The sequence below is a fragment of the Mirounga angustirostris genome, unplaced genomic scaffold (genome assembly GCF_029215605.1).
Source record: "Mirounga angustirostris isolate CCGP_5_RB_7025 unplaced genomic scaffold, mMirAng1.0.hap1 SCAF_15, whole genome shotgun sequence".
Classification (NCBI taxonomy): domain Eukaryota; kingdom Metazoa; phylum Chordata; class Mammalia; order Carnivora; family Phocidae; genus Mirounga; species Mirounga angustirostris.
This window is the reverse complement of record NW_026991723.1, coordinates 30,335,229-30,404,338: the sequence shown is the minus strand read 5'-3', so window position 1 is coordinate 30,404,338 and position 69,110 is coordinate 30,335,229. Positions and strand designations below refer to the sequence as shown.

At 39.4% G+C, this 69,110-nt stretch overlaps 1 protein-coding gene and 1 pseudogene across 1 annotated transcript; both read left to right on the top strand.

The window, feature by feature from the left end:
• The first annotated feature begins 6,561 nt into the window (after positions 1 to 6,561).
• Positions 6,562 to 7,076, top strand: LOC123849338 (mitochondrial import inner membrane translocase subunit Tim17-A-like; annotated as a pseudogene).
• A 28,320-nt stretch (positions 7,077 to 35,396) lies between these two features.
• ZNF367 (zinc finger protein 367) lies at positions 35,397 to 68,469 on the top strand. The gene is made up of 5 exons (XM_045882369.3): positions 35,397 to 36,657; positions 58,974 to 59,124; positions 61,659 to 61,778; positions 63,161 to 63,299; positions 65,928 to 68,469. Exons 1-5 carry the CDS (start codon positions 36,247 to 36,249, stop codon positions 66,148 to 66,150), a joined length of 1,044 nt encoding a protein of 347 aa, XP_045738325.2. The 5' UTR covers positions 35,397 to 36,246; the 3' UTR covers positions 66,151 to 68,469.
• Positions 68,470 to 69,110: the final 641 nt, after the last annotated feature.

Sequence of the window (69,110 nt, the reverse complement as noted above, 5' to 3'; positions counted from 1 at the left end):
AATTTGCAATGTATTGCCTAATACAGATTTAGTGTTTTAAGAGATCAGATATTTCCACAGCAGTGCTTGCAGATGTCAGAAGCACTCCAGTGTAGGTCAGCAAGGGAGAGCTGCCAACCGTCAGGGGGTCTGCTGTTGTTTTATGCATGTTAAACTTAAAAAAAAAATGATTGTAACCTTCACGAATGGGCAAATCCATAGAGACAGAAAGCAGATCAGCAGTCGCCGAGGTCTGGGGAGAAGGGGGCATGAGGAGTAGCTGCTTCAAGAATCCCGGGTTTCCTTTCGGAGTGATGAAAACGCTCCGGAGCTAAATAGGGGTGATGGTTGCACGGCATCCTGAACACACTGAATGCCACTGAATTTTCACTGTCACGTGGTTAAAACAGTGACGTTTATGTTATACGTATTTTACTACAATAAAAAAGTAACCTTACTACAAAATGATAATTTTAAATTACATACAAGCATAAGAAGGAGATAAACATCACCAGCAATCCCACTACCCAGGTGGAACCAGTGTTGCCACTTGGGTGACTATCCTCCCAGTTGTGTTCCTATGCACGTAATTATGTTTCTGTCTTAGTTAAGTAACATAAAACAGAAAGACAGGAGTTCTCTGGAGACCATGGGCAGAAATGCAGCTGGGCCTCAGAAAAGGGCCAAGGCCTCTGGGAGCTGAAGGGTCATCGAGAGGTTGGGCAGTATGCCCTGTTCTGATCTCTTCTCTGTGGGCTCTGTGGGTCAGACTTCGTCTTTTCTTAGTTATCTTTCTTCACTTCTCCATCCACATGGCAGATTGCTGCCCCATAGCTACTCAATGTACCCGCTGACATGTCAGCTATCCACAATTGGGCTGGTTCTCTCAGACACAATTCCAAATTCTGCTCATGTTTTTTTGGTCACCTTTAGCCAGGGGATTCAGGTCAGGCAATATGAACAAGAACTAATTCAGATCATTTGCTCTGAAAAATTTTGAGACAGAAAGATATCATCTGCTTTAGCTATTTTCCAAGGCATGAAAAAATCATAATGATAATAACAGTTTATTCTAGAGGAACTTTAACAATATATTGTACACATACAGTTGAAAACAATTTTCTACATTAGTAGATATGTCACAACCAATGGCAAAAGTAGGTGTGATTTTATTAATTAATTAAAAAGTTGATGTATACTATATTTTCAGTGAAGTCATCAATTTGGCACTTCAGATGGAATGCTCTGGAATTATTTTTTCTTAATTTATTCTCTGATTGAAGGTCCGGCAGCACTTAGGATGCACGTTCATAGGAGAGGATTTTAAGTAAGTATTCCTTTTTTTTTTTTTTAAGATTTTATTTATTTATTGGGGAGAAAGAGAGCATGAGCAGGGAGGAGGGGCAGACGGAGAAGGAGAAGCAGACTCCCTGCTGAGCAGGGCTTGATTCCAGGACCCCAAGATCATGACTTGAGCCGTAGGCAGATGCTTGACCAACTGAGCCACCCAGGTACCCTAAGTAAGTATTCTTTTTAACTGAAAAGGGCAATTTGGGGTTTTGTTAAAAACAGTTTCATTGAAGGATAATTTACATTCTACAAAATCCTCCTATTGTAAGTGTACAATTCAGTTTAATAAGTTTATGAAGTTGTGCATCCATCACTACAATCTCATTTTAGAGCTTTCTCTTCACCCACAGCAGACCCCTCTGCCTAATTGGAGTCAATCCCATTTCCACCTTTAGCCCAAGGCAACCACTAATTTATTTTCAGTTTCCATGAATTTGTAAAAAGGACAATTTTATAAAAATTTTTATAGACTTTGTGGAGCCCTCACATCATCATATACAAATAATGTTCAATTTAATGAGTGACAGATAATAATTTCTTATTTGATCTTCATTAGAATATGTACTTCATTCACTAGCCCATTTTTCTACCGTTTTGAATTTTCATTCAAAATTATACTTGCAAATAGTTAAAGTATGTAAGTATGTATTTATGGGGAGTGATCTCATTTTTAAGTCCTCCTGAATTATCCCCCATCAGCTGCTGCTCCCTGCCCCTCTCAGCTCTGTCCTTTTTTCTGCCAGTCACCATCTGGAACTCATGGGCTCTAGAATAGGATGCTGCTTTGTCCACACAGGCCCAGGGAGCATGAATGAGGAGCCAGCCAGACTTTCCTTTCTGCCTTGTTCCATATTGTTCATATGACTACTACCCATGCTTCTGAGGATACACCATGCTCACCAGATGTTTGGAATTATCACATAGGAGAGGAAAAATTCAGAAGTATACACTGAAAAGTCTTCCTGAAGTCCTAGGTATAAGTGCTGAAGGAGCTAAACCTTCCACAGGGACTCCTCCTCTTTCCTGTTTGAATCTCTTTCTTCTCTGTTAAAGTATCTCCTTCTAAACCCTGTCATACATAGATGTCCCCCACCCCTGCCACTTTCCAAGAAACTCTAGTCCCAGCACATAAGGATTGGTCTTACTGGAGATCCATACCTCTCTCTCAGCAGTCTAAATGCTCAAGTATGAGTTATTGGAATTATACTCCAGAGAAGAGGGCCTGAAAACCAAAGTTGGTGGTGGCTCTCCAAGTGTCAGAACAGGTGGGCATAGGTGTGAGGGAAGACTGGTGCTCCAATCTCAGGAAGAGTGTCAGTATCTGTGGGTCACTTAAAATCAAGTTCTCTTGGGGCGCCTGGGTGGCTCAGTTGGTTAAGCGACTGCCTTCGGCTCAGGTCATGATCCTGGAGTCCCTGGATCGAGTCCCGCATCAGGCTCCCTGCTCGGCAGGGAGTCTGCTTCTCCCTCTGACCCTCCTCCCTCTCATGCTCTCTGTCTCTCATTCTCTCTCTCTCAAATAAATAAATAAAATCTTTTAAAAAAAAATCGACTTCTCTTGATATCTCTCCTCCAGTGGAAGTTGAACATATCTTTTATTCTCTGGACTGTCTAAGCTAACTAATGAATAAAATACACAAATACATTATCATGTTCATCATACCATCTCCCAAGGACAAATTTTAATTCTCAGAAGTAGTGCAGTAAACCCTTGAGGAGGAAGAGAAGTATTTTCCTGCTGAGTCATAATTTATAAGCCACTTCTCAATCAATAAAATCTGTCCTGTGCATTATTTACTGCACAGATATAATATAAACAGTATTGGTTCTTTTCCCTCATCCCCCCCCCTCCACTCTCTGCTTTCAAATTATGACCTCTCAGGTCTTCTAGGAAGACAAAGAAAACCTAGTTAGTTCATAAACTGTACCTTTTACGCCTGCTCCCTTAGCTGTATTAGACCTAGCTGAGGCTGTAAAATCAGTACTCGTAAGTTCTTGACTAAATTCTTGGCCAAGGCCATACTCTGTCTAGGGAGGATGAGAGGTTATGATTTCATTCTTCTAGTTGTAAGCACAAAAATTATTATATGCTCTTAATCTACATGAATTTTACTTACTTTATTTACTAAACAACTCATAGTGGTATTTTGTTAGTCCTGTCCAGGGATGGTTTCCAACTATCACCAACACAATCTGTTGATAAGATAAAGCTGAGTTTATTGCTTGGCTTGGTAAGAACCACATCTCCTCAGAGCTTTGGCAGGGTCTCAAAGAGGGGAAGGTCAGGCCAGAATTTATTGAGAATTTGAAGTTTGTCTTAAGATAGGTCTTTCAATACAGGGATTTGATTAGAATCGGGTAAAGATCAAATAAAACAGTCAGGATTGGTGGAAACAATAAGGACTGGGCTGAGGCTAGGGCTTCAAAGAATTGTAGGGCACAAACTGCCTGTTGATGTCGTCTATTGGAGACTTTCTTTTGGGAAGTTCTGTGATGAACTCTCAAAGCTTGCTGGGGAAAGCAACTCCCAGAAAAGTAATGAAGACGGAGGAATAAAAAAAAAAATTATGTAATGTAGAGAATAAGGTAAGTGAAGTAGTTTCAGTTCTCAGTGTCCAGGGTGGGTTGGATGTAGATGGGTTTGGTTCTCAGTCCCTTTCCAATCTCTCCAAGTGAGTTAAACTGTTGAAACAGATAAATTCCCAAATGTATGATGGCTCAACTGTGAAAGAACTTTACTTTTCACTCAGGTTAAGTCCAAAATAGGTGTTCCTGATTAATATATGGTTCTCCTCCTTGGGGAAAGAAGGACTCCAGCTTTTTAGAAACTGAGCTCCATTATCTCTTAAGGCAATGACCCCCATGTTTGAGCAGTCACCAGAATCACCTGGAGGTTTTGCTAAACCATAGGTTGCTGGGTCTTATCCCTAAAGTTTCTTGTCACATGACCCCACCTAGATACACAGAGAGCTAGAAAATCTTATCCCTTTGACTGAAAAAGAATTTTTGTAGAAAATGAACCTTATTGTACAACTATCCAATTCTCTCTAGCCTATCATGTAACTACCAAAACTCCAAGAACACCCATCTTCCCACAAATAGAGCATTCTCAATTCCTCCCAAGACCCATCCAATTTACTACATCCAGGTGGTACACAGTCCTCTTGATGAAACCCAAAAGTGACTCCTCATGGTTTATAGACTATAAAGCAGAAAGTTGTCTGCTCTACAATATATAATGGTGGACCAAGGACAGGATAAAATGCCCATTCAGACAAGAAAAATGAAGAAACACAGCAGTCATAGCAATTTGTCCATAGCAATGACAAAATCCTGCAGGGCAGGCATTGATAGTGGTGGGAGAGCAGTTCATTTAGTGGATTCCAAGCATGTTGTCTAGAAAGAACTCCCTTTGGCCATAATCTCTGTGACCCCTTGTGGTCATGAATTCATTGTGACACTTAATAGGCTTCTGATCTATTTGCATCCAGGCAGTTCAATGTGCTTATAACTGCACCCAGGGCAGAATTCTGAAGCCTAAATCTATTTCTCCATTTCTTTGCCCCCTATTGCTCTCTTAATGGGGACTACATTGAGGCCTTTTGAAACAGTAGATGAGAATGCTGCATTCTTTTTTTTTTTTTTTAAGATTTTATTTATTTACCTATTTGGGAAAGAGAGAGAGTGAGAGAGAGAGAGAGCACAAGTGGGGGGGGTGTAGGTGGATGAATAAGCAGACTCCCTGCTGAGCCTGAGATCATGACCTGAGCGAAGGCAGACACTTAACCAAATGAGCCACCGAGGTGCCCCATAATGCTGCATTCTTGAAGGATTGTTGCTTTAGGTATATGTTTTGGTACCAAAGACATCTTTCAGTCTTGTCTCTTACTGTTGGGGTCTTGCAGTCAGTTTCTGCAACCCTTAGAAGTCCCAAATGTTTGGATTTTCTCTATTACCTTCCATTTCTGCTTACAAGCTGGCCAGTTCTTCCCAGATGTCCATCTTTTTTTAATAATAACTTGCTAAAAACAGAAAGTAAATGTTAGCATACGCTATCATGCCAAATCTTACCAACCATTTCCACTAAAGCTACCGACTCGTAGACTCTGGTCTTTCCAACTCATCAGTTAGACAGTTTTGCCAAATATGTTATGGCTGCATGAACTGAATCTGTGTTTATTTGGCTTTTGATACTAGCTTCTTTAACTGCTTCCCCTCATCACTAACTGAGCTTCACATATTTTAGATTTTTGTCCTATCAATATCATATTTCTAATACTAATTTCTGTATTAGTTAAGGTAAATCTGGCTGCTATAACAAATGAACCAAAAAATTTAATAGCTCAGTCATGATAGATGCTTATTTCTCATTCATGTACAGTTCCACAAGATTCTTAATTGCTGGCAGCTTCCATCATTGTAGTGATAGGCCTGACTGGAGCTCTGCTATCTCCTAGGCTTCAGTGTCCTTGGTTTGATTCTCTGCATCTAGCTTACAGTCAGAAGAGATTGTGGGTTAGGCATATCCTCTTCTTAACATTGCTGGTCTGGAAACATCACTTCTGCTCACATTTTGTTATTGAGAATAAGTCACATGGCCATACCTAGGTGTAAAGAATGAGAAAACATTAGTCACTACCTGAGTAATCCCTTTGTGGCAAAACTCTACACTGTGGAAGGGAAGCACAAATCTGTGGTGGCCATCTAGTTGTGTGTCACACCAGCAGCCCTATCATTAGAACCATCCAGTCAAAATCTAACTTGGATATAGGTATTCTACCAGTTAAAATGGCTTTGGACTGTTAGTAATATATTTCAGAAATAAGAGTGACTTAAACAAGATCAGAGTTTATTTCTCTCTCACATAAGACATGCAGAACTGGGCAGTCTTCCTAGATGTGGCTGTTTCATCAAGTCATCCCAAACTCAGATTCCTTCTACCTTTCTGCTTTACCATCCTTAGCTCTTACCTTCTGTTTTTCAAAATGGCTGCTAGGTCTCTAGACATCACATTCACATTTCAGGCTTGAAGAGGGAAGAAGGGTGAAAATACAGAAGAGTCTATTTTTTAAAGAAGTTTCCTGAGATTCCACTTAACAACATTGGTTGATATCTCATTAACAATGACCATATCTAATTTCAAGGAAGGATGGTAGATATAGAATTTAGCTAGACACAATGATACACCAACAATATAGGCATTTTTTCATGAAGAAAGAAGGGGAGGTCAAGATGGAGTAGTACACGTGAGAGCCTCGCCCTTGGCGAATTGTGGATGATTGTGGTGGGGTCTTTATGATGGTACCATAGGTGCTGGTATCTTTCAAGCAATCAAAGTTTTTTGCAATTCTCCAGTGGGAGTAAACCACAGACTGTGAGGGAGTTTGACAGGTATTAAAACCAGGGCTCTGCAATTGGGAGGTAGCTTTGCAGTTTGGGGAGGTTTATTTTCCATGATTGACTGCAGTATGGTTCAAGTTAGAGGGAAAGAAGATCCCTGGAACTCCATCACAAGTGGTGCCTTAACAGGAGCCATACTGGCAGCAAGAAATGGACCAGTGGTCATGGTTGGGTCAGCTGCAATGGGTGGCATTCTCCTAGCTTTAATTGAAGGTGCTGGTATCTTATTGACAAGATTTGCCTCTGCACAATTTCCCAGTGGTCCTCAGTTTGCCAAAGACCCCTTTCTGTTGCCTTCAGCACAGTTACCATCCTCACTTTCTGGAGACTATTGACAATATCAATAGGACTTCTTTCCTAAGATTTTTTAGACGAATGAGCTATAGTTCAAGAAGGAATTTCAGAAGGTAAGCTAGAGTCTGTTTTTAAAACCACAGGTGGGACAACTATGGCCAAATAGGCTTTGAAGAGACACTTAGCTCTTTTTTCTATTTAAAGGAACATGGGGGATGGGACACCTGGGTGGCTCAGTGGGTTAAGCCTCTGCCTTCGGCTCAGGTCATGATCCCAGGGTCCTGGGATCGAGCTCCATGCCAGGCTCCCTACTCTGTGGTGAGCCTGCTTCTTCCTCTCCCTCTGCCTGCCACTCCCCCTGCTTGTGCTCTCTCTCTCTCTCTCTCTGTCAAATAAATAAAAATCTTTAAAAAAGTTTATTAAAAAAATAAAGGAACATGGAGGAGAGGAGAAGCAGATGTTAGAGGATAATAAATTTATTTATTCACATCTGGATTACATTTGTGATAAAAATAAATGTCTGATATCTTTAAAAGAAAATCTAATAAATGCTTAGAAGATGAAGGACCAAAGGGCAAACAACAATGAAACGTGACCCTCATTTCCTTGGGGACTTCTCTGCCTGGTTTTGTGTATTCTGTAAGTCAAACAATAAAAAACACCTGGAAAAAAAAAAAAGAAAGAAGGGGAGAATAGATATTTGGGTAGTCAGATAGTGCCATAGTGTCATTCTAAATATAGAAAGGAGGAACATGTAGCTTCTTGCTACATATCAGGGTAATAATGGTTCAAGATGGCACATTGGGTACTTTATTCCCTCTGGTTAATCAAATGAATAGGGTAAGTGTAAAAACTACAAATATTTTTAGTGTGTGTCCTTTTCCAAGAGTCAAATTCCAATTTATAATGTCTAAATTATTAGCAATTAACATCCCTATTTGTGTGTTGAACAAATTTCCTATGCTTCAATCTGGTGTTTCCCCAACCACACCACACATATTCACTTATGAAGTGTGTCAGTTAATTAGCACATGTTAATTTAATCTCTACAATGTACTCTACAACTTGAAAGTTGCTGGAGAAAATGAAAAAAAGACATAGGACACAAGGACCTTGAATTCAGGGACTATTAAGTTGAATATATAAGATCAAATAATATTCTAATACATATCAAAAGACTTACAGGTTTTGCAAACTTTCAGATCTATCAAATCTACTCAGAAAAATACAAACTGAGGAAATTATCATGGGCATATGGAAAGAATTAACTATAAGCATGGTCATTAAGGTATTGATTATAAAAACAGTAAACTAAAAAACTGCAATTTCAATAACAGGGATTGCTCCAGAAATTATGGTGCTCCCATGCAACTGAATACAATGTTATCCAGATGACTGTGAAAGAATACTTCAACATATAATACACATTCATGATTTATTGTTAGGTGGAAAACATACATCTTACTGAAAAAGATGTACTTTTTGCATTGTCAGTGTTGTCTATAAGCTAGCTCCCTCTTCTCTGAGAACTGTCCTTCAGATCACAGAGACCCCAGTCCACCTTTTTACCAGTGACTTGTGTCTGCTGATTGGATCTCCTGGCCCAAGCTGGGCAACCAAATTCTGCCTTTTAGTAATTTGAAATTGAGATTTGCAAATGCCAGTCTGTTTCTATTGGTGACTTGAATACAACATGAATAACTCAGGTGCTGGTTTACAGTGATGTACATTTAACCATATATATGGGGAAGCAAAGAAGTGTATCTATAGAGAGAAAAGAATGAAGCACATCTATAAGGAGGAGAACTGAGGCCAGAAACCATGTGTTTTCAGAAGGTTCTGATGACCAATTCTAGGTTCTAACCCTGACTTTGGAGTCCATTAGACACCCTGTTTCCTTTTAATAATTCTCTTTGTTCTCTAAGCTGGTCTGACAGGCTTACTGTTACTTGCAACCCACATCAGATCTCCTATTCAAAACCAAGAGTAATTTCTAAGAATATAGGAATACCATCATTGCTTATTAGGAGGTATCTGGGCATTTGTGACAGTATATAGGGCAAATTGATGCTAAAAATTGTTTCCTTATACTCGTGACTTGATGAAATTCTCATGGGCAAGGTTCTTAAAAACATCTTGGGGAATGAATGCTCTTTTGGATGAAAAATGTACCTGGTTTGTGCAGATACTTTCCTCTTGTTAGAGCTTAAAAATCCCTTTCAAATATTGTGGGAAACCATTTCCTCCCTAGATTTGTCTTTGTAAGAGGACTTTTTGGAACTCAAGTTTGAGTCTGTTGCCAAACAGAACATTGAGGAAATTATTTTGGAGAATTTTTATAGTAAAATATCTTCCTGTTACCCTCAAAACAAGTGATCAGACATTTTTATCCTATTTCATCTACATCTATTTGCAAAGCTATTTTATTTGCACTTTTATCTGTGAAGACATCATTTAAAAGGACTTACATTATGCTCAGTCTCCCACAATAACTAGAATAGAAGATTTTGTAGCAATCAAGCAGCTTGAAATGCTCTTATTGATATGCTTTCAAAGTGAAAAAAATCTTGCTTTGTCTTACTCAGGTTTTAATTTATCTTGAAACTTTAAAATACATTTTAAAAAGAGTCAGGTTTGAAGTATATATTGTTAAAAAAGAGACAAAAACTCAAATAGAGTCCCTTGTGCTAAGTCCCACATCACCAAACTGAGACTTAATACCTAACTTAATTATAGTTTCAACCTCTCCCGGGAGTGGAATTTTAAATCAATCTGGAATTATCTGGTTAGCACTAGTGAGATAATCTTTCTAATAGGCCCTTGCTATCTTCTAAAGGAAGGTGACCTTGTCACAAAAAATCCATTCTTGGCTACTAACTTTCTTATCCTTCCCCCCTTCTGCTTAGAAGTCATTTTGTACAACTCCTTGGAGCTCCCTTCTATCTGCTAGATGGAATGCTGCCTGATTCATGAATCACTGAATAAAGCCAATAAGATCTTTAAAATTTACTCAGATGAATTTTGTTTGTTTAACAATATTTGTGGCAGTGGTGGGATCTAAGGGAAACTTCTGTTGGCTTTAGGGACAATGAGAAACACAGGCACTGGTACCCACGAACCCTTTGCATTCTCTTTCTTTTTTTTAAAGACTTTATTTATTTATTTTAGTGAGAGAGACAGAGAGAGAGAGAGAGAGAGAGAGAGAGAGAGCCTGCATGTGAGAGCATGAGTGGGGGGAGGGACAGAAGGAAAGGAAGAGAGAGAATCCCAAGCAGACTCCCCGCTGAGCATGGAGCCTGCCTCTGGGCTCATCTCACGACCCATGAGATCATGACCTGAGCTGAAACCAAGAGTAGGACGCTTAACTGACTGTGCTACCCAGACACCCCTGAATTCTCTGTCCTCCTTGCCATTTCTGAGGGTCATAAGTAAGTTCCTCTCCATTCTGAACTTCACTTTCTTTCTGTCAAGCTCACAATCTAATTGGCTTTCCAGTCCAGGGCTTAGCATGTCAGCTTGAGCTGGCAGATGGTTCCACCTGGAACCCGAGTCTCTAGCCCTTGGTTAAGTCTGTAGTTCTGCATTTGATTGGAACCTTCAGCTCTTGGTTCAGTTCCAAGATTCCACATTAGGAAGTATTGGTTGTTCAATCTGCAGTCCTCATTTGTTTGGATTTGCTGGTTCAGTACTTTCTCCAGTCCCTAGTTCCACGTTGACAATTGCTGGTGATACACTCATGAACTCTACTGGCCAGTCCACAGTAACATCTCTTTGGTTACTGCTGATGTGTTGATGTGCACATGTTTATCTTGTTTTGTGTAAATAAAATTAGTGGGCATGGGTCGACTTAAAAGCTATTAAAATGCTAACCGCTTAACTCAAAGACTTCTGTGTTAACATAACTTGGTCATGGATTGGGTTAGATTGACACTAGGTCGCCTGCCAACCTCAAGAAAATTTCCATGCAGTGAGGCACACTGTAAAACACCACACAATCCCCAACTCAGTGGCATGCTCCTCTTAGGCATTAATTTGGCTCTGAGAGACTCAAGGCTTAGCTAAAGAAATGGGACCCTTAGTTCCAAAGAGTTGAGCATGCCACCTTCCAGCACAACTGTTTATTTTATATCTAAGAATTGTGGTCCCGGAAGCTGTAGATATCTACAAAAATGGCAAAATCTTACTAAAATTTGTGTCCTGAGAACTTAGCTTGATAACTGTCAGGTTGGAGGCCCCAATATATGGCTAGACAGAAATATGGGTTAAACTCCATTTGTAGCTAGAGTCCTGCCAACCCTCAATCTAAAATTATAATGGCCAATATGAGAAATGATTCAATTAGACAAGATCATTCATTTAAGAAGTGAACTTCAAAGCAAGGGCTCCCAAATCAACAAATAGAATGGGACACCTATTTTAACTGGCATGCAGAAGCCTCCAAAGGCTTCAAAATTCCAAAATAGCTTTATTGAAAGTTTCATTGCAAATGGTTAATGAAAAGTTAAAGATATAAAAAGTACCTAAAATAAAAGACTATAAGACTGACTCCTACAGTTCCCTTCTTCCTTCCTTTTTTTTTTTTAAAGTACTATTCTAGTAATCCTGAGTTGTCTTTCCACTCTGAAGACACTACAAGACATAAAAGTCCACCAAGTCAGTGGCCCTACAGATGCCTCCATATTTATCCTTGAAGGAGGACCCCATAGGGCCCCTCCTAGGATTGATGGTATTCTTGAGGGATTTTCTGATACACCATGATATTCCTTTAAACAGCCAAGAGGAAATTAAAATTAATGGAAAACTTTGCCAAATTTTGATAGATATCAGAGCTTGCAGATGAGATCCTGAGAAAATTGGCAGAAGCCAATCAAGGGTAAATGGAGAAGGGGGAAGATGGTGGCAGAGTAGGAGGACCCTAGGCTTGCTTGGTGTCACAAATACAACTAGATAACTACCAAATCATCCTAAATACTCCAGAAATCAACCTGAAGCCTGGCAAAACAAACTCCACAACTAAAGCTAGAGAAGAGGCCACATCAAAGAAGGTAGGAAGTGCAGAGACCTAGTTTAGGGGAGAAATGGATCATGGGTGCTGCAGAGGGGAGGGAGCCATGGTCACAGAGAAGGGTGAGAGAGAGGAGCACAGAGGGGGACACACAAGGAGAATGTTATTGGCTTGGAAAGTGAGAGGGGCTGAATTTTGAGACTTCTTGCAACCAGAGAGTCTTAAAGCCTGAAGTTGCTAACACCCCCACCCTGCACTCTTGTGGAATTGGCCTTCTCAGTCAAGCTTACCTCAGTCCCAGAACAGTGGGTCCCCTCCCCTAGAAGACCAGCACAAAAACCTACCCCTACCATGTCTCCTGACCAGAAAGTTTTACATGGCCTTGGTTCCCTCATTTCACAAGGTGACCAGAAGACACATAGTTAAAACTTATAATTTTCAGGCCAGTAACTAAACACTGCCCACAGAAGGCAAGGAGAGTTTCCACATGACTGGACTGAAGGCTAGAATAGCCAGAACACAACAGCAGAGTGCATGTAGCACACACTGAAGATAGCCCCTAATGTGCTAGGCCCTGACCGCTTCTTCATAAGGCCATTCCATTCAGGAGCAGGAGACATAACTGGCTCCTCTAACACACAGATGCAGACAAACACTTAGACAAAATGAGAAGACAGAGGAATATATCCCAAATCAAAGAACGAGATAAGACCACAGCCAGAGATTAAGCAAAATAGTATAAATAATATGCCTGATGGAGAATTTAAAGCAATGATCATAACGATACTCACCGGACTTGAGAAAAGAATAGAAGACAATGAGACCCTGACAACAGAGATAAATGAGTTAAAAAAGAAACAGATGAAGAGTGCAGTAAATGAGATTAGAAACATACTTGATGCAGTAAACAGCATAAACAGGAAGAAGAGGAATGGATTAATATCCTAGAAGACAAACTAATGGAAAGCAACGAAGCTGAACAAAATAGAGAAAGAATTATGCAAAACAAGAATAGATTTAGGGAACTCAGGGACTCCATAATAGTAACATTCTGGCATCCCAGAAGAAGAGAGAGAAAAAGAGGCAGAAAACTTATCTGAATTAATAGCTGAAAACTTCCCTAATCTGGGGAAAGAAACAAATATCCAGATCCAGGAGGTATAGATAATCCCCAACAAAATCAGCAAAAATAGATCCACACCAAGATATATTATAATTAAGCTGGCAAAATATAGCAATGAGGAAATAATCTTAAAAACAGCAAGACAAAAGAAGACAGTTACTTATAAGGGAAAACCCACAAGGCTATCAACAGATTTTTCAGCAGAAACTCTCCAAACCAGAATAGACTGGCATGATATATTCAAAGTACTGAGTGGGAAAAACCTGCAGCCAAGAATACTCTATCCAGCAAGGCTAAAATTCAAAATAGAAGGAGAAATAAAGAGTTTCACAGACAAAAACTAAAGGAGTACATCACCACGAAATCAGCCCTGCAAGAAATACTAAAAGGGACTCTGTGAGTGGAAAAAAAGACCAAAAGTGACAATATGAGGGTAAGAAACACAAAAGCAGTAAAAATGAATATTTCTATTAAAAATCAGTCAAGGAAATCACAAAATAAAGCATATAAAATATGACAACATATACCTAAAATGTGGGGGGTGGGTGGGACAGGAGTAAAAAATAGATTCAAATTTAAATGACCATCAACTTAATACAGACTGCTATATTAAGAAGATGTTACATACAAACCTAATGGTAACCACAAATCTGAAACTATTAGTAAATATGCAAAGAATAAAGAGAAAGAAATCCAAATATATCACTAAAGAAAACCTGCAAATCATAAAAGAGAGAAAGATAAGAAAGGAACAGAGAATATCTCCAGAAGAACCCACAAGTCATAAAATGGCAATAAATACATATCAATAATTACTTTGGAAATGGACTGAATGCTCTGATCAAAAGACATAGGGTAAAAAATGAGTACCCACCTATATGTTGCCTATAAGAGATTCATTTTAGACCTAAAGACACATGCATATTGAGACTGAGGGGATGGAAAAACATTTATCATGCAAATGGCTTTCAATGAAAAGCCAGAATAGCAATACTTATGCAAGACAAACTAGTCTTTAAAACAAAGTCTGTAACAAGAGACAAAGGTGGACACTATATAATAATAAAGGAAACAATCCAACAAAAAGATATAATAATTGTAAATTGTAAATATTTATGCACCCAACATGGGAACACCCAAATACATAAAACAGTTAATAACAAACATAAAGGAACTAATTGATAATAACACAATAATAGTAGAGTACTTTAATACCCCACTTAACATCAATGGACAGATCATCTAAATAGAAAATCAACAAGGAAACAATGGCTTTGAATGGCTGGACTGGATGGGCTTAACAGATATATTCAGAACATTCCATCCAAACTTAGCAGGATGCACATTCTTTTCAAGTGCACACAAAATTTCTTCCAGAATAGATGACATATTAGGTCACAAAACAGGGCTCAACAAATTGGAGAAAATCAAAGTGGTACCATTCACCTTTTCTGACCACAAGAAAATTGGCAAATACACGGAGGCTAAACAATAGACTACTAAACAATGAATGGGTCAGCCTGGAAATAAAAGGAGAAATAAAAAATACTTGGAAACAAATGAAAATGAAAACACAATGGTCAAAAATCTTTGGGATGCAACAAAAGTAGATCTAACAGGGACATATGTAGCAATACAGGCTTACCTCAAGAAGCAAGAAAAATTGTAAATAAATAACCTTACCTTACACCTAAAGGAGCTAGAAAAAGAACAACAAAGGAAGCCTAAAGCCAATAGAAGGAAGGAAATATAAAGATTAGAGGAGAAATAAATAATATAGAAACTAAAAAAATAATAGAACTGTTTAATTGAAACGAGGAGCTGGTTCTTTGAAAAAATCAATAAAATTGATAAACCTCTAGCCAGGTTTATCAAAAAGAAAAGAGAAAGGATCCAAATAAATAAAATCAGAAATGAGAGAGGAGAAATAACAACAGGCATCACAAAAATACAAACAATTATAAGAGATTATTATGAAAAAATATATGCCAAAAAACTGGACAATCTAGAAGAAATGGGTAAATTCCTAGGAACATATAAATTACAAAATTGAAAGAGGAAGATATAGAAAATCTGAACAGACCAATAACCAGCAAAGAAATTGAGTAGTAATCAAAAAACTCCCAAAAAACAAATGTCCAGGACCAGATGGCTTCCCAGCCAAATTCTACCACACATTTAAAGAAGAGTTAATACCTCTTCTTTTTAAACTATTCCAAAAAATAGAAAAGGAAGGAAAACTTCCAAATTCATTCTATGAGGCCAGCATTACCCTGATACCAAAACCAGATAAAGATAGCACAAAAAAGAGAAGTACAGGCCAATATTTCTGATGAACATAGATGCAAAAATCCTCAACAAAATACTAGCAGACCAAATCCAACAATACATTAAAAAAATCATTCACCAAGATCAAGTGGGATTTATTCCTGGGTTGTGAGTATGGTTCAATATTCACAAATTAATCAACATGATACATCACATTAACAGAATAAAGGGTAAGAACCATACAATTATCTCAATAGATGCAGGAAAAGCATTTGACAAAGTACAACATGTATTTATGATAAAAACCCTCAACAAAGTAGGTTTAGAGGGAACATACTTCAGTAAAATAAAGGCCATATGGGGCACCTGGGTGGCTCAGCCATTAAGCGTCTGCCTTCGGCTCAGGTCATGATCCCGGGGTCTTGGGATTGAGCCCCGCATTGGGCTCCCCGCTCCATGGGAAGCCTGCTTCTCCCTCTCCCACTCCCCCTGCTTGTGTTCCCTCTCTTGCTGTCTCTCTCTGTCAAATAAAATTTTTAAAATAAATAAATAAATAAATAAATAAATAAATAAATAAATAAATAAATAAATAAATAAATAAATAAAATAAAGGCCATGTATGAAAAATCCACAGTGAACACCATCTGAAATGGGGAAAAACTGAAAGCTTTCCCTCTACAGGCAGGAAAAAGACAGGGATATTCACTCTCACCACTATTATTTAACACAGTACTAGAAGTCTTAGCCACAGCAATCAGACAGCAGAAACAAATTAAAGGCATCCAAATTGGCAAGGAAAAAGTAAAAGTTTCACTATTTGCAGATGACATGATACTATATATAGAAGACCTGAAAGACTCTACTAAAAACTGCTAGAACTGATAAACAAATTCAGTAAAGTTGCAGGATATAAAATCAATGTACAGAAATCTGTTGCATTTCTATACACCAATAATGAAGCTGCAAAAAGAGAAATTAAGGAATCAATCCCATTTATAATTGCACCAAAAACAATAAGATACTCAGGAATAAACCTAACCAAAGAGATGAAAGACCTCTCACTGATGAAAGAAATTGAAGATGACACAAAAAAATGGAAAGACATTCCATGCTCATGGATTGGAAGAACAAATGTTGTCCTACACAAAGAAATCTACACATTCAATGCAATCTCATCAAAATACCAATAGCATTTTTCACAGTACTAGAACAAATAATACTAAAATTTGTATGGAACTACAAAAGACCCCAAATAGCCAAGCAATCTTGAAAAAGAAAAGCAAAGCTGGAGGTATCACAATTCTAGACTTCAAGTTATATTACAAAGCTGTAGTAATCAAAACAGTATAGTACTGGCACAAACACAGACACATATATCAATGGAACAGAATAGAAAACTCAGAAATGAACCCATAATTACATGATCAACTAATCTTCAACAAGGCAGAAATGAATATCCAATGGGAAAAAGACTGTCTCTTCAACAGATGGTGTTGGGAAAACTGGATAGCAACATGCAAAGGAATGAAACTGAACCACTCTTTTTCACCATATTTAAAATTAAACTGGATTAAATACCTAAATGTGAGGCCCTAAAAACCCTAGAAGAAAGCACAGGCAGTAATTCCTCTGATATTGGCCATAGCAACTTCTTTCTAGATATGTCTCCTGAGGCAAGGGAAACAAAAAGAAAATTAAACCATTGGGAGTATATTGAAATAAAAACTGCACATAGAAGGAAACAATCAACAAAACTAAAAGGCAACCTATGGAATGGGAGAAGATATTTGCAAATGACATTTCCAATAAAGGGTTAGTGTCCAAAATATTTAAAGAACTTATAAAACTCAACACCCAAAAAACAAATAATTCAATAAAAAAATGGGCAGAAGACATGAATAGATATTTTCCAAAGGAGACATAGTGATGGCAAATGGACACATGAAAAAATGCTCAACATCACTCATCATTAGGTAGATGCAAATCAAAACCACAAGGAGATTATCACCTCACACCGGTCAGAATGGCTAAAATAAAAAACACAAGAAAGAACAGATGTTGGTGAGGCTGAGGAGAAAGGGGAACTTTCTTGCACTGTTGGTGTGAATGCAAACTGGTGCAGCCACTCTGAAAAACAGTATGGAGTATCCTCAAAAAGTTAAAAATACAACTACCCTATGATCCAGCAGTCTCACTACTAGGTATTTACCCAAAGGATACAAAACTACCAATTCAAAGGGATACATATACCCTGATGTTTATAGCAGCATTGTTTATAATAGCCAAATTATGGTAACAGAGCAAGTGTTCATCAATTGATGAATGGATAAAGAAGATGTGGTAAATATTACTCAGCCTTAAAAAAGAATGATTTTGGAGAACCTGGGTGGCTCAGTCAGTTGAGTGTCTGCATTCAGCTCAGGTCATGATCCCAGGGTCCTGTTATCAAGCCCTGCCTCGAGGTCCCTGCTTGGCTGAGAGTCTGCTTCTCCCTCTCCCTCTGCCCTCCCCCGCTCCCTGTGCCCACATTCATGCTCGCTCTCTCTCTCAAATAAATAAATAAATAATATATATATTTTAAAGAATGATCTCTTGTCACTTGCAATGACATGGATGGAGCTAGAGAGTATGATGCTAAGCAAAATAAGTCAAAGAAAAACAAATGCCATCTGATTTCACTCATGTGGAATTTAAGAAACAAAACAAATGAGCAAAGGGAAAAAAAAGAAAGAGAGGCAAACCAAGAAACAGACTTAACTATAGAGCATAAACTGATGGTTACCAGAGGGAAGGTAGGTGTGAGGATGGGCAAAATAGGTGATGGGGATGAAGGAGTGCCCATGTTGTGATGAGCACCAGGTGATGTATGGAAGTGCTGAATCACTATATTGTACACCTGAAACTAATATTACACTGTATATTAACTAATTGGAATTTAAATAAAAAATAAATTCTTACCAGAGTCAGCTCTCCTGAATCTCTGTCTTCAGTGCCCAGTAGAGAGGAAAATAAATTTTTACATTGTCCCTTCCTTTACTGCTTGTCCCAACTGAAAACTGACAAGATAGTCGAAAGGATTTTTTTTTTTAAAGTAGATTTGTGGCCAGAAATCACCTCAATTGGAAGAGCCTGATAGGACCTTTTTTTTTTTTTTTTTTTTTTTGGTCTTCACTAGGCTAAATGCACACAGAGGCAAAGAAAACAAAAGAACTTCTGAAGCTTTTCTGTGTGAAAACATTCTTTGTTTTCTAAATCTAGAACACAAAATCCATGTATCTTTTCCCCATCTTAGATAAAAATCTTCTCAAAGATATAAAGAAGTAAAGTGAGGATAATGCAGTTGGATGGGTAGATTAACCTATGATGTAATTTAAATTGCAACCCAATTTCTTGAGGAATTAAAAAATAATATTTTTATCTTTAAAAATCTTTGTAAAACTAGAAATGCAGCTCCAGAAACAGTTCAAATTCCACCTATCCTTTTTACCAATCCCCAAACCTCCCTATTTATCTTTTTAAAAAACCAAAAAACAACCCACCAATAACAAACAAACTTGTGTTGTATAGTTTCTGGTCTTAGGAAACAAAAGTCCTTCTAAGAGAAACTTGCTTTCTTTGTCAGTTGTTTTGAGATGCAAATGTTCTACCTGGTCTTCTCCAGGAACACCTCTGGGTCATCTCTTTGAAATACAAACTTTAAGGAGGTAATTTTTTTTTAAATTTATTTATTAGAGAGAGAGTGAGAGAGAGAGCGCAAGAGGGGGTAGGGTTAGAGGGAGAAGCAGACTCCCCGCCGAGCAGGGAGCCCGATGTGGGACTCGATCCCGGGACTCCGGGATCATGACCTGAGCCGAAGGCAGTCGCTTAACCAACTGAGCCACCCAGGCGCCCTAAGGAGGTAATTCTTATCAGAAGAAAAACAAAGGGGATTGGGAATGTTATTTGAAACTTAGGCAAAAATCTTAGGGGTCTTCTCCACAAATATTAGTAAAAAGCTTTAGCCATCTGAGCAGGTAACCTTAACTTACTCCATCTGACAAAAACAATTTGGATCCAACTTCTTTTATAACTTTAAACTAGTTACTAGTTTAAACTTAAACTGTTTTGTAATATTGTACCTCATTCATGGCTAAAATTTTAGAATGGGAGCTACTTGAAGAGTCCCACTTTGTGTCTGTATGTGTGTTTATGTGTGTCTATATATATATTCATGTGTTGTAGATGTGTGGTATTTTTCTACCTACAGATGGTATAGCCAAAATTAATTTGTAAAAGAACTCTATTTAATTGGCTTAAAAAAATTAATGATTCCCCAAACTCTGAGAAATATAGAAACAAACCCAAATGTTTTTCAACTTTATATAATCTAGGTTTAATTATTAGTAAATCAAAGTAGTTTTAAGTTTGTTGGTTTAATTAAAACAAGCATATCTTTAGAGTAATCAGCATTAAATATAATACTTTTATTCTACCTAGGTTTAGTAAAGGCCAATTAAGTTCATGTTACCTCTTTAAAAATTGGTCAGCAAGAAAAATAGCTTGGGATGATGGCTGACTTAACTTTTCAGGGGTGGTCTAAACATAATTGTTAAGAACAAAGGATTTAAAGAGAGTAGTAGGATAAGTATTTCTAGGTGAACTCTTCAGCAATAATGATGTTTTATGGTATGCCTACTTAAATAGTTTCTAAAATTGTTTTGGATACGTGAAACCTTAAAATTATCCTGAAATAAGTTAAATGATGAATATTCATTAAATATCCAAATCATTTTCAGATAAAATAAAATATTGAAACATTAATCACTGAACATAGTTGTATCCATTTTTGGGTTCCTTTTACAAAAGAAGTAAAGATATTTCAGTCTATTAGTAAACATGTTTTGTGCCACATTGGAAATAACTATGAGGAAGAATATCATTCTAGAAATTATAAAATGTATTTATAAATTTGCCAATCCACAGAATGCTAATATAAGGACAGTACACAATTGCCTACTTCTTAGTTTTTACCAGGAATTAAGGATTGTAATGGTTGAATATTCTTTAAGGTTTTTTATTTTTATTTTTATTTATTTTATTTTTTATTGTTATGTTAATCACCGTACATTACATCATTAGTTTTTGATGTAGCATTCCATGATTCATTGTTTGCGTATAACACCCAGTGTTCCATTCAGTATGTGCCCTCTTTAATACCCATCAGCAGGCTAACGCAGCCCCCACCACACTATCCTCTAGAACCCTCAGTTTGTTTCTCAGAGTCCATAGTCTCTCATCGATCCTCTCCCCCTCTGATTCCCGCCCTTCATTTTTCCCTTCCTGCTATCTTCTTCTTTTTTTTTTTTTTAACATATAATGTATTATTTGTTTCAGAGGTACAGGTCTGTGATTCAACAGTCTTACATAATTCACAGCGCTCACCATAGCACATGCCCTCCCCAATGTCTGTCACCCAGTGACCGCATCCCTCCCATCACCCCATTCCAGCAGCCCTCAGTTTGTTTCCTGAGATTAAGAATTCCTCATATCAGTGAGGTCATATGATACATGTCTTTCTCTGATTGACTTATTTTGCTCAGCATAATGCCCTCCAGTTCCATCCAATTGTTGCAAATGGCAGGATTTCATTCCTTTTGATGGCTGCATAATATTCCATTGTATATATAGACCACGTCTTCTTTATCCATTCATCTGTTGATGGACATCTTAGCTCTTTCCATAGTTTGGCTATTGTGGACATTGCTGCTATAAACATCGGGGTGCATGTACCCCTTCAGAACCCTACATTTGTATCTTTGGGGTAAATACCCACTAGTGCAATTGCTGGGTCATAATGTAGCTCTATTTTCAACTTTTTGAGGAACCTTCATACTGTTTTCCAGAGTGGCTGTACCAGCTTGCATTCCCACCAAGAGTGTAGGAGGGTTCCCCTTTCTCCGCATCCCCACCAACATCTGTTGTTTCCTGACTTGTTAATTTTAGCCATTCTGACTGGTGTGAGGGGGTATCTCATTGAGGTTTTGATTTGGATTTCCCTGATGCCAAGCAATGTTGAGCACTTTTTCATGTGTCTGTTGGCCATTTGGATGTCTTTGGAAAAATGTCTGTTCATCTCTTCTGCCCATTTCCTGATTGGATTATTTATTCTTTGGGTGTTGAGTTTCATAAGTCCTTTATAGATTTTGGATACTAGCCCTTTATCTGATATGTCATTTGCACATATCTTCTCCCATTCTATGTTGTCTTTTGGTTTTGTTGACTGTTTCCTTTGCTTTGCAAAAGCTTTTTATCTTGATGAAGTCCCAATAGTTCACTTTTGCCCTTGCTTCCCTTGCCTTTGGTGATGTTTCTAGAAGGAAGTTGCTGTGGCTGAGGTCGGAGAGGTTGCTGCCTGTGTTCTCCTCAAGGATTTTGATGGACTCCTGGCTCACATTTAGGTCTTTCATCCATTTTTGAGTCTATTTTTGTGTGTGGTGTAAGGAAATGGTCCAGTTTCATTCTTCTGCATGTGGCTATCCAATTTTCCCAACACCATTTGTTGAAGAGACTGTCTTTTTTCCCCTGGACATTCTTTCCTGCTTTGTCAAAGATGAGTTGACCATAGAGTTGAGGGTCCATTTCTGGGCTCTCTATTCTGTTCCATTGATCTATGTGTCTGTTTTTGTGCCAGTGCCATACTGTCTTGATGATGACAGCTTTGTAATAGAGCTTGAAGTCTGGAATTGTGATGTCACCAGCTTTGCTTTTCTTTTTCAATATTCCTCTGGCTATGCAGGGTCTTTTCTGGTTTCATACAAATTTTAGGATTATTTGTTCCATTTCCTTGAAAAAAGTTGATGGTACTTTGATAGGGATTGCATTAAATGTGTAGATTACTCTAGGTAGCATTGACATCTTCATAATATTGTTCTTCCAATCCATGAGCATGGAACGTTTTTCCATTTCTTTGTGTCTTCCTCAATTTCTTTCATGAGTATTTTATAGTTTTCTGAGTACAGATTCTTTGCCTCTTTGGTTAGATTTATTCCTAGGTATCTTATGGTTTTGGGTGCAATTGTAAATGGGGTCGACTCCTTAATCTCTCTTTCTTCTGTCTTGTTGGTGAATAGGAATGCCACTGATTTCTGTGCATTGATTTTATATCCTGCCACGTTACTGAATTCCTGTATGAGTTCTAGCAGTTTTGGGGTGGAGTCTTTTGGGTTTTCCACATAAAGTATCATATCATCTGCAAAGAGTGAGAGTTTGACTTCTTCTTTGACGATTCGGATGCCTTTGATTTCTTTTTGTTGTCTGATTGCTGTGGCTAGGACTTCTAATACTATGTTGAATAGCAGTGGTGATAGTGGACATCCCTGCCATGCTCCTGACCTTAGGCGGAAAGCTCTCAGTTTTTCTCCATTGAGAATGATATTCGCTGTGGGTTTTTCATAGATGGCTTTTATGATTGAGGTGTGTGCCCTCTATCCCTAGACTCTGAAGAGTTTTGATCAAGAAAGGATGCTGTACTTTGTCAAATGCTTTTTCTGCATCTATTGAGAGGACCATATGGTTCTTGTTCTTTCTTTTATTAATGTATTGTACCACATTGATTGATTTGTGGATTTGAACCAACCTGGCAGCCCAGGAAAAAAATCCCACGTGGTCATGGTGAATAATCCTTTTAATGTACTGTTGGATCCTATTGGCAAGTATTTTGGTGAGAATTTTTGCGTCCATGTTCATCAAGGATATTGGTCTGTAATTCTCCTTTTTGATGGGGTCTTTGTCTGGTTTGGGGATCAAGGTACTGGAGGCCTCATAAAATGATTTTGGAAGTTTTCCTTCCATTTCTATTTTTTGGAACAGTTTCAGAAGAATAGGTATTAATTCTTCTTGAAATGTTTGGTAGAATTCCCCTGGGAAGCCATCTGGCCCTGGGCTTTTGTTTTTTGGGAGATTTTTGATGACTGCTTCAATTTCCTTAGTGGTTATAGGTCTGCTCAGGTTTTCTATTTCTTCCTGGTTCAGTTTTGGTAGCTTATACGTCTCTAGGAATGCATCAATTTCTTACAGGTTATCTAATTTGCTGGCATAGAGTTGCTCATAATATGTTCTTATAATTGTTTGTATTTCTTTGGTGTTGGTTGTGATCTCTCCTCTTTCATTCATTATTTTATTTATTTGGGTCCTTTCTCTTTTCTTTTTGATAAGTCTGGCCAGGGGTTTATCAATCTTGTTAATTCTTTCAAAGAACCAGCTGCTAGTTTGTTGGTCTGTTCTACTGTTCTTTTGATTTCTATTTCATTTATTTCTGCTCTGATCTTTATTATTTCTCTTCTCCTGCTGGGTTTAGGCTTTATTTGCTGTTCTTTCTCCAGCTCCTTTAGGTGTAGGGTTCGGTTGTGTACTTGAGACCTTTCTTGTTTCTTGAGAAAGGCTTGTATTGCTATATACTTTCCTCTTAGGACTGCCTTTCCTGCATCCCAAAGATTTTGAACAGTTGTGTTTTCATTTTCGTTAGTTTCCATGAATTTTTTAAAATTCTTCTTTAATTTCCTGGTTGACCCATTCATTCTTTAGGAGGATGCTCTTTAGCCTCCATGTATTTGAGTTCTTTTCAACTTTCCTCTTGTGATTGAGTTCTAGTTTCAAAGCATTGTGGTCTGACGATAGGCAGGGAATGATCCCAATCTTTTGGTACCAGTTGAGACCTGATTTGTGACCTAGGCTGTGATCTATTCTGGAGAATGTTCCATGGGCACTAGAGAAGAATGTGTATTCTGTTGCTTTGGGTTGGAATGTTCTGAATATATCTGTGAAGTCCATTTGGTCCAGTGTGTCATTTAAAGTCTTTATTTCCTTGTTGATCTTTTGCTTAGATGATCTGTCTGTTTCAATGAGGGGGGTGTTAAAGTCCCCCACTATTATTGTATTGTTGTTGATGTGTTTCTTTGCTTTTGTTATTAATTGCCTTATATAATTGGCTTCTCCCTTGTTAGGGGCATAGATATTTACAATTGTTACATCTTCTTGTTGGATAGACCCTTTAAGTATGATACAGTGTCTTTCCTCATCTCTTATTATAGTCTTTGGTTTAAAATCTAATTTGTCTGATATAAGGATTGCCACCCAGCTTTCTTTTGGTGTCCTGGTACGGTAAATGGTTTCCACCCCCTCACTTTCAATCTGGGTGTGTCTTTGGATCTAAAATGAGTCTCTTGAAGACAGCATATCAATGGGTCTTGTTTTTTAATCCAATCTGATAGCCTGTGTCTTCTGATTGGGGCATTTAGCCCACTTACATTCAGGGTAACTATTGAAAGATATGAATTTAGTGCCATTGTATTGCGTGTAAGGTGACTGTTACTGTATATTGTCTGTTCCTTTCTGGCCTATGTTACTTTTAGGGTCTCTCTTTGCTTAGAGGACCCCTTTCAATATTTCTTGTAGGGCTGGTTTTATGTTTGCAAATTCCTTTAGTTTTTGTTTGTCCTGGAAGCTTTTTATCTCTTTCTATTTTCAATGACAGCCTAGCTAGATATAGTATTCTTGGCTGCATATTTTTCTCATGTAGCGCTCCTTTCTGGCTTGCCAGGTCTCTGTGGATATGTCTGTTGCCAATCTAATGTTTCTACCATTGTAGGTTACAGATCTCTTCTCCCAAGCTGCTTTCAGGATTTTCTCTTTGTCTCTGAGACTTGTAGGTTTTACTATTAGATGTTGGGGTATTGACCTATTTTTATTGATTTTGAGGGGGGTTCTCTGTGCCTCCTGGATTTGATGCCTGTTTCCTTCCCCAAATTAGGGAAGTTCTCTGCTATAATTTGCTCCAATATACCTTCTGCCCCTCTCTCTCTTTCTTCTTCTGGGATCCCAATTATTCTAATATTGTTTCATCTTATGGTATCACTTATCTCTTGAATTCTGCCCTCGTGATCCAGTAGTTGTTTCTCTCTCTTTTTCTCAGCTTCTTTATTTTCCATCATTTGGTCTTCTGTATTACTAATTCTCTCTTCTGCCTCATTTATCCTAGCAATTAGAGCCTCCATTTTTGATTGCACCTCATTAATAGCCTTTTTGATTTTGACTTGGTTAGATTTTAGTTCTTTTATTTCTCCAGATAGGGTTTCTCTAATATCATCCATGCTTTTTTCAAGTCCAGCTAGTATCTTTAAAATCGTCATTCTGAACTCTAGTTCCAACTTCTTACTAATGTCTGTATTGATTAGGTCCCTGGCAGTCGGTACTGCCTCTTGTTCTTTTTTTTGAGGTGATTTTTTCCATCTTGTCATTTTGTCCAGAGGAGAAGAGATGAATGAGAGAACAAAATGCTAACATGCTAACAATGACCCCAGAAAAATATATACTAAACAAATCAGAAGAGACCTTAAACTGAGGGAAAAGAAAGGGAAAGAAAGAAATAAGAAAAAAAAAAGATAAAGATAAAAAAAAAACAAAACCAGAATATGATCAAATATGATCAGGCTGGTGCATAGATCAGTGCCACACACTAGATTTTGGTGTATTTTGGTCTGTTAGAAGATAGTGCCTCCCCAAATTTTAAAGAAAGAAAAACTTATATATGAACAAAAATAAGGGTTAATACAATGAAGGGATGGAATATGACTGTAAAGATGAAAAGTATAAAAGATTTTATAAAAGGAATTGATAAGATAAGAAGTGGGTTGAAAAAGGAAAGAAGAGGATTTAAAAAAAGAAAAAAAAAGAGAGAATGTGATGAGGCAGGAGACTAGAATGAAGCCATACCCTAGAGATTTAGGGTATATTTTTGTCTGTTAGAAGAAACTGTATCCCAAAATTTTAAAGAGAGAACAACTTATATATAATACCAAAAACAAGGTTAACTGCTATGAAGGGATAGAATATGACTCTAAAAATGAAAAATAAAAAAGATTTTTTTTTTAAAGATTTTATTTATTTATTTGACAGAGAGAGACACAGCGAGAGAGGGAACACAAACAGGCAGAGTGGGAGAGGGAGAAGCAGGCTCCCCGCAGAGCAGAGAGCCCGATGCGGGACTCGATCCCAGGACCCTGGGATCATGACCCGAGCTGAAGGCAGTCGCCCAACCAACTGAGCCACCCAGGCGCCCAATAAAAAAGATTTTTAAAAAAAGGGATTGATAAGATGTTGGTTGAAAAAGTGAAAAAGAAAAATTAAAAAAAGAAAAAGAAAATTAAAAAAATTAACTTTGAAAGACTAAAGAATCATGGTAAAAAAGCCATGGATTCTATGTGTATTACTCCCCTAGCGCTGGAGTTCTGCCATTCTCATTGATCGGTAAACTTGGTCTTGGCTGGCTGTTCTCGCTGATCTTCTCCAGGGAGGGGCCTGTTGCCGTGGTTCCCAAATGTCTTTGCCGGAGCCGGAATTGCCCCGCCCTTGCCGGTCTGGGCTAAGTAATCTGCTCGGGTTTGCTCTCCGGAGCTTTTGTTCCCTGCGCGCTTTCCTTACAGCTTTGGAGGCGGAGAGTGAAAATGGTGGCCTCCCAATCTCCACCCTGGAGGAGTGGAGAACTCGGAGCCCGCTCCTCAGTGAGCCCCAGAGAAAAGCAGTCAGTCACTCCCGTCTCCCTGGTCTCCAGCCGCACTCCGTGCTCACCTGGCCTGTGACCAAGCATTTCTGTCTCTGGCACCCGACCCTGTGTGGAGTCTCCAAACCCAGCAGATCCCTGCGGTGCGCTCCCACGCCGCTCCTCCCGGGGGAGGAAGGGGAGTCTCCCTGGATCTGCTGCTTGTTGGGTCCCTGCTGCAGGAGCAGTGGCTCGACTGTGCTGCAGATCACGGTTTATGGCAACCCCAAGCTAAGAGCCCTCGGCTCCATCTCTGCAGCCGGCTTCCCCGCTCTGATATCTGGGAGCTCTGCCGCACTCAGGCACCCCCAGTCTTTCTGTGACCCCGAGGGTCCTGAGACCACACTGTCCCACGAGGGTTCCACCCCTCGCTTAGCCACTGGAGCGATCTCCCTCATCGGAGCTGATTTCTAATAGTTCCGATTTTGTGCTCCACGGCTCTATCACTTGCCAGAAGCAGCCGACGGAGGCCCCCTCCCCCGCCATCTATCCTCCCAAATATCGCCTCAGATGCACTCAATCCTACCTTTCAGAAAGTGGTTGCTTTTCTGTTCAGAGAGTTGTTGCTATTCTTTTCTTCAATCTCCTGTTGAGTTCATAGGTTTTCAGAATGGTTTGATACCTATCTACCTGAATTCCTGGGACCAGATGAAATTTAGGTCTCCTACTCCTCCACCATCTTGCTCCTCCCCCCTATTTTTATTTTTAAAAAATAATCTCCACCCCCAACATAGGGCTGGAACTTACAACCCTGGGATCAAGAGTTGCATGCTCTACTGACTGAGACAGCCAGGTACCCCAGCTAAGGGTTGAGAACTGTAATCAAAATATGTAATTAAGTTAGTTAGAAATAATAAGGGTAAAAGGAAATAAATAAAAGATAGGTGATGAAAGTAAAATGATTCATTATTCTACAATGAAAATGAAGAAAGACATAGGACAAAATCTGAAGCGATATTTAAAAAGTTGTGGAAGGTTTGTGGAAAAGGAATCTTTAGAAAGGAATTTTATTTGTGGTCAATTGGCTAAAGTTGGAATGAATTTAATTAAGTTTTTAAAAAATGAATGAATTTTAATATCAGATGTAAACTGGTACAAAATTAGATTTTGGCTTTCTCACTGTTGAAAGAATACAGTTTTCTTGGACTATTAGGTCGCTCTTGATAAGATACTGTGAAAGGTTTTTCTTTATTTTTAAAGTAATCTGCCTGGATAGCAAAGGTTTTGTGTCTTACCAAAATAATTTACTGTGTTATGTTATCCTTATCATCAGGTCTTTGATGATTTAGGTAAGCCCAATCTTTCTTTTTAAAAAATTTTTATATTAACATATAATGTATTACTTGTTTCAGGGGTACAGGTCTGTGATTCATCAGTCTTACAGAATTCACAGTGCTTACCATAGTACATATCTTCCCTAATGTTCATCACCCAGCCACCCCATCCCTCCCACCCCCCTCCACTCCAGCAACCCTCAGTTTGTTTCCTGAGATTGAGTCTCTTATGATTTGTCTCCCTCTCTGTTTTCATCTTGTTTCATTTTTCCCTCCCTTCCACTATGATCCTCTGTCTTGTTTCTTAAAATCCTCATATCAATGAGATCATATGACACTTATCTTTCTCTGATTGACTTATTTCGCTTAGCATAATACCCTCTAGTGCCATCCACATCGTTGCTAATGGCAAGATTTCATTTTTTTGAAGGCTGCATAATATTCCATTGTATATATAGACCACATCTTCTTTATCCATTCATCTGTTGATGGACATCTTGGCTCCTTCCATAGTTTGGCTATTGTGGACACTGCTGCTATAAACATCAGGGTGCACGTACCCTGTCAGAACCCTACATTTGTATCTTTGGGGTAAATACCCACTAGTGCAATTGCTGGGTCATAATGTAGCTCTATTTTCAACTTTTTGAGGAACCTCCATACTGTTTTCCACAGTGGCTGTACCAGCTTGCATTCCCACCAAGAGTGTAGGAGGGTTCCCCCTTCTCCGCATCCCCACCAACATCTATCGTTTCCTGACTTGTTAATTTTAGTCCTTCTGACTTGTGTGAGGTGGCATCTCATTGAGGTTTTGATTTGGATTTCCCTGATGCCAAGCGATGTTGAACACTTTTTCATGTGTCTGTTGGCCATTTGGATGTCTTTGGAAAAATGTCTGTTCATGTCTTCTACCCATTTCTTGATTGGATTCTTTGTTCTTTGGGTGTTGAGTTTCATAAGTTCTTTATAGAATTTGGATACTAGCCCTTTATCTGATATGTCATTTGCAAATATCTTCTCCCATTGGGTCGGTTGTCTTTTGGTTTTGTTGACTGTTTCTTTTGCTGTGCAAAAGCTTTTTATCTTGATGAAGTCCCAATAGTTCACTTTTGCCCTTATTTCCCTTGCCTTTGGCGATGTTTCTAGGAGGAAGTTGCTGTGGCTGAGGTCGAAGAGGTTGCTGCCTGTGTTCTCCTCAAGGATTTTGATGGACTCCTGGCTCACATTTCGGTCTTTCATCCATTTTGAGTCTATTTTCGTGTGTGGTGTAAGAAAATGGTCCAGTTTCATTCTTCTGCATGTGGCTATCCAATTTTCCCAACACCATTTGTTGAGGAAACTGTCTTTTTTCCACTGGACATTCTTTCCTGCTTTGTCGAAGATTAGTTGACCATAGAGTTGAGGGTCCATTTCTGGGCTCTCTATTCTGTTCCATTGATCTATGTGTCTGTTTTTGTGCCAGTGCCATACTGTCTTGATGATGACAGCTTTGTAATAGAGCTTGAAGTCCGGATTTGTGATGCCTCCAGCTTTGCTTTTCTTTCTCAACCGTCCTCTGGCTATTTGGGGTCTTTTCTGGTTCCATACAAATTTTAGGATTATTTGTTCCATTTCTTTGAAAAAAGTGGATGGCATTTTGATAGGGATGCATTAAATGTGTAGATTGCTCTGGGTAGCATAGACAATTTCACAATATTTGTTCTTCCAATCCATGAGCATGGAACATTTTTCCTTTTCTTTGTGTCTTCCTCAATTTCTTTCATGAATATTCTGTAGTTTTCTGAGTATAGATCCTTTGCCTCCTTGGTTAGATTTATTCCCAGGTATCTTACGGTTTTGGGTGCAATTGTAAATGGGATCAACTCCTTAATTTCTCTTTCTTGTGTCTTGTTGTTGGTGTATAGGAATGCCACTGGTTTCTGTGCATTGATTTTATATCCTGCCACTTTACTGAATTCCTGTATGAGTTCTAGCAGTTTTGGGGTGGAGTCTTTTGGGTTTTCCACATAAAGTATCATATCATCTGCAAAGAGTGAGAGTTTGACTTCTTCTTTGCCAATTCGGATGCCTTTTATTTCTTTTTGTTGTCTGATTGCTGAGGCTAGGACTTCTAATACTATGTTGAATAGCAGTGGTGATAGTGGACATCCCTGCCATACTCCTGACCTTAGGGGGAAAGCTCTCAGTTTTTCCCCATTGAGAATGATATTTGTTGTGGGTTTTTCATAGATGGCTTTTATGATATTGAGGTATGTACCCTCTATCCCTACACTGTGAAGAGTTTTAATCCAGAAGGGATGCTGTAGGTTGTCAAATCCCTTTTCTGCATCTATTGAGAGGATCATATGGTTATTGTTCTTTTTTTTATTAATTGTATCACATTGATTGATTTGCAAGCTCAATCTTTCTTTAATATCTTCCATTGTCACTTCGGTTAAATGGTTAACTAAGTATTATTCCACAGTGACCTACGATCGTATCTAATCAAGGGTTTAAAACCTTTTTGATATTTTTCACAAACTTCCCCAAATTCAAATTCTCAATGAAGTTTTTTTGACCTTGAATGAAACTTTGGGATTTTCCTGAGAGTCACTGGGATATCTCAAAAAATTCATTCTCTCTCCTTAGGAAAAGACAGATGTTAGGCCAATTAGGCTTATTTGATATGTTAAAAAGCATTGTCATAGAAGAAGTAATAATAAGCCTTCTTTATGTTGTATTTGTGTACTTATATGTTATAGTGTTTTGGAAACTGTACAAAATTCCTAGAAATCTGGTATGTCCTGATATAATGTTGTCAGTTACATATATACCACATATTAAGATATAACCAAATTTCCTGTCAGTTCCACTATAATAAACTCTCATCACACCCTTTTTCATGGTCATTTTTACGTCTTGTCATTACAGACAGTTATAATGACTGTGATGCTGTTGCAAGAGTGAGCCTCATGCAAAGGACCCTACCAAAAACTCTTGATCATGGACACTGCTGCCAAATTACAACGTATTAAACCTTGAGTGCGTATTTCACAACTGAAGAAGGCTCCACCTGACTTCTGGTCCTGTGCAAACACTGGAGACCCTCCAAATCAAATTGACTAAGAAGAGAAATAGCTGATGCTGAGGTAGACTGCTTCCATCTGAGACCCTGGATGAAGATTTCATACTTTACCTAAAATGAAACCTTTTCTTATTCTCTTTTTTTCCCTTTACTCTGGCATTGGCCTGGAAAGATCACTATCATTTGTATCATTGCTCAATGGGAGCAACATTTCTGACTAGAATTTGTCATCAAAAACTCCAATCAGTCCATGATGCTAAAGAACCCCTGGTTCTTCATATGACCAATTTTTCATCTATTCCCAATCTTACCATAAACTACAATCACAGAGTCTGACTTTTATGGCTGGAATATCTAGTACCTTGTTTTTACCTTTCTCTGATTATAACTGTATTTGCCCAATTATTTTTATTTTTTTAGAGAGATAGAGAAAGAGAGAGGATGGGGAGGGGCAGAGGGAGAGGGAGAGGGAGAAAGAGAATCTTAAGCAGCTCCGTGCCCAGCATGGAGCCTAACTTGGGGCTTGATCTCACAATCCTGAGATCATGACCTGTACTGAAATCAAGAGTCGGATGCTTAACTGACTAGAGCCACCTAGGTGCCCCTGTACTCGCCCAGTTAGACACAAATATCTTTGTAAATCATAGTACATTTGCACCCCCATATTCTTATGATTATCTAAATCAGATGTGCCCTTAATTGTGAAAAGATCTCACCATCAGCACCCATTTTGGCCATGAATTTATAATCTTTTTTAAATTTTAAAAATTTTTTATTACTTTTTTAAACCATTGTTTTTTAAAAAATATATTTTATTTATTTATTTGACAGAGAGAGACACAGCAAGAGAGGGAACACAAGCAGGGGGAGTGGGAGAGGAAGAAGCAGGCTTCCCGCAGAGCAGGGAGCCCAATGTGGGGCTCGATCCCAGGACCCTGGGATCATGACCTGAGCTGAAGGCAGACGCTTAAGGACGGAGCCACCCTGGTGCCCCTAGAACTTTTTTTAAAAAAGATTTATTTGAGAGAGAGTGTGAGAGTGAGAGAGTGATTACAAGTAGAGGGGAGGAGGGGCAGAATTCCCACTGAGCAGGGAGCCCGACTCTGACTCTGGGCTCGATCCCAGGGCTCTGAAATCATGACCTGAGCTGAAGGCAGATGCTTAACCGACTGAGCCACCCAGGCACCCCTCTTTGACTTATTTGATTTTGATTGATTTGGGCCTTGGAGACCAGGGCTTTGAAGTGCAATCCAGATATTGGGAATTATCCTGTTCATAATAATCAGAATAGTCTTCTTGTGTGTTATATTCTGTCAAAAGCTTTAAATGCATGTTCAAAGTTGCAAATCACCAAGCAAATAATCTCCCTGAGACTGGATCTTCAGAAAATGAAATAAATGACCAACTTAACCAATGGGAACCTGCAGTTGCCATGCGAGAATACCACAGTGATTCAGCAAGAAGACATGACCTATGACTACCACAGAGGATTGGCAAAAATGGCAAGAACCTCAGAGTGGTAGCTGGGAGTGGCACTAATGCCTTAAATTTTGATCACGTCTCTCCATTAGGCTAAAAGCCTGATTAAAGGGGGGCATTATTAAGAAAAGAGACTACAGGCCCCAAATGGTTGCCAAGCCCCATGTTACCAATCTGAGACTTAATATCTAACTTAATTACAGTTTCAGCCTCTCCAGAATTACCTGGTCAGCTCCAGTGAGATAATCCTCCTGATAGATGATAGACACCTGCAGTTCCCCCAAGGAAGTGACCTTATTGCAAACAATCCACTGTTGGCTAATAACTTCCCCTTCTACCTATAAAAGTGCCTCATTTTGTACAGCTCTTCGGAATTCCTATCTGCTAGATGGGATGCTGCCCAATTCATGAAACACTGAATAAAGCCCGTAAGATCTTTAAAATTTACTCAGATGAATTTTTAAAAACAAGAGCTCTATCAGAAGAGGACTACATTTTTAAAAAACAATTTAATAATATATTAAATATCCTGCGATGAGTTTTAGTTTCTTCAGAGTTAATATACACTGTGGGATGTTGACTATGTCTGGGGCAGAACAAAGACATCAAGAATATGATCCACACACTTCAGCTTCCTAGGTGCACGAAAAGGGGGAGCCAAACAAGCAGATCTTGCATGACCTCAGCTCTGTTCCTGGAATCACCCTGTCTTCACTTCACACATTCCTGGCATGTCTTTCATTCTCTTGTGGCAGAAAGCAAGTGGAGTTGCCAGGTTACTGTTGATGAAGAGTAGTTTTTAGAAACAGAAAGTCAGTGTCCTGGTTCTGAATAATTTATCTTGCTCGCTGGAGCATGTTAAACAGTAACTATTGGTTGGTGCTCAATCTGTAGGATCTTACTCAACCCATAATTTGAGTGTCTATGATGGATATATCACTTTTTCTTTTTACTATTTTTCAAGTATAAAATGGATGTGTTATATTTCCCTTCCAGAAGTACATGGTGCAGTCATTTGGCATTAAATTGTAAGAATATAATTTATTAAGTGAATGAGAAATGAACTTTCAGGTTTCCACATCAACTATTAAAATATCAAATTGGATTTAACCCCTAAAATTTGAAGGTTTTAAATATGAGAAACAGTTCTCAGAAATATGGGGGTCCCATTTTTTCAGTGCCTTCTTCCTTTTGTTCAGCAGACTCAAAGAGGTATAATCCACAGTTTTCAGAGGCCAGAAAACCTGGCCTCTATATTTCAGTTATTGAGTTATGTGACCTTGGACAAATTTCCTCATCTGTAAAATGGGAATAGTAATATCTACATCACAGAATTGAGAGTAGAAGAATGTAAGTAAATCACCCATCCATATTATTGTATGTGTTTATCAGCAGACATGCTATTATTATACTAGGCCTCCAGGAAATGGTAGCTATATGCAATTTTATTTATGGAAAAGATACTTTCACTTGGTTCAAAGTGCAAAAGATACAAAGAGGTACATGTATCTTTTGAAATCTTTTTCTTAGTCACATATCCCTTCTTGGAGTCAACTGATATATCAGTTTCTTGTGTATCTTGTTAGAGATATTTTGTATATCTAAAAGAAATTTATATTCTTTCCCCACTTTTTTTTTTCAGGAATGAAATTATACAGTTCCATGTTTTCTTTTTTATCACTTGAAATGTATCTTAGAAGTTGTTCATATAGGTTAAATTTGTTTTTTAACAGTTGTGGCTAAATTAATTTAACCATAGCTGTGTATTTGTGTGTGTCTCTCTTACACGCACTACTCAGCCATCTATTATAGAGACATGTTCCAATTTAATTACCAATTGTAACCCTAACTACTGGATATTCGTTCATTCATTCAACAAATATTTATTGAAGGCTTACCATGAGTCAGGCTGGGCCCTGGCAATATATCAAAGAACAAAACAGACACAGTCACTTCTTTCACATTCTAGTGAAATGTGAGGCTGGACATTCCATTTTGCCCCATCCTTTGCTGCGTGGTGTTTCTGAGCCCCACTGGCGCTCATTGGGTGTCAGGCTAACCCAATCTTCCAGCATCCCTCTGGTGCGGGGCGGGATCCCTGAGCGAGAACGAGCAGAGGAATCTGGAATGACCAGAAAACTCCGAGGCGCCTAGAGCTCCACGCCCGTCCAGACGCGGGAATGAAAGCAGGCTCCGGGATGGCGTGAGAACAGCCCCAGAAGGGGGCAGGGGTCCTCGGGGTGTCGGTCCCGGGTGTGAGAGCAAACACATGTCTGTGTTCATGTCCCCTCCGCACTGTGAGCAGCACATGGGGAGTTCGGAGACCACTTCTTTAATTACGCCATTTATAGAGGGGACACCGAAGCCCGGGAGGGTGAAGGCCAGGGCTGATGCCCACCTGAACCTGGGGTGGGGGCGGACGTTGGGGGACGTCAGCAAAGTCAACGGCTGGGCAGACGGAGCCGGCTAGGAAACTAGGCACCTTTGGGCGTCTACTAGAGACGAGCAGTAGGAAGGCCTGGGTCCCGCATAACGGGTGGGGGGAACAGGGGGCGGGGCGGGCGGCGGGGGCCCAAGCCCTTTAAACTCCCGGCGCGCGGGAACCGCGGCCCAACAGCCACAGGCGGGCGGGGCTGACGGGCGGCGCTGGCAGGCGCGCGCCCCCGCCGGCCAACGACAGCCCCCGGCCTCGCCCCCTCGCCGACGCCCCTCCAATCAGTAACTCTCTCGCCTCCCGCCCCTGCCCGCGCCCCCGACACTGACAACCCGCGCAGAAGGACGGCGGGGGCGGGGCTCCTGGCGGGTGTGTCTGGGCGAGTGCCGTTGTCGCGCGCTCCCCCGGAGTTTCGAACGCAGTTGGCCCTCGAGGCAGAAAAAAAAAAAAAAAGAACGGCGACCAATGGCGTGGCAGAAAGGACCCGCGCGCAGGCTCGGCTCCGCCTCACTCGGCTAGAAAGAAGTCCAGGCCCGACCATTGGCTCGCGCGACCTGTCACTCGCCGCTGCGGCCAGCGGGCAGGGGCCTCGCGGTGATTGGTTCCGCCCAGGCGCGAAATGTAACGCGGGAAAAGCCGGAGCAGTGACCCAGGCGGCAGGTTGTTATTTTCGGGGGCTCGGCGCAGCACGTCCTGCTTTCCTGTCACCGAAAGGCAGGCCGGCCGCAGCTTCCCGCCGCTGCAGCCTGCGTTGGGGAGTACAAAGAGGGGAGGGCGGGCCTGACCCAGGGCTGGGGGTCTGGCGCTGGCCGCGGAGTGCCGGCCGAGCCGCTCCGTTCCTTCGCTGGCCGCAGCGCAAGAAGATTCCGGGAAACGTCCGCCAGCCATGAGCCGGCGGGACTGAGCGCCGGCGACTCGGGAGCAGCGCGGGCGAGCGGAGCGAAGGGCCAAACCGGGGCTCAGGGAGTGCGGCTGCTGGAGCTGCGGATCGGGGCCGGGCGATGATCCGGGGTATGGAGGCGCCGATGGCGGACAACCCGCCGCAGCCGCCGCCCGTCATCTTCTGCCACGACTCCCCAAAGCGGGTGCTGGTGTCGGTCATCAGGACGACCCCGATCAAGCCCACGTGCGGCGGCGGTGGGGAGCCGGAGCCGCCGCCGCCGCTCATCCCCACCAGCCCCGGCTTCAGCGACTTCATGGTGTATCCGTGGCGCTGGGGCGAGAACGCGCACAACGTGACGCTCAGCCCCGGGGCCGCGGGGGGCGCCGCCTCGGCCGCCTTGCCCGCCGCCGCCGCCGCCGAGCACCCGGGGTTGCGAGACCGGGGCGCGCCCCCGCCCGCCGCCTCCGCCGCCGCCTCGGGAGGTGAGGACGAGGAGGAAGCGAGCAGCCCGGACAGCGGCCACCTCAAGGTGAGCGGCGCGGGCGGGCCGGAGGGGCGCGGGGCAGCCAGGGCCCGTTAACGGCGCTGCCCGGGAGCCGGCAGCGCCCGCGGACGCGGCGGGTGGGGCGGGGCCGAGTTTAAAACGTGAGGTCGCTCCGGCCGCGGCGGGGGCGGGTGACAGGACGCTGACGTCACTGCCGCGCGCCAAAATCGGGTCCCCGCGGGGGGGGAGGCGGGGCGGCGGTCACGTGACACTAGCGGAGGGGAGGCGGCTGGCCGCAGGCGACTCCGCAGCAGGTGCAGTGAGCGGCCGCTCAGTCTGGGGTCGCGGAGGAGGCAGGTCAGCCGCGTACGGACACTGCTGACCTCTGAGTCCTATCTGGCCGGAGAGGGATTGGAGGAGCTGCGGGCCTTCAGCTGTGTCTGGGTGCAGGAAGGGAGGGGTTTGCGTAGATTCTGCTCCATCAGTGCAGATACCCCGGCCCTACTAAAGGTGCCCTGCAGAGATGGCCGAAGAGCGAGAAGAGACTTAGGGGAATCTTAGAAGTTGTACTTTCTCTGCCTCTCATTCATCCAGCGTACTACTTTGCTAGTTGCTGAGAGCACACAGTGGACTGGGACGCTGTTGTCGTTAACCTCGAATTGCTCTCACAGACTATTTAGAGCTGGGCAAGATGTGACTGCTAGGTTCTGGTTCAAGTTTACACTTTATGGATCAAGCGACTAAGCCTTAGAGGGGTTGGTGAAGGGACCTCCCCAAGGTCACCCAGCTAGGTAGTGGGAGAGCTGGGACTATGGTCGAGTTTTTGTAGCTCCTGATCCTGAAGCATGTATTCAGAGTGCCTCTCTGCTGACATACAGTTTTCTCTATAGACTGTAAACTCCTAGAGGGCAGGCATCATTTTTCTCTGGAAGACTGTTCAACTTTAATACCGCACATTCTAAATGCTGAATAAAAGTGCTTGGTAAATATTTGTGTAATGAATGAATTGTGCTAATATGAGATTAATATTCAGGTTCTCTTTGTTAAATGGTTATGTCAGATAAGCGGTTGACTAAAGAAAACAAGTAAATCAGTGGATAAGTGCCTATATTGGTAATACTGTATCTATAAATTGAAACACGTTTACATGCAGTAGCAAAGATGTTGAAACTCCATGTGTTTTGAGCCCTGAGGAAATTGATATACACTTTGTTACTAGTGGCATTATTATTAACTACTGTATATATATATTATAACTACAAAGTTATAAAACTGCTTTGACACCCTTTCAACTCTTGAAGGGGCACTTCAGTAAAAATTTGAAACAGTAGAAATTTGAAAAGACAAGCAGTGGAAATATAACAGTGCGGAGTGAGTTTGTGAAGGAAACAATCACTGTTGCTGTCACTAGGTAGCAAGATGGTTTAGTAGTCTAGATATTTTCCTGTGTTAACATATTTAGCCTTTAAAAAAATTAGGTTTTATAGTTAAGAACCATAAAGGCATACATGCACAAGTAATTGTGGAAGATTTTACATTTACTATTTTGTTAATAATAATTTAACCTAATTTTGGGCTATCCAAGAAGATTAATATAATAGATAAATGAAATTTATAGGTATGTTCTTTTTGGTCTAAAAGAGACTTATCTTCACAAACCTTGCATAAAAGTTGCTCACACACTGCATGGGTTTGAATTTTAATTCTTCTGTTGTCTACCTCTTTTCAGAGGTAAAATATACTGGAAATTATGAAGAACATAAAAAAGCAAAAAGGCTGTTTTATATTTCATTTTTTTCTCCTCACAGTCATATTTCAAAATTACTAGATGAATTGATTTTAACTTGTCCTTTAGTTAATGAAGAAATCCAACTACAGCTCCAAAAATTCATTCATTTAGCTTTGCCATCTTAAGGGGAAAGGTCTGGAATATACTTTTATTTAAGGATGTTAACTGGTTTCATTTGTGATCAGTACACTCTAGACTAAAGATAGAGGGTTCCATCCCCCTTTACTTTGTTTTATTTCTCTAAAGTACTTGTAGTTCTTTATCTCTACATGCATCGTGGGTGAATTGTGCTGACTGAATCTGTTTACTTTATGGAAAGATGGGAGACCAGTAACATGTTTCCCCCTAGCCCTTTCTCTCAGTATACAGGTTAGAGGCAATAACAGCTGTGAGTTTAAGGACAACATTTGTGTTTGTTTATTGTCTATTTGTTGCCACTGCTCCCAGGAGAGGTGTTAACATCTGAGACCCTCACATCAAGTGTCAGCTCTTACTTGCTCCCTTGTTTGTTCCTATCCTATGCTGCCTCCCCTGCCTGTGGGGAGAACAGGCGTTATCTACCAATTTATTTTGGCCCCTCATCACAAGATTGCTTAGCACTGTTGGGGTATAATTATATATTAGCACTATCTTCTCTTCGTTTTTAGAATTCCAGGAGGGGACGGAACGGAACAAGACTAATTTCTCTCTGCTATAGGTTATTTCCAAGCCTCTGCACCTTGTACCCTCTACTCAGACTATGTTCGTGAGGTTACTTCTTCACTGTGGGACCTGTGTGGTTCGGCTTCTCTGTGCATAGGCTTAAATATCATTCACTTTTCAGGACTTGCCAGCTGCCTATCCCACCCACCCTGTCACCTGAACACTGCACATAGTCTTACAAATAGCAGATGAGTACATATAATTTTGATCAGCACCATGTTAAACATGTTAATATAGTAGCCACCATTTATTGCCTGGCATAGCAAACTGCTGAACTCTGTGTTGAGTGTTTTGAATTCTTTAATTAATTTATCTTGTTTACCCGATGAACAAGGAGGAATTAGAGAAAAGAGTCCCCAAGATTAAGTTTAGTTAACATCATATGGTAAATGGCAGAACTGATTGGAATCTTCCAGAGCCCTTGTTCTTAATCCCTACATGATATTGCTCCTCTATATATCATGTGTGAATTGACTTTAGGGGTTTATTATTTTTATAGTACCAAGCTGATGAAAGCAGATTTATGAAATACACACTATTTACACCTATATGTATCTCAACTGAAATGCTTTATGAGGATACACAAAATACAGCAGACAAATGCAAATTAAGACTCAGAAAGTTGTGCAGATAGGTCAAGGTGGGGGATAGAATGAGGAAGCAGATATGAAAGCCAAAAGATATTTGGATCTAAACTTGAATTTGAGGGGCGCCTGGGTGGCTCAGTCGTTAAGCGTCTGCCTTCGGCTCAGGTTATGATCCCAGAGTCCTGGGATCAAGCCCCGCATCGGGCTTCCTGCTCCGGGGGAAGACTGCTTCTCCCTCTCCCACTCCCCCTGCTTGTGTTCCCTCTCTTGCTGTGTCTCTCTCTGTCAAAAAATAAATAAAATCTTAAAAAAAAAAAAAAAAAAACACACACACCTGAATTTGAAAAGGGAAATATGATCAATTACATTTTTTTTTCCATTTTCTTGTCAAGGTACATATGCCTTCCTCTGAGACCTATTTTTCTTTTCCTTCTAGGTTGTGTTTAAGCACTTTATTTAAATTTTACTTTGTATAAAAATGTGTCAAGGACTTTTAGTTTTTTTGGTCATCACATGAATACCCAGTTTGAATATAACTTTTTCTAAAATCTTGGTAAATGTACATTATTCAAAGTGGCTTAAGAAATAACCCAAATTTTATTAAATAACTTTTTAAAGATAGTTATTGACGTTGAAAACGCAAAACATTTATCATGTATGATTTCAGAAAACACTTTGAAAATCACTAATCTACCTTCCAGTGGTACTAAAATTCTGTCTGAAAAATTAAATTTACCAAAGTATGCAAATATTTTTGGCAGTTTAATCATTTTGCTTCTTTCTAGTAGCTTATTTCGCAGTAGTTGCCACATAATAAATAGAATGTGTTGCATTTTTTTTTAAAGATTTTATTTATTTGTCAGAGAGAGAGAGCACAAGCAGGGGGAGCGGCAGGCAGAGGGAGAAGCAGGCTCCCTGCTGAGCAAGAAGTCCATGTGGGACTCGATCCCAGGACCCTGGGATCATGACCTGAGCCGAAGGCAGATGCTTAACCAACTGAGCCACCCAGGCATCCCTGTGTTGCATTTCTTGTTCGCTTTACTTTCTCTTGTGAACCATCAAGCAATCCTGACAAGATTAGTCTGTCAGACTACAGGTATACTTGATTGCTGATGAGTTAGTTAACACTCTGTTATTGTCAAATTTACCTAGAAACATGGCTTTATTGCTAAGGCCAAAATGAAAAGAACCTTCTTTAAGTAACACAGCTTATTGTTGTATGTATGGTTAAAAGATGCTCTTTATTCACTTGTTTAGGGCATCAGTTGATTACCTGCCTTACTTAATTTTCTCAGTTGAAATGATACACTCAGTGAAGCCTTACCTGTATATGGCTATGCTGTTGTATTATATTGTATTTTTTTAGTTCTCTGTTTCTCATTTAGAAAATGCACTGGGAAGCAGTCAAATTGTTAACTTTTAAAATACTCAACCCCCCATTAATCATGCTTGAAAATAGTTTTGTTTTTTTTACTAGAAATACAAAATAGTAATGGATAACCTAAAAATTTTGATACTAACTAATCAGTTATTTCAAAGTATAATAGAAGCAACAGTATGTTTTTATGTATTTAAAAATACTGGGAGGGGCACCTGGGTGGCTCATTTGGTTTAGCGTCAGACTCTGGGTTTCAGCTCAGGTCATGATCTCAGGGTCATGAGATCGAGCCCCAAGTTGGCTCCACGCTCAGCGAGGAGTCTGCTTAGGATTCTTTCCCTCTTCCTCTCCTGGCTCTCTCTCTAATAAATAAATAAAATCTTTAAAAAATACTGGGAAAAGATTCTTTCATGGCACAGGAGTTGTACCATTAAGGTTTTTTTTTAAATTAAAGTATAATTAACATACAGTGTTATTAGTTTCAGGTGTACACTATAATGATTCAACAACTGTATACATTTCTCAGTGCTCATCAAGATAAGTGTAATCTTAATCCCTTTTATCTATTTCACCCATCCTACCTACCTCCCCTCTGGCAACGACCAGTTCATTCTCTGTATTTAAGAATCTGTTTTTTTGTCTCTTTTTTTTTCTTTGTTATGTTTCATAAATTTCACATATGAGTGAAATCATACGGTATTCGTCTTTCTCTGATTTACTTAATTTAACGTTATGCCCTCTGGGTCCATCCATGTTGTTGCAGATGGCAAGATTTCATTCTTTTTAATGGCTGAGTAATGTTCCATGTGTGTGTGTATGTGTGTGTCTGTGTGTCTGTGTGTGTAAGACATCTTTATCCATTCATCTCGACAGACACTTGATTTGCTTCCGTATCTTGCCTATTGTAAATAATTCTGCAATATACATAGGTGCATATATCTTTTTGAATTAGTGTTTTTGTTTTCTTTGGTTAAATATCTAGTAGTGGAATTCTTGGATCAGATGTTAATTCTATTTTTACTTTTTTGAGGAGCTTCTGTACTGTTTTCCACAGTAGCTGCACCAATTTGCATTCCCACTAATAGTGTTCCTTTTTTTCTTCATCCGTGCCAACACTTGGTATTTCTTGTCTGTTTTGATTTTAGCCATTCTGACAAGGGTAAAATGATATCTCACTGTGTTTTTAATTTGTATTTTCCTGATGAATAGTGATGTTGAGCATCTTTTCATTTGTCTGTTGGCCATTTGTATGTCTTTGGAAAAATGTCTAAACAGGTCCTCTGCCCATTTCTAAACAGATTGTTTTTTTGGGTATTGAGCTGTATTAAGTTCCTTATATATTTTGGATAGTAACCCCTTATTTAGATATATCATATGCAGATATCTTTTCCCATTCAGTAGGTACCTTTTGGTTTTATTGATGGTTTCCTTCATTGTGCAAAAGCTTTTATTTTGGCGTAGTCCCAATAGTTTAATTTTTCTTTTGCTTCCCTTGCCTTAGGAGACATATCTAGAAAAATGTTTCTATAACCACTGTCAAAGAAATTACTGCCTATGTTTTCTTCTAAGAATTTTATAGTGTCACGTCTCACATATAGGTCATTAATACATTTTGAGTTTATTTTTGTGTATGCTGTAAGGAAGTGGTCCAGTTTCATTTTTCTTTTGCATTTGCATTTTTATGTATTTAAAAAATATTAGGAAAAGATCCTTTCATGGCAGAGGAGTTATATCACTAAGGTTTTTAATTAACCTGATTTCATGTTTCATTTCTTAACAGGATCACCTACTATTTTTATGAATCTTAGATAATTTATTTATTTATTTTGCATTTTACATTTTTAAAACAAGATTTAAAAGAATTATCATATAAACAACCAGCAACAATCCAATTATTGTGGCTCAATAAATGATGGAAATGAATTCTTGAATTTTACTCCTGCTTAGATCTTTCTTTGCTGACTCTGGGTTAACAGTTTTAGCAAGCAAGACTAGAGCTAAATGTAACTAGTGAGAATCAAAGCCAAGAAGTAAAGGTGAAGGTGAAAGTATTTGAAAACAGCCAATAATTGCTACAAGTACATTTGCAAATTTGGACTTAAACATAAATAAGTCAAGGTCCAGGGCCTTGCCAATTCCTAGCCTAATTATAAATGGAAACTCCTTTTTTTTTTTTTTTTTTTACAATTTTATTTATTTGAGAGAGAGTGAGAGAGAGAGCATGAGTGGGGTGAAGGGCAGAGGGAGAAGCAGACTCCTTGCTGAGCAGGGAGCCCGATGCGGGGCTTGATGCTGCAACTCCAGGATCATGACCTGAGCCCAAGGTAGACACTTAACCAACTGAGCCACCCAGGTGCTCCATAAATGGAAACTTCTTAAAGAGTTATATAATGTTGAGGAAAGACATCAATTATGTATCTCTTTTGGCAATTTCAAGATCAACAAAGAATTGATGAGATTTTTATCCTGTCAATAAATACTTATTAACAAAGTGGGTGGGGCGCCTGGGTGGCTCAGTCGGTTAAGCGTCTGCCTTTGGCTCAGGTCATGATCTCGGAGTCCTGGGATCGAGCCCCACATCGGGCTCCTTGCTTGGTGGGGAGCCTGCTTCTCCCTCTCCCTTTGCCCCTCCCCCTGCTTGTGCTCTCTCTCTCTCTCTCTTTCTCTGTGTCAAATAAATAAATAAAATCTTTAAAAACAACAACAAAAAACCCCAAAAAGACAAAGTGCCTTAGTCAGTTAGTTTAAACTAAAGCATGCTGTAGAATACAAACTTAAAAATCCCAATCTCAGCCTAATCATGGCTCATGTTATATGTCTTGGGTGGGTTGACTGCAGGTATGTGCCTTGTCCTATTTATTCGGGGACCCAGAAAGAACATCCCCTACCTGAGACATTTGGGTCTCAAGGCAGAGAGAAAAGAGAGATGAAAAGGAACCATGTGATGGCTTTTAAGGCTTTTGCTTATATACATATAATTTCCACTCACATTTTATTGGCCAAAGGAAGTCATGTGGTCAAGCTCACCTCATTGGTACCCACACAGAGTGAGACGGGCAGTAATATTTTTACAGTGTTATTATGTGCTGTAGTGCCTTTCCACGTTGCCTTTTTTTTTTCTTTTGGTGGCAAAAAATATAACAGAATTTACCATCTTAATCAATTTTTGGTGTTAACTATATGCACATTGTTGTGTAACAGATCTCAGGATCTTAATCTTGCAAAATTGAAACTCTATACCCATGGAACTCCCCTTTCCTCTCTCCCTACAGTCCCTAGCAACTACCATTCTATTTTCTGTTTCTAAGAGTTTGATTAATTTAGATACCTTATATAAGTGGAATCATATGGAATTTGTTTGTGGTGTGTGTGTGTATGTATTTTTTTGTAATGGCTTATTTCACTTAGCAGGGTGTTTTTAAGGTTCATCATGTTACAGTACCTGGCAGGATTCTTTTTTTAAGGCTGAATAATTTTCCATTGTATTGTATATGCTACCTTTTCTTCATCCATCTGCCAATGTACATTTAGATTGCTTCCATCTGTTGACTGTTGTGGAAATAGATTTTAATATCTAAGAATTTTTTAAACATGACTTATCCTATTAGATAACTCATCCATGTTGGGATTGGGCTTTTCTTTCAAAGTGAAAATTGACTGAATGGATTTTTTCCTGGAGCTATTGTTATCCACAAGGTTTTGGCCTGGTGTGTGTAAGCATTTGGAAGACTTTAGGTTTTTTATATTGCAGGCAGTAAAAGCATCTTCATTTTGGATGTAGTTGTACATAATCCTTTTATCATTTTTCATGTAACTTGTATGTGTACAATTTAACCTAATCTGGAAAATGAGAAAGACTTTTTCAAGTGAATGTTTATTTTAGATTAGTTCTAGATGTATGGAAAAGTTAAGATAGTACAGGGTGTTCCCATAAATCACATATCCAGTTTTCACATTGCTAACATGTTATATTAGCATGGAATATGTGTTACAATTAATGAACCAAATTGATACATTGCTTATTGACTAACATCCATAGTATATTCAGATTCCTTAGTTTTTAAGCAAAATTGAGGTGAAATTCACATAACATAAAATTAACCATTTTAAGGTGTAATTAAGTGACATTTAGTAATTTACAATGTTGTGCAACTCCCACCTACATATCAGGTTTCAAAACATTTTCATTACCTCCAAAGAAAGCCCTGTACTCATTAAGTAGTTACTCCCTATTCCCCACCACATGCAGTCTCTGGAAACCAATCTATTTTCTGTCTCTATGCACTCAACTATCCTGGATATTTCATTACATGGAATCATACAATATGTGGCCTTTGTGTCTGGCTTCTTTCACTTAGCATACTGTTTTTGAGGTTCATCTACCCTGTAGCATGTATCATTTCTATTGCTGATTAACATCCATTGGCTATGTATATATATATATATATATATATGACATTATACCACACTTCAAATTATTTTTTCCATAGTGGCTGAACCAATTTACATTCTCATTAGCAATTTTTGAGGGCTCCAATTTCTCTACTTTTTTGCCAAAAACTACTTTTATTTCCTATTTCTTTGTTTGAGTATAATCTAGTTGGTGTGAAGTAGTATCTTATTGTCCTTCTTTTAAAAATTAAATTTTTATGTCAAGCTTTATTGAGATATAATTGATCTCATTGATTTTGATTTGCATTTCTCTAATGATTTTGGGCATCCTTTCATGAGCTTGCTGCCCATTTGCCTAACACCGTTGGAGAAATTCCTATTTAAGATCTTTACCCATTTAAAAAAAAAAGATTTATTTATTTATTTTAGGGGAGGGCAAGGGGAGAAAATCTCAAGCAGCTCCCCGCTGAGCACGGAGCCCGCCATGGGGCTTAGGCTTACTCCCACCACCCTGAGATCAAGAGTCCAATGCTTAATTGACTGAGCCACCCAGGCACCCTGGTTTTTTTACCCATTTTTAAGTTGGGTTTTTTGTCTTTTTGTTGTTGAATTTTAAGAGTTCTTAAAATATCCTTTTTAAGGGATACTAGACCCTTATCAGATATATAATTTGCAAAGATTAATTTTCTGTTTTTGTAAGGTTGTCTTTCACTTTCTGGAGAATGTCCTTTGACATGCAAGTATTTTGTAACTTTAAGGTCAGCTTATTTATTCTTTTGATGCTTATGTTTTGTTTTTTTGTTTTGTTTTGTTTTGTTTTTGTTTTTTTTTTTTTTTTTAATTTTTTTATTCTTATGTTAATCCCCTTACATTACAACATTAGTTTTAGATGAAGTGTTCCATGATTCATTGTTTGTGCACAACACCCAGTGCTCCATGCAGAATGTGCCCTCCTAAATACCCACCACCAGGCTAACCCATCCTCCCACCCCCCTCCCCTCTAGAACCCTGTTTGTTTTTCAGAGTCCATCGTCTCTCATGGTTCGTCTACCCCTCCGATTTCCCCCGCTTCATTCTTCCCCTCCCGCTACCTTCTTCTTCTTCTTCTTCTTCTTTTTTTTTCTTAACATATATTGCATTATTTGTTTCAGAGGTACAGATCTGAGATTCAACAGTCTTGCACAATTCACAGCGCTTACCAGAGCACATACCCTCCCCAGTGTCTATCACCCAGTCCCCCCATCCCTCCCACCCCACCCCCCACTCCAACAACACTCAGTTTGTTTCCTGCGATTAAGAATTCCTCATATCAGTGAGATCATATGATACATGTCTTTCTCTGTTTGACTTATTTCACTCAACATAATACCCTCCAGTTCCATCCACGTCGTTGCAAATGGCAAGATCTCATTCCTTTTGATGGCTGCATAATATTCCATTGTATATATATACCACATCTTCTTTATCCATTCATCTGTCGATGGACATCTTGGCTCTTTCCACAGTTTGGCTATTGTGGACATTGCTGCTATAACCATCGGGGTGCACGTACCCCTTCGGATCCCTACTTTTGTATCTTTGGGGTAAATACCCAGTAGTGCAATTGCTGGATCATATGGTAGCTCTATTTTCAACTTTTTGAGGAACCTCCATACAGTTTTCCAGAGTGGCTGCACCAGTTTGCATTCCCACCAACAGTGTAGGAGGGTTCCCCTTTCTCCGCATCCCCGCCAACATCTGTCGTTTCCTGACTTGTTAATTTTAGCCATTCTGACTGGTGTGAGGTGATATCTCATTGAGGTTTTGATTTGGATTTCCCTGATGCCGAGCGATATTGAGCACTTTTTCATGTGTCTGTTGGCCATTTGGATGTCTTCTTTGGAAAAATGTCTGTTCATGTCTTCTGCCCATTTCTTGATTGGATTCTTTGTTCTTTGGGTGTTGAGTTTGATGAGTTCTTTATAGATTTTGGATACTAGCCCTTTATCTGATATGTCATTTGCAAATATCTTCTCCCATTCTGTCGGTTGTCTTTTGGTTTTCTTAACTGTTTCCTTTGCTTTGCAAAAGCTTTTTATCTTGATGAAGTCCCAATAGTTCATTTTTGCCCTTGCTTCCCTTGCCTTTGGCGATGTTTCTAGGAAGAAGTTGCTCCGGCTGAGGTCAAAGAGGTTGTTGCCTGTGTTCTCCTTTAGGATTTTGATGGACTCCTGTCTCACATTGAGGTCTTTCAGCCATTTGGAGTCTATTTTTGTGTGTGGTGTAAGGAAGTGGTCCAGTTTCATTCTTCTGCATGTGTCTATCCAATTTTCCCAACACCATTTGTTGAAGAGACTGTCTTTGTTCCATTGGACATTCTTTCCTGCTTTGTCGAAGATGAGTTGACCATAGAGTTGAGGGTCCATTTCTGGGCTCTCTATTCTGTTCCATTGATCTATGTGTCTGTTTTTGTGCCAGTACCATGCTGTCTTGATGATGACAGCTTTGTAATAGAGCTTGAAGTCCGGAATTGTGATGCCACCGGCTTTGCTTTTCTTTTTCAATATTCCTCTGGCTATGCGGGGTCTTTTCTGGTTCCATACAAATTTTAGGATTATTTGTTCCATTTCTTTGAAAAAAGTGGATGGTATTTTGATGGGGATTGCATTGAATGTGTAGATTGCTCTAGGTAGCATTGACATCTTCACAATATTTGTTCTTCCAATCCATGAGCATGGAACGTTTTTCCATTTCTTTGTGTCTTCCTCAATTTCTTTCATGAGTATTTTATAGTTTTCTGAGTACAGATCCTTTGTCTCTTTGGTTAGATTTATTCCTAGGTATCTTATGGTTTTGGGTGCAATTGTAAATGGGATCGACTCCTTAATTTCTCTTTCTTCTGTCTTGTTGTTGGTGTATAGGAATGCCACTGACTTCTGTGCATTGATTTTATATCCTGCCACTTTACTGAATTCCTGTATGAGTTCTAGCAGTTTTGGGGTGGAGTCTTTTGGGTTTTCCACATAAAGTATCATATCATCTGCAAAGAGTGAGAGTTTCACTTCTTCTTTGCCAATTTGGATGCCTTTGATTTCTTTTTGTTGTCTGATTGCTGTGGCTAGGACTTCCAATACTATGTTGAATAGCAGTGGTGATAGTGGACATCCCTGCCGTGTTCCTGACCTTAGGGGGAAAGCTCTCAGTTTTTCCCCATTGAGAATAATATTTGCTGTAGGTTTTTCATAGATGGCTTTTATGACATTGAGGTATGTACCCTCTATCCCTATACTCTGAAGAGTTTTGATCAAGAAAGGATGCTGTACTTTGTCAAAAGCTTTTTCTGCATCTATTGAGAGGATCATATGATTCTTGTTCTTTCCTTTGTTAATGTACTGTATCACATTGATTGATTTGCGGATGTTGAACCAACCTTGCAGCCCAGGGATAAATCCCACTTGGTCATGGTGAATAATCCTTTTAATGTACTGTTGGATCCTATTGGCTAGTATTTTGGTGAGAATTTTTGCATCCATGTTCATCAGGGATATTGGTCTGTAATTCTCCTTTTTGATGGGGTCTTTGTCTGGTTTGGGGATCAAGGTAATGCTGGCCTCATAAAATGAGTTTGGAAGTTTTCCTTCCGTTTCGATTTTTTGGAACAGTTTCAGAAGAATAGGTATTAATTCTTCTTGAAATGTTTGGTAGAATTCCCCTGGGAAGCCATCTGGCCCTGGGCTTTTGTTTTTTGGGAGATTTTTGATGACTGCTTCAATTTCCTTAGTGGTTATAGGTCTGTTCAAGTTTTCTATTTCATCCTGGTTCAGTTTTGGTAGTTGATACATCTCTAGGAATGCATCCATCTCTTCCAGGTTATCTAATTTGCTGGCATAGAGTTGCTCATAATATGTTCTTATAATTGTTTGTATTTCTTTGGTGTTGGTGGTGATCTCTCCTCTTTCATTCATGATTTTGTTGATTTGGGTCATTTCTCTTCTCTTTTTGATAAGTCTGGCCAGGGGTTTATCAATCTTGTTAATTCTTTCAAAGAACCAGCTCCTAGTTTCGTTGATCTGTTCTACTGTTCTTTTAGTTTCTATTTCATTGATTTCTGCTCTGATCTTTATTATTTCTCTTCTCCTGCTGGGTTTAGGCTTTATTTGCTGTTCTTTCTCCAGCTCCTTTAGGTGTAGGGTTAGGTTGTGTACTTGAGACCTTTCTTGTTTCTTGAAAAAGGCTTGTATTGCTATATACTTTCCTCTTAGGACTGCCTTTGCTGCATCCCAAAGATTTTGAACAGTTGTGTTTTCATTTTCATTGGTTTCCATGTATTTTTTTAATTCTTCTTTAATTTCCTGGTTGACCCATTCATTCTTCAGTAGGATGCTCTTTAGCCTCCATGTATTTGAGTTCTTTCCGACTTTCCTCTTGGGATTGAGTTCTAGTTTCAAAGCATTGTGGTCTGAAAATAGGCAGGGAATGATCCCAATCTTTTGGTACCGGTTGAGACCTGATTTATGACCTAGGATGTGATCGATTCTGGAGAATGTTCCATGGGCACTAGAGAAGAATGTGTATTCCGTTGCTTTGGGGTGGAATGTTCTGAATATGTCTGTGAAGTCCATTTGGTTCAGTGTGTCATTTAAAGTCTTTATTTCCTTGTTGATCTTTTGCTTAGATGATCTGTCCATTTCAGTGAGGGGGATGTTAAAGTCCCCCACTATTATTGTATTGTTGTTGATGTGTTTCTTTGCTTTTGTTATTAATTGCCTTATATAATTGGCTGCTCCCATGTTAGGGGCATAGATATTTACAATTGTTAGATCTTCTTGTTGGATAGATCCTTTAAGTAGGATATAGTGTCCTTCCTCATCTCTTATTACAGTCTTTGGTTTAAAATCTAATTTGTCTGATATAAGGATTGCCACCCCAGCTTTCTTTTGGTGTCCATTAGCATGGTAAATGGTTTTCCACCCCCTCACTTTCAATCTGGGGGTGTCTTTGGGTCTAAAATGAGTCTCTTGCAGACAGCATATCGATGGATCTTGTTTTTTAATCCAGTCTGTTAGCCTGTGTCTTTTGATTGGGGCATTTAGCCCATTTACATTCAAGGTAACTATTGAAAGATAGGAATTTAGTGCCATTGTATTGTCTGTAAGGTGACTGTTACCGTATATTGTCTGTGTTCCTTTCTGGTCTATGTTGCTTTTAGGGTCTCTCTTTGCTTAGAGGACCCCTTTCAAGATTTCCTGTAGGGCTGGTTTTGTGTTTGCAAATTCCTTTAGTTTTTGTTTGTCCTGGAAGCTTTTTATCTCTCCTTCAATTTTCAATGACAGCCTAGCTGGATAGAGTATTCTTGGCTGCATATTTTTCTCATTTAGTGCTCTGAATATATCCTGCCAGTCCTTTCTGGCCTGCCAGGTCTCTGTGGATAGGTCTGTTGCCAATCTAATGTTTCTACCATTGTAGGTTACATATCTCTTCTCCCGAGCTGCTTTTAGGATTTTCTCTTTGTCTATGAGACTCGTAAGTTTTACTATTAGATGTCGGGGAGTTGACCTATTTTTATTGATTTTGAGAGGGGTTCTCTGTGCTTCCTGGATTTTCATGCCTGTTTCTTTCCCCAAATTAGGGAAGTTCTCTGCTATAATTTGCTCCATTATACCTTCTGCCCCTCTCTCTCTTTCTTCTTCTTCTGGGATCCCAATTATTCTAATGTTGTTTCGTCTTATGGTATCGCTTATCTCTCGAATTCTGCCCTCATGATCCAGTAGTTGTTTATCTCTCTTTTTCTCAGCTTCTTTATTTTCCAGCATTTCATCTTCTATATTACTGATTCTCTCTTCTGCCTCATTTATTCTAGCAGTTAGCGCCCCCATTTTTGATTGCACCTCATTAATAGCCTTTTTGATTTCTACTTGGTTGGATTTTAGCTCTTTTACTTCTCCAGAAAGAGTTTCTCTAATAACTTCCATATTTTTTTCAAGCCCAGCTAGTATCTTTAAAGTGATGATTCTGAACTCTAGATCTGACATCGTACTAATGTCCGTATTGAGTAGGTCCCTGGCAGTTGGTACTGCCTCTTGTTCTTTTTGTTGAGGTGATTTTTTCCGTCTCGTCATTTTGTGCAGAGGAGAATAGATTAATGAGAGAACACAATGCTAGCAGAGTAACCACGTCCCCAGAAAATATACTCTAAACAAATCAGAAAAGACCTGAAGCAGTGGGATAAGAAGGGGAAAGAGAGAAAAAAGAAAAAGAAAAAAAAAGAAAAAGATAAAGATAAAAACAAAAACAAACAAAACAAAACAACAACAACAAAAGAAAAACCAGAATGTGATCAAATATGATCTATATGGTATATAGATCAGTGCCACACACTAGATTTGGGGTGTGTTTTGGTCTTTTAGAAGAAAGTGTCTCCCAAAATTTTAAAGAAAGAAAAACATATATGTACAAAAATAAGGGTTGATATGATGAAGGGATGGAAAATGACTGTAAAAATGGAAATTATAAAAAATTTTATAAAAGGAATTGATAAGAAGTTGTTTGAAAAAAGAAAGAGGATTTAAAAAAAGAAAAAAGAAAAAGAAAAAAAAAGGGAGAGGATGTGATCAGGCAGGGGAATAGAAAACACCATATACTAGAGAATTAGGGTATATTTTAATCTGTTAGAAGAAACTATCTCAAAATTTTAAAGAGAGAACAACTTATATATATAAGCGAAAAATATGGGTAACTACTATGAAGGGATAGAATATGACTCTAAAAATGAAAAATAAAAATGTTTTTTTTTAAAAAGAGGGATTGATAAGATGTTGTTTGAAAAAGGGAAAAAGAAAAATTCAAAAAGAAATAAAAAGACAAAAAGACAGTTAAAAAAAAATTAACTTTAAAAGACTAAGGAATCATGGTAAAAAAGCCGTGAATTCTATGTGCAGTAGTCCCTTAGCGCTGGAGTTCTGCCGTTCTCATTGATCGGTAAACTTGGTCTTGGCTGGCTGTTCTCGCTGATCTTCTGGGGAGGAGCCTGTTGCCATGGTTTCCAAATGTCCCTGCCGGAGGCGGAATTGCCCCGCCCTTGCCCCCTCCCGGCTAAGTGATCTGCTCGGGTTTGCTCTCCGGGGCTTTTGTTCCCTGCGAGCTTTCCGTACAGCTTTGGAGGCGGAGAGTGAAAATGGCGGCCTCCCAATCTCCGCCCCGGAGGAGCCGAGAGCTCGGGCCCGCTCCTCAGTGAGCCCCCAGAGAAAAGCCGTCAGTCACTCCCGTCTCCCCGGTCTCCGGCTGCACCCCGTGCTCGCCCGGCCTGTGACCGCGCGTTTCTATCTCTGGCACCCGACCCGGTCTGGAGTCTCCAAACCCAGCAGATCCCTGCGGTGCGCTCCCGCGCGGCTCCTCCCGGGGGAGGAAGGTGAGTCTCCCCGGATCTGCCGCTTGTTGGGTCCCGGCCGGAGGAGCAGGGGCCCGACTGTGCCGCGGATCACGGTCAATGGCAACCCCGAGCTGAGAGCCCGCGCCTGGGCTCCGCCTCTGCAGCCGGCTTCCCCGCTCCGATACCTGGGAGCTCTGCCGCCCTCAGGCACCCCCGGTCTTTCTGTGACCCCGAGGGTCCTGAGACCACACTGTCCCGGAGGGTCCCACCCCCCGCTTAGCCACCAGAGTGACGTCCCTCAGCGGGGCAGACTTTTAAAAGTTCCGATTTTGTGCTCCGCGGCTCTATCACTTGCCAGAAGCGGCCGACGGAGGCCCCTCCCCCGCCGTCTATCCTCCCGAATATCGCCTCGGATTCACTTCTCCGCACGTCCTACCTTCCAGAAAGTGGTCGCTTTTCTGTTCAGAAAGTTGTTGCTCTTCTTTTCTTTGATCTCCTGTTGGGTTTGTAGGTGTTCAGAATGGTTTGATCCCTATCCAGCTGAATTCCTGAGAGGAGACGAAATCCAGGTCTCCTACTCCTCCGCCATCTTGCTCCGCCCCCCTGTTTTGTTTTTTTTAAAGATTTTATTTATTTATTTGACAGAGAGAGACACAGCAGGAGAGGGAACACAAGCAGGGGGAGTGGGAGAGGGAAAAGCAGGCTTCCCGTGGAGCAAGGAGCCCGATGTGGGGCTCGATCCCAGGACCCTGGGATCATGACCTGAGCCCAAGGTCGGAAGGTAGACGTTTAACCAACTGAGCCACCCAGACACCCCAATGCTTATTATTATTATTATTTTTTTTGATGCTTATGTTTTTGATGTCGTATTTAAGAATCCATTGCCACATCCAAGCTCATGAACATTTATCCCTGTTTTCTTTGAAGAGTTTTAGAGTTTTAGCTCTTATATTTTGGTTCATGATGCACTTTGAGTTAATTTTTTTTTAAAGATTTATTTATTTTAGAGTACTCATGAGTGGGGAGAGGGGCAAAAGGAGAGACTCCTCAAGCAGGAGATCATGACCTGAGCTGAAACCAAGAGTTGAATGCTCAACTGACCGAGCCATCCAGGTGCCCCGGTAAATTTTTTTTGTTTATCTATTCATTTAATTAATCTCTGTATCCAGTGTGGGGCTCAAACTCACTATCCTGAGATCAGGAGTTGCATGCTCTTCTGGTTGAGCCAGCCAGGCACCCCTTGAGTTATTTTTTTAATATCATGTGAGGTAGGGATCCAACTTCATTCTTTTGTATGTAGAAATGCAGTTATCTCAGAACCATTTGTTGAAGAGACAATTCTTTACCCACTGAATGTTCTTGGCACCCTTGTTGAAAATAAGTTTGCCATAGATAAGGATTTATTTCTTGCCTCTCAATTCTGTTTCACTGGTCTGTGTGTCTTTCTTTATGCCAGAACCACACTGTCTTGATTGTTGCTGCTTTGCAGTAAGTTTTGAAATAGGGACATGTGTGTCCTTCTGCTTTGCTCTTTTTAAATATTGTTTGGTTATTTGGAGTCTCTTGTAATTTTATATGAGTTGGAGGATCACTTTTTCCATTTCTGGAAAAAAAAAGCCTTTGGAATTTTAATAGGGATTGCACTAAATCTGTACATCACTTTGGGTAGCATTGTTATCATCTATTAAGTCCTCCGATCCAAGAACTGTATCCCCTAAGTTTTGATAATATTGTGTTTTTGTTTTCATTTGTGTCAGGGTATTTTTGAATTTCCCTTGTGATTTCTTCTTTGACCCACTGGCTGTTCAAGACTGTTTAATTTTCACCTACTTGTGAATTTTCCATTTTTCTTTTGGTTTTTGATTTATAGTTTCATTCCATGTTTGTCACAGAAGATATTTTGGATGATTTCAGTCTTGTAAAATTTATCAGTACTTGCTTTTGGCCTAACGTACGGTATTTCCTTGGGAATATTCCATGTGCACTTGAGAAAAATGCATATTTTGCTGTGGAGTGTTCTGTATATGTGTTAGGTCTAGTTGGCTTGGGGTGTTGTTCAAGTCTTCTAGATCTTTGTTGACCTGTCTAGTTGTCCTATCTATTATTAAAAGTGAAAGTCTCCAGCTATTTTGAACTCCTTTCGATTCTGTCAATTTTTGCTTCATACATTTTGGGGGCTCTGTTGTTAGGTGAGTGAGTGTTTATAATTGTTATCCCTTTTTTCATCCTTTCTCTCTCTCTCTCTCTCTTAAAGTAAGCTCTAAGCCCAAGGTGGGGCTTGAACTTACCACCCTGAGATCACGAGTTCCATGCTCTACTGACTGAGCCATCCAAGAGCCCCTCCATCCTTTCTCTTTTAACCTATTTGTGTTTTTGTATTTAAAGAAGTCTGTTGTAGGCAGCATATAGTTGGATCATTTTTTAAAAATCAATTTTGCTAATTTCTACCTTTTAATAGGCAAATTTAATCTATTTACATTTAAAGTGACTACTGTTGGGGTGCCTGGGTGGCTCAGTCTTTAAGTGTCTGCCTTCAGCTCAGGTCATGATCCCAGAGTCCTGGGACGAGCCCTGCATCAGGCTCCCTGTTCTATGGGAAGCCTGCTTTTCCCTCTCCCACTCCCCCTGCTTGAGTTCCCTCTCTCACTGTGTCTCTCTCTGTCAAATAAATAAATAAAATCTTTAAAAAAATAAATAAAATAAAGTGACTACTGTTAAGGAAGAACTTACTTTTGGTATTTTGTTATTTGTTTTCTATATGTCTTATACCTGTTTGGTTTCTCAATTACTCTCTTACTGCCTTCTTTGTGTTTATTTTGTTTTATTTTTTGTAGTATACTATTTTCATTCTTGTTTCCTTTTTTGATTTTTAGGTTTTGTTTTTTTTTTTAAGTGATCACCCTGGGAATTTCAATTAATCTCTTAGACTTAAAACAATCTATTTTTAATTAGGACCACCTTAGCTACAATAGTGTACAAAAACTCTGCTCTTATGCAGCTCTATCTGTCCCTCTTTGTTATAGTCACAAATTACATCTTCTTAATATTATGTTCCAATTAACATGGATTTGTAATTTTTTAAATACATGTGACATTTGTCTTTTCTTAAAAAGTTTGTTTTTGTTTATTTATGTAATCTCTACCCCCAACATGGAGCTTGAACTCACGACCCTGAGATCATGAGTTGCATGCTCCTCTGATTGAGCCAGCCAGGTGCACCTGGCATTTATTTGTCTTTTAAATTATATAGGAGAAAAAGAGGAGTTATGAGCCAAAAATATAAGACTTTTGGCATTTGTATTTACTTATGTAATTACCTTTATCAGTGTTCTTTATTTCTTTTTATGGCATTTCTGTCTAGTGCCCTTTCATTTCTGCCTGAAGAACTCCCTTTCCATTTATTGTATGGCAGGTCTACTAGCCATGAACTCTCTCAGCTTATGTTTATCTGGGAATGTCTTAATTTATTCTTCATTTTTGAAGGATAATTTTGTTGGATGTAAGATTACTGGTTGACTTTTTTTTTCGTTTCAGCACTTTAATCATGTCATCCTATTACTTACTATAGTTTCTCCTGAGAAATCAGCTGTTAATCTTATTGAGGACTCCTTGTGCCTGATGAATTGCTTCTCCTGTTTTCAAGATTCTCTGCCTTTTGTCTTTTGACATGTTGACCTAATGTGTCTCAGTGGGTATCTTTCTTTGTGCTTATTCTTCTTGAAGTTCATTGAGCTTCTTGGATGTTTAGACTTACATCTTACCAAATTTGGGGAAGTTTTCATCCATTATTTCTTCAAATATTCTTTCGCCCATTTTTCTTTTGCCTTCTGGGTTTCCAATTATGTGTATTTTGGTATGCTTGATGCTGTGGTCTGAGTGTGTACCCCAAAATTTGTGTGATAAAATCCTGACCCTCAAAGATGATGGTGTTAGGAGTTAGAGCCTTTGGGAGGTGCTTATGTCATGAGGGTGGAGTCCTCTTGAAGGGGATTAGAGCCTTTATGAAAAAGGTTCCAGAGAGCTCCAATGTGAACACACAGCTAGAGGGTGCCAGCCAGGGCCCTCACCTAACCACACTGGTGCCTTGATCTTGGGCTTCCTAGCCTCCAGAACTGTGAGAAATACATTTCTGTTGCTTCTAGGTTACCCAGTCTGTGGTATTTTGTTATAGTAGCCCAAATGGACTAAGATACTTGATGTCCTACAGGTGTCTTAGGCTCTGTCCATTCTTTTCTCTTTTGGTTCCTCAGACTGGATATTTTCAATTGACCTGTCTTCAAATTTGTTGGTTCTTCCTGACAGTCAAATCTGCCATTCAAATTCTCTAGTGAACTTTTTCATTTCGTTTATTGTAATTTTTAGCTCCAGAATCTCTATTTGGTTTCTTTTTATAATTTTTTTAAAGATTTATTTATTTATTTTAGAGAGAGAGGGAGCGAGCAGGGGAAGGGGCAGAGGGAAAGAATCTCAAGCAGACTCCCTGCTGAGTGCAGAGCCTGATGTGGGGCTTGATCGCAAGACCAAGGAGATCATGACCTGAGGCAAAATCAAGAGTTGGATGCTCAACCGAGTCACCCAAGCGCCCCTTTTAATTTGTTTCTTTATTGTTATTTTCTGTTTATTGAAAGTGTTCTCCTATTTTTCCTTTTGTCCTTTGTCCATGGTTTCCATTACCTCTCTCAGCATACTTGAGACTGTTTATTTAAAGTCTTTGTCTAGTAAGACCAGTGTCTACTTCCTCATGGTCTGTTTCTATTAATTTCTCCTGTGTATGGACCATACTTTTGTTTCTTTACATATTTAGTAACATTTTGTTGAAAATGGGATGTTTTGAATATTGTAATGTTGTGACTCTGGAAATCAGATTCTTCTCCTTCCTCAGAGTTTTTGTTGTGTGCTGCAGGTTGTAGTTATTTGTTTTGTGAATTTTCTAAACTATTTTTGTAAACTCTATTCTTTGTTGTATTTGTTCTCTAAATTTCTGTTTCATTAGCTTGTAGTCAGCTTAACATTGCTAGAGATTTTCTTGAATGCCTGGAGCCAAAAATTGAAAGGGAAGAAACTCCTGACTGCTGAAATGGCTCTGTGTTGTAGCTCTCCTTTAATCCTTAGACTCATTACAACTCTGCCTTAGCCTTCATTTCCTGCTTGTGCCTAGCAGAAGATCAGTCAGAGGTGAAAGCTTAGGGTCTTATCGGGTCTGTTCTGAGCATGCTTCCTGCCCTGGCTAAGTGTGTGGCTTTCTAAATTTTTATCTTTAGGATATCAGGGCACTTTTCAATGCACTAATTTCCCAAAGAAACTCTCTCTCCAGCTTTTCCTCCCAGGCTTTTGATGTGTTCTTTTGTCTCAATTGAAATCTTTTGCCCCAGGGAACAGTAACTTACTCTTGGCCTTACAGAGTTTTTGAGTAATGCCCTCTGTTTAACTGCTTTTTGCCCTAAGAGAGTTCTAAGTTAGGTAAAACAAAGACAAACACTTTGTGTCAGTTCTTCAAGTAGCCCTCAGACAGGTCAAGACAGATAAACACAAGTCTTTTAGAATCAGGTCTGCTTTGCTGTCTCTGTAGCCAGGGACTAAGTTCCCATATTGAGAATGAAGGCTCTTTAAAACTACTGTGGGCCACAGGGAGAGGCAAGGGCAAGCCGTAAAAATGCTGAAAAGCTTTCCTACTGTTTCAAGTTGCCTGTTTCTTGGTTCAGTGTTGACTGAGTTGCTGTAAATCTCTAACTATTTTCTGGAGTTGTAATAAAGGTGATTTAGACAGTTGGCTCAATTTTTCAGTGATCTGTGGTGGAATGGGCCTTTGGAACTACCTACTCTACCATGTTCACTGATGTCACTCAAGAATTTATTTATTTATTTATTTATTTTATTTTTTTAAAGATTTTATTTATTTATTTGACAGAGAGAGACACAGTGAGAGAGGGAACACAAGCAGGGGGAGTGGGAGAGGGAGAAGCAGGCTCCCCGTAGAGCAGGGAGCCCGATGCAGGACTCGATCCCAGGACCCTGGGATCATGACCTGAGCTGAAGGCAGTCGCCCAACCAACTGAGCCACCCAGGCGCCCTCACTCAAGAATTTAAAAAATGGTTTATTATGATATTTTACTTTAATGAGTGGGTCCAAGAAATTACATTAATGTTTATACAAATTGTTAATAGGATGGAATCCGACGTGGTAGACCCAGAGCAGATACTGTGCGGGATCTAATAAACGAAGGAGAGCATTCATCCAGCAGAATCCGTTGTAACATCTGTAATAGGGTGTTTCCACGGGAGAAATCGCTCCAGGCTCACAAAAGGACTCATACAGGTAAGTTGAGTAGAAGTAATATTTAAAGCTGATTTGATGTTTGGGCCCATAAATTAATATTTTAGTTGCTTTATATTTCCTATTGTGAAGTTTTTTCAAACAGGCATTGTATAGTCCATTTCTTTTTTGTAGAAGGAATGGTTTTCTCAACTTTGGTACCATGTGACTTCTAAAGGTATCATGGTAATTAATCTAGTTGTCATAGGAATGTTATTGCTAAATTTAGTTCTATCATTCTACCTACCTGAATTTTACTTGATATGCCCTTCAGTTGTCTGTATAATTGTTAAAACTGATTTGTAGGCCAAATACTAACACACTATGTGTCAAGTGTTTTAGCAGAATTTCTAGAATCCTTAGTGTGCCATCCGAATGTTTGACCTAGCTATCTAATCTGAGGTGAAGTATAATTTTTCAGAATTAAATGTACTGTAGGTAGCTATCCCAGGACTATCATATCTCTCTCTGTGTGGAGAAACTATACTTCTATTTTAAATACCATAGAGAAAGCAAAGAAATAACAGAGGGGCCCTTGTTCTTTCCATAGAGAAAGTTGGCCCCAGAAGAAGGAGCCTTTTGGTTCTAATAATGGTATTTAATAATTTACAGATGAGGAAACTGAGGCACCAAAAAAGCAATGACCACTGCCTTACAACCTCCCACACCCTTGAGTCTAGGGTGATGCCGGCCAATACAGTAGCACATGTGGCTCTTGAGCACTTGAAATTTGGCTAGTCTAATTGAGATGGGCAACATGTGTAAAACATGCTTAGTATGAAAAAGTAAACAATGTCCTTAATGACTTTGATATTGATTACATATTGAAATTATAATATTTTAGATATATTGGGATAAATAAAATATATTATCAAAATTAATTTCACCTGTTTCTTTTTGCTTTTGTAATGTGGTTACTAGAAGTGGTTCACATTATATTTCCATTGGGCAGTACTGGTCTAGAGTTTGGGCTTTTAAGCCTTAGTTGCCTATTGTTTTTCACTGTGTTTATGGTCACCACCCAGTTTTTGTTTTTGTTTTTGAAAAGATACATTTTAGTAATATGCTAGAATATAGTTTTCTTAGCTAAATCCCTGAAAAAGGGTAAAGTTTTAATTTTGAATCATTATAAACTAAGGTGGCCAAGAGGTTTTGACTTTAGGTACCATTCAGTAAAACCATTACTAAATGAAATATCTGGTTTTGGGAATTTTCAGATTTTTTTTGATCTAATTAGTCTGAAATACCCCCAAATAACTGGTTCACAGGCCATAAAGTATGTGTTGCCACTGTAGATAAGGTTCAGGACTCTTTGGCATAATGAGAAGATTCCTGAGTCTCAGGCCTGATCTATCACCAGTCTACCATGTGTCACCCCAATACTTTCAGGCCTTGGCCTGCTAATGCTGTATGCCAGAGAACTGAGCCCAAGATCTGCATGGTATGGCTGAGCCCCAGTATGTAAATGCTTTGTCAGAAACTTTTCTCTTACTATTTTAAATACCCCCCCATATCCTGTGTTTTATTAATTTGTGCTTAACTATCACAATCATTTACTACATTTCTAAATAATGAGAAACTAGGGAGGATTTGTTATTGTCCTTTGAGTCATATAGGAAGGACCTGTGCATAGTTGTTGATCAAAGAATGATTTTTCAAAAAATAGTAAGTTTAATTATAGTTGAACAATATTTTCAAGCACTTTCTCAAGCCTAGCACTGTGTTGTATGTATGAATTGCAATGGAGTACAAAGTATTACACATCTTTGTATCAGGAGAGTACCAGGACACATAAATAACAGTGGATACTGAGTTCGTGAAGGGATACATAGTTCAATTACTTGGAGGTAGCAGGGAGGTGGGAGGAATTTCACCGAGAACCTACAGCACTGGGAAGATCTGAATGGGCAGAGAAGATTGGATTTCCAAGTAGAATGAGATGAGGACCAGCCTTATGGAATGCATCTCAGGAGTGAAGTAAAGATAAAGCCCGCCCTCTAACCCAGTAGCTACAGTGCAGATATTAGGGGACCAATGAAAGCAGATCATTTTCACTTGTTCAAGGGGTGTCGTAGGGTTTGAAGTGATTTAGGGGGTAGTTCATATGACAAAAGCAAGTGTTCCATGTCATTCACTCCAGAAGTGCTGTGTAGGGAATAGAGAGGGCAGCGAGGGTTCCTTCTGGGTGGGAGGATCTGCCAGTCTAACCAGGCAAAGTACAGTGGGAAAGCAGGAGTGGGAGAGCTAGTGCTTTGGATAATGGGGAGAAAAGTGACCGGATAAGCCAAAGATAACTTCAAGGCTTTCAAGCCAGGAACCTAAAAGCTCAAGGCCCAAGGACATTATTCCGGTGCCTCCCAGTGGAGAGCTGCTCAGGAGCATAGAAGTGATTCTGTTAGCACCAGCACTTCAGGTTTGAGAGGCCGTGACATGTTTGATTGTTCGGAGTCACAACTTATATAGAGGTTGATTCTCTCTGTCCCTTCTTCTTCTCACCTTATCGTCTCAGAAATAATACATAATATTTGTCTACTTAGGCGAGAGACCCTATCTCTGTGACTATCCAGACTGTGGAAAAGCCTTTGTTCAAAGTGGACAGCTCAAAACACATCAGCGCCTTCACACCGGAGAGAAACCTTTTGTTTGTTCAGAAAATGGTATGGTATTAGGACTTAAGTTTATGTAAGAACTGGCTGTGAGTTAAAAGTTAAAATATCTTTTACTTGAGGTTTTTTAGGAGGAGAGCTTTTGATGTAAATTCTGTAAAACATCCTGCGCTCTCTAAATTGTGATCCATGCTCATTTTCTGGGAAATGATTGATTTTTAAATAAAATATTCTTTTTAGATGAAAATCTTCAGGGGCAGTTAAAAACAGTATATTCAGGGGGCACCTGGCTGGCTCAGTTGGCAGAGCATGTGACTCTTGATCTTGGGGTTGGGAGTTTGAGCCCCATGATGGGCAGAGAGATTACTTAGAAAAATAATAATATATTCAGTTAGAGGTGGTAGAAAGATTTATAAAAGTAAATACAGCCTTTATGGTAGGCTTTTAGTTTGGTTTTAAACTTTTTAACTATTAAATTGAAGGAAACACTTGATTTCTAAATTTTCAATAAAGGGGGAGATTTTCCATTTTACTGCCACTGTTAGTAATTTCTTATCACTTTTCTTAAGTGATTTTCTAAATCTCCTATCAGAATTTCTTGAGATGTATTCCTTATGCACATTTTTACATAGTTATAGCTGAAATTCAATATAGGTTTGTCTGTTGCTCTGTGGTTCTCTTGATTGTTGTCAGTTGTTACAAATGTCTACGCTCTTTTCTCCAGAAACCAATATTACACTGTATATTCACCAACTAAAATTTAAAAAAAAAAAAAAAAAAAAAAAACGAATGTTTACACACCTTTTTTTTTTTTTTAAGATTTTATTTATTTATTTGACAGAGAGAGACACAGCGAGAGAGGGAACACAAGCAGGGGGAGTGGGAGAGGGAGAAGCAGGCTTCCTGCAGAGCAGAGAGGCTGATGCGGGGCTCGATCCCAGGACCCTGGGATCATGACCTGAGCTGAAGGCAACGCTTAACAACTGAGCCACCCAGGCGCCCCTGTTTACACACTTTCATTTGCTTAAGCATATGTACAATGATTGCCTCAATGTTGGATATTGCATATTTGTTTTTAAAATTTGTTCGTTGCCAACAAAGCTGAAGGGCATGGCTTCCTCTCCTCTGTAAAGCTTTGTTCATCTTATGGGATGTTTCCTTACAATCGATTCCAAGAATGGAATTCTTAGGTCAGAGGTTTTGACCAGTTTTGCTAATAAATCACTTTCTGGTGGGGTTGATGCCTTTATGTTGCCATGACTAAGAGGTGAAGGATCTGCTTCCCCTTAGGGTGGTTTTTTCCCTCCTCTAAGTTATAGAATGCTAAATCCCATGGTCTTAATTTGCTTTTCTTGGATACCAGGGAAACTGAACATTTTCCATGTTTGCTGGATGTCCAGATTCTGATAAGTGTTTCCCTCTATGTTTTGAAGGCTGCCTAAGCAGATTCACCCATGCAAACCGCCACTGTCCGAAGCACCCTTATGCCAGGCTGAAACGAGAGGAGCCCACAGACGCCCTCAGTAAGCACCAGGCTGTGGACAACCAGGCTGCCGCCGAGTGGTTGGCAAAGTAAGGTTCTCCCTGCACTCCACTGCAGAATTTCGCCCAGCACATGGGTTGATGTTGGGAGCTTCAACAGTTCTCTCATTTTAAATAAGTTGCTTTTATACACATTTTATAAAATAACTTGAAATGGTGCTTTATTTCCTTAAGCCACAGAATTGTTAGGAGTGGCACGAGGATCTGGTGTGTGATAGAAAACAAATACATGATATTAATTAGTCTGAGTGCCCAGCCCACCATTTATTTTAAAAGCAAGAATTTTCCTCATTTTCTAAGAATGTTTTATATGTTTTTGTATTCCACAGTGCAGCCTCTCTTCATTTTCTTTGTATTAGATATGTGCTGATTATTACTGGGATACAGGCTAGAGGTTCTTCTAAAGTAAAGTTCTACAAAGCACCCAGTTTAATTTTTTTTTTTAATGGCAACAAGGGGGCCAGTATAAAAAAGTTTCTCTAAAGGTATCCTGATTTAAGGAGTCATTTGTTGTGTACAAACTAGCATCAGCTCTTCGGGACCCTCCCTACTTCTTCGGATTCCTCTGCACTTAGGATCAAGTCTGGAATCCAATCCCTCTGCCATAGCTCTGCCTCCCTCTGGCAACGCAGCTGTGTCCAGCTACCTGGGCCTCCTATTTGTCAGCACCACTCTCAGTGGGGCTCCCAGGTCTCTGCTCCCTCTGCCCGGAATGCCGCTTTCCTGTTCATTTAGCCACTCTGCTCTTTCTTCATTTCTTACCGGGGTCGAACATTGCTTCAGCAAGTCCTTCCCTAACCTGCTCACTAACCCCCAGAACAAACAAGGTTAGACCAACTTAATAGATGCTTTTACAACACACTGTGTTTTCTCTTTCAAAACCTTCATCACACATTTATTTGTTCAGTGTCTATCCTCCCTGCTGGACCGGAAGCTCCACCTGAGGAAGCATTATGTTTGTCTTGTTTACTGCATCACTTCCTCCCTCCTTCTTCCTCCTGCCTGGCCTCCGCTACCCCATTAACTCTAATTTTGTCCAAGTCAGAAACTTCTTGGTCATTTTGCCTTCATCCTCCCTTTCTCCCATCTGCTCAGGGACGGACTGGTGGATTCTACTCAGTGTAAAGTCTAAACCCTTTGTTATGGCATTCAAAGTCTTTGATTGCCTGGTCCCAGCTGACCTTGCTAAGCTTCTTTGCTGTTCTCTGTTCCTAGTTGTCCTTGAAGTCATACTGAACTATTTGCATGTCTTTTTTTATACCTTTGAGTATTGACCAAATTTTTCCAGTTTGAGATGTCTGGATTTCCTGAAATCTAGTAGTTGTATTATTTTTGTGTGTGTAATTTTAAAAACAGCTTTACTGAGGTACAATTGACACACGATAGATTCTATACATTTAAAGTGTACAATTTGATATATTTTGACATATGTGTACACCTGTGAAACCATCATCACAATCAAGATGGTAAACATATCCATCACTTCCAAAAGTTTCCCCATGCTTCTTTGTAATTCATCACTCCTGCCCTTCCCTGCTTTCTTGCTCCTCAGACAACAGTGATCTGCTTTCTGTTACTGTGAACTAGTTTGCATTTTCTAGATTTTTATACAAATGGAGTCATACAGTATGTACTTCTGTTGTCTGGCTTCTTTTACTCAATGTAATTATTTTGTAATTCAACCATGTTGTTGACTGTATCAATGGTTTATTCTTTTTTTTTTTTCCAGTTTAGTTTTTTTTTTTTACTTGAAGTATAGTTGGCACACAATGTTACATTAGTTTCAGGTATACAGCATAGTGATTTACCAAGTCTGTACATTATGTTTGCTCACCTCAAGTGTAGCTACCATCTGTCACCTTACAACCCTAGGTTCATTCCTTCTTACAATGTAATCTGTTGTATGGATACACCTCAGCTTATTTATTCACTCACCTGTGGCTGGGCATTTGAGTTGTTTTTGCCTATTATAAATAAAGCTATGGTGTTAATATACAGCTTTGTATGGGACATTTTTGTATGGAGTGCTACTGTTCTTCAGATATGCCTTTCTTCAGTTACCTAAAGGTGGAACATTTTTTCTAGGGAATTATCAGTTGGCTATGTAATAGAATAATGGTGGTGTCTCTTAAATTTTTGAATAAGCTCTGTGTGTTACAGATACTACTCTGTCATATTTTGTGGGTTTCAAGTTTCTCATAGTTAGCTCTGTCAGAAGTCACCATCCCTCTGGGAATAGGATAAATAGGTTTCTAATGATTATTCTACTTTTTTAAAGTTTATGTCTTTATTGAGGTGTAATTGACCTGTAACGTTTTTGTTCTACTATTGTGTATTTTACTGTAGTCCACTTCACATATGATCTTAAAGGCAGCGGTCGTCTATTGGCGAAAACCCTAGACTAGAGAATGGAGTAGAAGACTCAGAACTGCCAATTTTTGATTTTTGGAAATCTGAGCAAGTCCCTCAATTTCTTGACCTTGAACTTTGTCTTCTGTAATGGGAAATATATGTAATGTATGTGAAATTACTTTATAGCTTTATAAACTAAAACGCAGAAAAAATAATACTGTGGTAAAGAACCTCTTCTCAAAAGGAAAATCAAACATTTGAAAAGGTCGTGTATACCTACAGCTAACGTGCATGCGTTTCCTATAGGTATTGGGAAATGAGAGAGCAGCGTGCCCCCACCTTGAAAGGAAAGCACGTTCAGAAGGCCGATCAGGAGCAGCAGGACCCTCTGGAATACCCTCAGTCTGACGAGGAGGACGATGAGAAGCGCGGGGCCCAGCGCCGGCTGCAGGAGCAGCGGGAGCGCCTGCACGGAGCCCTTGCTCTCATAGAGCTCGCCAACCTGACCGGAGCGCCGCTCCGCCAGTAGCCTGGACACCGGCTCTTCCACTGTACAGAAGTACTGCCCAGCGTACTTAAAAAGTAGATCCGTGGGCATAAGCTAAGCACCTTATTTGCTTATCATAGGCTGCTATTCTGTAGAAATTTATGAAGAATGTCATTGCCCCATAATATGGGGTGAGAGAGAATTGCACTTTTTTTATATGGTAATGGATTTGTTGTAAAGTTTAAAATATTTTGTAAATATGGGACTTCTAGTACAGGGTAGAAAAAGACATATTGTGGGAAGCTAGATTTTGCAAGTTTAATGCATTCATTGGAAGCAGTTCTCACAGGAAGCACTTTCTGAATAAGACACTTGTATGAAAAAACAGAATGGTACATGTAGCCAAAGAACGTTGAAATAGATTATTTATAAGATCATTTTTAACAATGTATATTAGTATGTTTAACAATGCTGTAAACACTGAAGCAAGCCAGAAAGTATAAGATATGTGTGTAAGATATGTATTTTTAAACTGCAAAATAGTGTGCCTATTGAGAAGTGGAAAACTGACCATTTTGGAAGATGTTCTAAGTTATGGACTTTGGAAGAGAAGAGATTTTTGAGGATCTTGGTAAGATGCACCGTAGTTGAGAATTTTCAGAATTGGAGTAATATCAGTCTTATTCTATCTTTCTGAGGCTTTACAACTCACTATGATATTTACGTTTGAAAAGCACTTGGCATCCCTATTATGTTAACTTGGGAACTTTTGCACATTGCATATTTCTCATTTGCTGAAATTGAGTGATTAATCTTGCAAAGTCTAGGTAACTTGGTAATTGGTTTTGTGTGTTGGTTTTTTTTTTTTTTAATATTATGGGCCCTGTAATGAGATTTGGCACTTGGATTTTTATTAATAAAAGGGACATCTACAGGGTGGTTTTGTAGTGAACTGTTTTAGATCTTTTGTTAGCAAACACTAAATTTTAATTGTACTGCTTGTTTAGAATTATTAGCAGATGGAAGCCTCATATTTATATTTTCAGTGCATAAAGCCACCTTCTTGCTTTACTTCAGAATAACATGCCAAGCTATTTTGTGTTCACTAAATTTAGTTACCAGATAGTTAAACACTGCAGAAAATAATAGCTACTCAAATAAGTAGGTTTCTGGAATAGTTTCAACTGCAAGTGTGTTAACTTGTGTGGTGGTTTTAAGCCATTTTTCCAAATAGATGAAGTTTTTAAATACCACTTTATGTACTGAAGCATGAACAGAAAAATCAAGACCTGAGCAGTTCACCTCCTTTATGTGTAGGCATAAACCTCCATCATTGAAGCTTTTGTTTAAGCAGAAACTTAATTTGATAGATTGCTTAATTGGAGTAAACCTCAGAATAATAGAGGGAAATAATGGGCTCTTCAGTGCCTTTTTTTTTTCTTTTTGAAGTAGTAGCCTACGGACATAGTTTAAACATTACCTAAAATGTAGGCTTCTTTATCCAAAAATTCCAGCGTGTTGCAGTTCACAGGTAGTTTAAAATGCGTAGCCATGGGGAAGGGGTGGTATGTAAATGTCTTGGAAAGAAGCAAAAGTGTGAAAGATGATAGTAACAAATAATGTGTATGAATGAGGACATACTTTAAAAATGTAATTCCTCTGTACAGTAAATTACAAATCTTGAGGGATTCTTTTTTGTAATAAGAGAATTTATATTTGTAATGGTCTAAGAATTTTGTTTGTAATCTGGTATATAGAATTTTAACTTGCAGCACTTATAAGCACAGTAAGAGAGACTGTAGCATCAGAATTTTCATGGTTTAGGTTTCAGCATTTTCTCTAGAATTTTTCCTCTCAAATATAACTTAAATGAACTATGAAAAGCAACACTCATCAGCCTTGGGAAATTTAAAATTTGATGAACTTACCTAAAGAAGGAAGGGCAGTAAATTGTATTAAAAAATACAAATACTTCCCAATTCATGGATAATAAAATTTAAGGCCTTCAAAAGTAAGGGTTTTTGTTTCTTTTTCTGGTCAGCCTTTGTCAACTATAATAGTTATATTCACAAACATTTTTTATTTGTATAATTGGAAGTTTAAGAAATTATTACAATTACTATAGAAATATTTAAAATGTTCTTTTTTGATATAAGCTATATACTTGGACAAAATACATTGGCATCTAAAATTTGAGGTGTGTTAAGACTGCTTTTTGTTTTAAAAATGTGGTTTACATTCAAATTTTTGAAGTGTTTTATGCTTCATATGGCTCAGTTGTAGTTTGGCAGAGATAACAGCATAAGAATAAAGATGCTGTAATTTTAAAAGATGCTTTGAATAAAAATTTATTTTAATTTACAGTTTAGAGTACATGTTCATTCTTTTTTTTTTTTTTTTAAGATTTTATTTATTTGAGAGAGACCACGAGGACAAGCAGAGGGGGAGGGAGAAGCAGACTCCCCCCTGAGCAGGGAGTCCAACGTGGGGCTCGATCCCAGAACCCTGGGATCATGACCTGAGCTGAAGGCAGATGCTCAACTGACTGAGCCACCCAAGCGCCCTTACATGTTCATTCTTGAACCCTTTTATACTTTGTTTTCCTATCAACAATATGATAACCATAATATAAAAAAATTGAAAAGGTAGAAATGTCACCTACAGCCCTACATCCTCCCATATTGTTATTTGGTGCGTTTTATATATCATTTCCAGTGTGTCTCCTCAGGCATCTGTTTAGCATGGTAGAAACCATAGTGTGAATTGCTTTTTCTTACTTTAAAATTATGGCCTTTTAGATTATACATATTAACTTAACTTCCTCCTCTGGTTCATTGTTACAGTGTTAAAAATACACTGGTGTGGATATGTATTGCCAGCTCTGTTCCAGGCCTCACGGTAAGGGTGATCAGGAACTGGGATTTTATTTCACGTATATTCAGGATGTGTTGAATGTGGTCATCTCCCTGAGAAGCCACTCAGGGCCTGTTTACTTTTTAAAG

Coding starts and splice junctions, on each gene's coding strand:
- ZNF367 (XM_045882369.3), top strand. CDS start 36,247: ATGATCCGGGGTATGGAGGCGCCGATGGCGGACAACCCGCCGCAGCCG. Junction 59,125..61,658: donor TCACAAAAGGACTCATACAG/GTAAGTTGAGTA, acceptor TTGTCTACTTAG/GCGAGAGACCCTATCTCTGT. Junction 63,300..65,927: donor GCCGCCGAGTGGTTGGCAAA/GTAAGGTTCTCC, acceptor CGTTTCCTATAG/GTATTGGGAAATGAGAGAGC.